This window comes from Xiphophorus maculatus, chromosome 9 (assembly GCF_002775205.1).
Source record: "Xiphophorus maculatus strain JP 163 A chromosome 9, X_maculatus-5.0-male, whole genome shotgun sequence".
Taxonomy (NCBI): domain Eukaryota; kingdom Metazoa; phylum Chordata; class Actinopteri; order Cyprinodontiformes; family Poeciliidae; genus Xiphophorus; species Xiphophorus maculatus.
In genome coordinates, this window is record NC_036451.1 from 1,110,034 (window position 1) to 1,171,656 (window position 61,623).

At 38.3% G+C, this 61,623-nt stretch overlaps 4 protein-coding genes and 1 non-coding gene across 6 annotated transcripts; 3 read left to right on the plus strand and 2 right to left on the minus strand.

The window, feature by feature from the left end:
- Positions 1-1,606: 1,606 nt before the first annotated feature.
- On the minus strand, positions 1,607-24,545 carry LOC102232300 (abnormal spindle-like microcephaly-associated protein homolog). The gene is made up of 26 exons (XM_023339887.1): positions 24,173-24,545; positions 23,876-24,019; positions 21,311-22,592; positions 20,013-20,093; positions 19,813-19,914; positions 19,055-19,201; positions 18,733-18,972; positions 18,161-18,228; positions 17,453-17,594; positions 16,858-16,988; positions 15,460-15,635; positions 15,097-15,242; positions 14,280-14,365; positions 13,981-14,193; positions 12,738-12,942; positions 11,713-11,861; positions 11,141-11,269; positions 10,624-10,818; positions 4,729-9,822; positions 4,482-4,631; positions 4,203-4,394; positions 3,267-3,459; positions 3,041-3,195; positions 2,264-2,440; positions 2,018-2,190; positions 1,607-1,758 (listed from the first exon to the last, which is right to left on the minus strand). The coding sequence occupies exons 1-26, from the start codon at positions 24,446-24,448 to the stop codon at positions 1,656-1,658; spliced, it is 10,149 nt and encodes a 3,382-aa protein (XP_023195655.1). The 5' UTR covers positions 24,449-24,545; the 3' UTR covers positions 1,607-1,655.
- A 500-nt stretch (positions 24,546-25,045) lies between these two features.
- Positions 25,046-38,186, plus strand: LOC102232042 (DEP domain-containing protein 1A-like). Its single transcript, XM_023339280.1, has 14 exons — positions 25,046-25,131; positions 26,223-26,492; positions 27,480-27,745; positions 27,838-27,982; positions 28,496-28,626; positions 28,726-28,856; positions 29,270-29,317; positions 30,552-30,689; positions 31,696-32,328; positions 33,096-33,284; positions 34,182-34,354; positions 35,394-35,570; positions 36,917-37,120; positions 37,721-38,186. The coding sequence occupies exons 2-14, from the start codon at positions 26,445-26,447 to the stop codon at positions 37,850-37,852; spliced, it is 2,415 nt and encodes an 804-aa protein (XP_023195048.1). The 5' UTR covers positions 25,046-25,131; positions 26,223-26,444; the 3' UTR covers positions 37,853-38,186.
- On the plus strand, positions 25,115-25,186 carry trnah-gug. Its single transcript has one exon. It is a non-coding gene; the product is annotated as a tRNA-His (tRNA).
- A 1,913-nt stretch (positions 38,187-40,099) lies between the features above and the next one.
- On the plus strand, positions 40,100-49,880 carry LOC102231785 (retinal Mueller cells isomerohydrolase-like). Of its 2 annotated transcripts, none has more exons than XM_023339169.1 (14): positions 40,100-40,260; positions 41,796-41,878; positions 42,722-42,872; positions 43,781-43,888; positions 44,010-44,151; positions 44,894-45,041; positions 45,233-45,314; positions 45,402-45,534; positions 46,612-46,754; positions 46,822-46,951; positions 47,572-47,686; positions 48,542-48,636; positions 48,770-48,881; positions 49,131-49,880. In XM_023339169.1, exons 1-14 carry the CDS (start codon positions 40,172-40,174, stop codon positions 49,286-49,288), a joined length of 1,689 nt encoding a protein of 562 aa, XP_023194937.1. In that variant the 5' UTR covers positions 40,100-40,171; the 3' UTR covers positions 49,289-49,880. The 2 variants fall into 2 exon arrangements, with proteins under 2 accessions (XP_023194937.1, XP_023194938.1); XM_023339170.1 differs by having other exon boundaries at positions 45,242-45,314.
- Positions 49,881-51,146: 1,266 nt separating this feature from the next.
- Positions 51,147-59,915, minus strand: LOC102231519 (methylcrotonoyl-CoA carboxylase beta chain, mitochondrial-like). Its single transcript, XM_005805237.3, has 12 exons — positions 59,787-59,915; positions 58,409-58,564; positions 57,138-57,334; positions 56,163-56,341; positions 56,002-56,082; positions 54,830-55,008; positions 53,924-54,134; positions 53,531-53,622; positions 52,698-52,854; positions 52,443-52,565; positions 51,431-51,646; positions 51,147-51,366 (listed from the first exon to the last, which is right to left on the minus strand). The coding sequence occupies exons 1-12, from the start codon at positions 59,804-59,806 to the stop codon at positions 51,280-51,282; spliced, it is 1,698 nt and encodes a 565-aa protein (XP_005805294.1). The 5' UTR covers positions 59,807-59,915; the 3' UTR covers positions 51,147-51,279.
- Between the last annotated feature and the right edge of the window lie 1,708 nt (positions 59,916-61,623).

Sequence of the window (61,623 nt, forward strand, 5' to 3'; positions counted from 1 at the left end):
TAACTTTTTATTTTGGTCCAGGTAATGTAATTTTAAAATGATTGATAATTTGATCAGTTACTCAGTATTTGAGTAACTTTTTTACCAAATACTTTTTACTTTTACTTTAGTAATTTCTTGGACGGATACTTTTTACTTTTACTTGAATAAAAATATGTTGAAGTAGTTCTACTTTTACTTAGTAGCTGCCTAGAAAGGTATGTAGGCAGCTGACCGGCTAACCAGCTAGTGCAAGTTGCAAACTGTTGACACAAAATATGATTTGGTCAAATTTAATCAGAAACAGGAATGAACTTAAAAAAAGAAGAAAAAAAACTGATTTCAGAAAAATAAATAAATCAAATGTGGCAAAGAAAACAAAGAAACTGATTTGATCAAAAATCTATTTCAGCAAAAAATAAAAATACAGAGAAAAACAAAATCAGATTTAACAAGAACTAAACAGCTGGCCAGTGTGGGGAAGTTTTACCAAATACTTTTTTACTCTTACTTGAGTCATTTCTTGGATGACTAGTTTTTAATTTTACCTGAGTAAAAATATCAAGTAGTACTACACTTGAGTACAATATTTGGGTACTCTGCACTTCTGGCTAGTTCTAGTACTTAAAGCAAACTAGACTGTTAAGTAGATCAGCAGTGGTATGGAGCAAAATTGGGGTCAAAAAGTTTTGCCAAAAAAAATTTGATATTGTGAAAAAAAAAGAACTGTAAAGCAGCTATTTAAGAAAAAAGACTGAAAGAGACGTAAAACAAATACTTGAAATGGAAAAAAGAAAGTTTGAGACTGAAAAGAGTTGAAAGAGTTTGAGACTGAAAAGAGTTGAAAGAGTTTAAAAAAAAAATCTTGAAACTGTTGACATGTTTTCTCATTTGTTTGTTTTCCTGTTGGTTTATTGCGTGTTGCATCACGTGAAATGTCTAACTTAACCCACCTTTGTCAATTAAAATGTGTGTCCTTCTAACACAGATGTGGCATTTATCGCTGTGCCAAAAGTGAATCTGCTAACAAACTAAAAAAATGATTTAAAACTGAAAAAAGTTTCTACAATGAAAAAAAATCTTCAAACTAAAATAATTTGAAACTGAAAGTTTTGGGGGAAAAGTTTCTAAATCTGCAAACTAAAAAATAATTTGAAAAAAAGTTCAGAACTACTTTTCAGATTCATATTTACTTTTCAGCAGAGCCTCAGAACTGACAGGGTGTTTAATCATGACAACACTTAGAAACAAACCCAAAACTAAGTTTTTTGTTTTCTTCTGTAAAAACACTCATCTGCCTAAAGATATGCTAAATAATAACTAAAATGTGAAGATGATGGTTTTAGCTGTACAACCTTATGTAGATGACTCAGTATTAATACATTTTATTTAAACGCATTTATTAACAAAGAACCCGTACAAACAAGATAAACCATCAGAAAGTTAGACAGTGCAGAGTAAGAAGATTTGAAAAGATGAGTTTTTAGGCATTTTTTAGTTTCCCGAAACAGGAAGAAAATATTGAAAAGGGAAAAACATAAACAAGATCAATTTTATTATCAAAAAAGATCAAATTCAGTATTTACAAACAAATCATTTGATTGAAAAACAAAACAAAAAATATTAAAAATCTGAGGTTTTCTGTGAAAACAAAAAGACTCTTGAAGGTTTTCTGTTTATAAAACGATGGCGAGCGTTTCCGCCACCATCTGGATCGCCCTGAGGGGATCGACGACGTCTTTCAGTTTGTCCTTCCTCAGAACCCAATCCGGTACAAACCTGAACGACACAAAAATATGGAGCTAAATTAGTCCCAACATTCACAGTAAGATTTGCATCGTGTTGTACAGAACAGCGAATAATGTCGTACGTTTACAAATCTTCTTTTACACTTATTACGTCTTATTGCACACATGCAGATTTTACTGTATGCTTTGTGAATCTTTCTGACACTAATTTAGCTCCACAGAAAACAGCATTTTAGTTTCCACAGAACCAAAAGTCCTGTTTGGGTTTGTACAGATCAGATGCTGCCTACTTTGGTGGCGGTTTGGATTTGCGCGGCGTTGGCGGAACAAAGAAGCTCCCGTTGATCGAGGCGTTGATTCTCTGCCTGGTGATGCTGCGCTCTTCGTCCATTTTGTGTTTCCGCGCGGTGAGCCGGTAGATGCTGCGTATCCGGTCCAAAACTTTAGGCAGCTTCACCACCTCCTGAGGGGAAATGGATTAAATTTAAATGTTTTCGTAAGGATTAGTGGGAAAGATTTTTTTGTCTGCTTCAGACCTGAGCGCGGCGCTCGTCCTGCAGCAGCAGAGCGAGAAGGAAGCAGGCTTTGGTGAAGATGCTGCCGCCCTTTTCGGCCACCTTGTCCCCGGCTTTCTCCCGGTATTTCTGCAGTAAATCCAGCAGCGTTTCCAGGGAGTTTTCCACCGAATACACCGCCTCTATGGTCAGGTGGTACTGAGGGAAAATACACATTTGAGTGTTAATAGTTAGATTTGAACCATCTTCTCTGATTGATCTCTGATTAAATAAATTAATTAATCACATGACAAATTAAAACAAGCTCAATAATTTATATTTTTTTCTTCTTTCTACCAAAAACAGGATGACAAAAGTCAGACAATATTATCGTTTATTGCAAAAACTTCTGGGACAATTTATCGTCCTTTTAAGGCCTGAAACAGTTAGATAGATACACTAATAACAGCTTATAGTACTTTAATTATTACTTAATGTATGACTATTAGAGATTTTTTAAGCACCAAAAATACTTTATTTTAGCCTTGTTGGTCTTTAATTTGCATTTGCCGCATGTACTACCAACATCTTCCACCAGAGGGCGCAGTTCAAAAAAAGGATTCAATACAGGAGGGCTTTATGAAAAGTACAACTAGAGCCTGTTTTTGTAAAACCAATAAAATTAAGGGAAAAAAACCTGAAAGATTAAGTTGGTAAATTTCAATCAGCTTTTGTAAACAAGTTGAGATTTGTATAAAAATGAAAGATATTCATAGTCAGAAAAGCATCGATGTTATGAACCGGAGACGTCAGTTGTACCTTGGAGAGGTTGAGGAGGATCTGGACGGAGAAGGTGATGACCTCCATGCAGGGTCCGCTCCGGTTGCAGCTGCGTATCAGCGTGAAGATGACACCGGTGGCGTCGCTTCCCACCAGCCGCTCGCAGCACTCTGGCGACAGCCTGGTGGCGGCCTCTGCATAAAAAACGTTTCCATCACCACTCAGCCGACAGCAGCGAGCGAAAACAATCCAGTCCTGGTCTTACCGAGGTTCTTCAGGGCCTCCAGGATGAAGGAGAAGTGTTTGTATCGGAGGAGATACTCCAGCGCAGAAGAGGTTTTGTTGCACAGTTTGTCTTCCTCTCGTACTTCAGCAGAGATTTTGCGCAAGCGGAGCCTCAGCTTCACGAGTTTGGGTTTGTCGCTCAGCATGCGGGAGCGGTGTCCTCTCCACAGAGCCTGCAGGGACACAGGATGGAGCCGTTTGAGCCTCTGATACGTCAACCGGACCGTGGAGTTCTGGCCAGAGATTTAGACTAATTCATCACCTAATTTGGGGCTTTTAATGATTTATCTCAACAGTTTTTATAAAATATTTAACCTAAAGTTGCACTTTATGTTAAACACAATGACTACAAAAATCTTAAACATAAAAAAACAAAAGTATTTTAAGATTACCGAGGTGGGAACCGCTACCTGAATAAGTTAGTTATGTTAAACCTTAAAGCAAAATCAAAACATTAGCTTGGCTAATGCTAAAGTGCTACACCAAAACGGTATTTAGCGGAAGCTAATGCTATAATGCTAGTTAAAAACCCATTCTGAAACCAAGAGTCAATGCACTGAACGATATTCTTTCAATAAGGAAATTATGCAAAACCCTGTTTAAGTTTGGTTTTACAGTAATTTAGTTATTTTTTTAGTATTTGCTTGCTCTATAAAGTTTTTATAAAACACTAAACAAAAGGAAATGGAAATGCTGAGTTAAACTTTAAAGTAAGATCATGAATATAAACAAACCAGCTGCAGGGTTTGTATCAGTCGATAAACAAAATTTCACAAATGTCAAACTTTATTCAACTAAAAACTTCCAAAATGACCAAGTAAATTTGCTCTTCAAAGTTTAGTCAGTCAGCTTAAGTACAGACTTAGCTAATGGTAGCGTTAGCTAATGGCACAGGCAGCGTTAGCTTTAGCCTCACCTGAGCTTTGACGATTCCTCGTTGAGCCCTCTTCTGTCGCCTGTCCAGGAGGAATTTTCGGGTCACTTCCTGGATGACGGCGGCGGCTTTGTGGCGGCGCGCTAACCAACGCCTGACCACTCTCTGGACCATCACCACCTTCCTCCTGTCCTCCAGATATCGTCTCCTCTGCAGCCTCGCTCTAACCCAACGCTGAGAAAAGCCCAGAGAACAGTTTATAGTCGGGTGCTACGCTCCTAAACCCAACAGTACATCACTGGTTCTGGTTTCCGGGTGTACCTGTATGGTAACGACCGACTGGATCTGTCTTTTTGCTGATTCCAAAGCCCAGTGGGCTCTCAGGGCTCGTTGGATCTTTATGGCGCTGAGGTGATGGAAAACCGCAGCCGTAAAATGGAGTCTCTGCTCTGCCCGGGCTGCCTCCAGGACCTGAAACCAGCCAGCATGAATTCAAAGTAAAAATCACAGAATTTGGTTAGATTCCTCCCAGATATTAAAATCTAGACACGACTTGGTTTATGGCTACCTGTCGTTTTTCCTTCCAGGCTCGGCAGCATCTCTGAAGAGTGACGACAGCCTTCCTCATCAGCGAGTATCTGTTCTTCATCACTTTGGCTTCTGAAGTGGCTCGATATTTCCTCTGAATCGTGAGAGCGGATGATTTCAGTTTCAGGTACCGTTGCCGTTCACGGTGGACTCTGAAGGCGCTCTGGATGACGCTGGCAGCCTCTCGCCTTTTTCCGATCATTCGTCTGGACTTCATTCCTCGATATGCAGCCTGAAGAACGATGACGGCTCTTCTAACATCTTGGTAACGCTTTTCCTGAAGTTCTTTACATTTCTGCGCTCTAAACCTCTGCTGTATGACAGTCACTGCCCAGCATCGTCTCTTATAGTCTGTTTGCTGTTTGTGTCTCCTGAAATTAGCTTGAATGATGGCAGCGGCTTTGTGCATTTTTGCAATTTGAGTCCGTGCATGATGGCCTCTGAAGGCCGCCTGGAGGACGACAGCAGAACGTCTAACATCCAGGAAATGTTCTCTATCTCGCCGTTGGAGAAGTAGAGCTCTATAGCATCTCTGGATGATGATGGCCGCCAGACGCAGAGCCTGGAACTTGACTCGCTCTCTGTGCTTTCTGAATGCAGACTGGATCACAGTTGCAGACTTTTGCCAATGAGCAACTTTGTATCTGACTTGAAGTCCTCTAAATGATGCCTGCAGACCAATGGCCGCTCTTCTCATTTGTTCATATTGTCGTCTTTGTTGCCTTGCTGCCACTGCGGCTCGGTATCGGCGCTGAACCAAGACGACAGAGGTCTTGAAGGCCAGGTACTCCTTGCGTTCACTCTTGGTACGGTAAGCTCTCTGGATTACACTTGCAGCCTGATGCATCTGCCTTAAATTCTGTCTGGACTTCATTCCTCGATATGCAGCCTGAAGAACGATGACGGCTCTTCTAACATCTTGGTAACGCTTTTCCTGAAGTTCTTTACATTTCTGCGCTCTAAACCTCTGCTGTATGACAGTCACTGCCCAGCATCGTCTCTTAAAGGCTGTTTGCTGTTTGAGTCTCCTGAAATTAGCTTGAATGATGGCAGCGGCTTTGTGCATTTTTGCAATTTGAGTCCGTGCATGATGGCCTCTGAAGGCCGCCTGGAGGACGACAGCAGAACGTCTAACATCCAGGAAATGTTCTCTATCTCGCCGTTGGAGAAGTAGAGCTCTATAGCGTCTCTGGATGATGATGGCCGCCAGACGCAGAGCCTGGAACTTGACTCTCTCTCTGTGTTTTCTGAATGTAGCTTGAATCACAGTTGCAGACTTTTGCCAATTAGCAACTTTGTATCTGACTTGAAATCCTCTGAATGCTGCTTGTAGACCAATCGTCGCCCTTCTGATTTGTTCATATTGCTGTTTTTGTCTTTTGGCTGCAACAGCAGCTCGATATCTGCGCTGAACCAAGATGACAGCGGCCTTGAAGGCCAGATATTCTCTGCGTTCACAGTGGGCTCGGTAAACTCTCTGGATCAAACCGGCAGCCTGATGCCAACGAGTGACTTCCTTTCTGACACAAAGTCCTCTGTATGCAGCTTGAAGGCTTATTGTTGCTCTTCTTAGTTGTTCATATTGTTTTCTCTGCTCTTTGGCTGCAACAGCAGCTCGATATCTGCGCTGAACATTCACAACCGACGTCTTTAGGGTCACAAACTGCTTGCGTTCACAGTGGCCTCGGTAAACTCTCTGAATCACCCTTGCAGCCTCCTGCCTTTGCCTCAATATTTGTCTAGATTTCATTCCTCGATACGCAGCCTGTAGAAAGATGGCGGCTCTTCTGAGCCGTTGGAAATGTTTTGCATCCAGTTGTTTCTGCCGATAGGCCCTAAATCTCCGCTGCACAAAGCAGGCTGCCCTGCGTCGCCACTCCAAGGCCAGCTGCTGTTGGTGTCGTCTGTAGTTTGATTGGATGATAGTAGCTGCCTTGTGCATCTTTGCCATCCGAGTCCGGACAAGGAGTCCTCTGAAAGCAGTTTGAAGAGTGATAACGGCTCGTTTTGTTTTAAGGAAGCTTTCTCTGAATTTCCTTTGGAGAAGAAGAGCTCGGTAGCGCCTCTGGATGATGACGGCAGACAGCCGCATCGCCTGAAACTTGACTTGTTCTCTGTGCTTCCTGAATGCAGACTGGATCAGAGTCGCAGCCCGATTCAAACAAGCAACTTCCTTCCTCACTTTATGTCCTCTGAATGCAGCCTGGACACAAATTGCAGAACGCCTCATTGTCAGGTAACTTTCTCTGTCTTTCCTTTGGACAAGAAGAGCTCGGTAGCGCCTCTGGATGATGACGGCAGACAGCCGCATCGCCTGAAATTTGACTTGTTCTTTGTGCTTTCTGAATGCAGACTGGATCACAGTTGCAGCCTGATTTAAATGAGCAACTTTCTTCCTTGCCCTGCGTCCTCTGTACGCTGCCTGGAGATGGACTGCAGCAGCACGCATGCGTTGGTATATCTGCATTTGCGTCTTAGCTGCTACTGTGGCTCGGTATCTTCTCTGGACAATCAGGACTGACGATTTTAGTGTAAGGTAGGCGCTCCGTTCCTGGTACACCCTGTAAGCCTGTTGAATAACCAAGGCGGACTGATGCCACTGACTGATGAGTCGTCTACATTTCCTGCCGCGGTACGCCGCCTGCAGAGCAAATGCTGCTCTTTTAAGCTCCTGGTAACATTTCACCTGAAGCACAGTCTCCCTGTAGGCCCTAAACCTCTGCTGCAGGATGCACGCTGCCCAACGTTGTCGCCTGAAGGTGATCATCTGTTTATGTCCTCTGAAGTTAGCCTGAATGACAGTTGCAGCTCTGTGCATCTCTGCAATCTTACTTCTCACACGAGCTCCTCTGAATGCCGCCTGGAGGACCATGGCAGACCGTTTCATTTGTAGGAAGTTCTTCTGGAGATGAAGAGCCCGGTAGCGCCTCTGGATGACAATGGCAGACAGCCGCATTGCCTGAAACCTGACTCTTGCTCTGTGCTTCCTAAATGCAGCCTGGATCATCACCGCAGCCTGGTGCCGGCGAGCAACCTCTTCTCTGACTCGTTTCCCTTTTGAAGCCGCTTGAAGGAGGATTGCCGCCCTCTGGATGCGCTCGTATTGCCTTCTTTGCTCCTTAGCTGCAACATTAGCCCGATATCTGCGCTGGACTTTAATGACGTGAACTTTTAAGGAAAGGTACTGCTGACGTTCTCGGTAGGTCCTGAAAGCTCTCTGGATGACTCCAGCAGATTCATGTCTTCGTTTTAGGATTTGCCGTGTTTTCATCCCACGGAGAGCAGCTTGCAAAACAACAGCGGCGCGTTTCTTAGCCCTCATTAGCTTAACAGCTCTGTAGCGTTCCTGCAACACTCTACAAGCCCAGAGGAGCTTTTTGTAGCAGCTTCTCTGCTGGTACTTCCTGATCTGAGACTGAATGATTACAGCTGCTTTATGCTTCACCTGCAGCTGCTTCCTGACAGCATACCCTCTGTATGCGGCCTGTATGCAAACCGCTGCCTTGCGCTTCGATCGGTACTCCAGGTGGAGTCTTCTCGCCAGAGTGGCTGCTCTGTATCTCTGCTGACACGCCAAAACGGCTGCCTTGATTGCCAAGAACCGCTTCCTGGCTCTGCTTGTCAGAAATCTCCTCTGGATAATTTCTGCTGCTTGATGCAACTCCACTATCGTCTTCCTGGCTCTGTATCCGCGGAACGCCGCTTGGATGACCACAGCTGCTCGCCTCGTCTCCCGGTACCTCCTCACCTGCTCATCCCGGAGTATTTTGGCTCTGAAGTGATCCTGAATGATAACGGCTGCACACTTTGTTGCCAGGTAAGCCGTTCGAACTCTGTGCATCCTGAACTGAGCTTGGACTGCTGCTGCAGCTTTGTGTCTCTTCTTCAAGTCTTTCCTCACTGCGAACCCCCTGAAGGTGGCTTGTATCTTCACGCTGGCCTGCTTCATGTTTCTGAACTCGCTTTGCTGCACTCTGCAGAGAAGAACAGCTCGGTATCTGCTCTGGATGAGGATTGCTGCACTTTGAAGGAGAATATAGTGTTTCTTACATAAGAACATCCTAACCGCAGACTGAATGACTGTTGCAGCCTGGTGCTTCTCCCTCAGCTCTGTCCTGACTCTCAAACCTCTGAATGCAGCTTGGAGCATGATGCAAGCCATTTTCTTCTCAATATATTCTTTCCTCATCTTGTTCCCCAGCAAAAACGCCTTACAGTGAAGTTGTATAACTACAGCTGCTGATCTCAGGGATCTGTAGTCCGTTTGGCCTTTATGCCGACGATAGTGAGCTTGTATCAGAGTTGCACAGTGATGCAGCGTTTTTATCCGGCTCCTCTCTGTTCTGCCTCTCCATGTAGCTTGGATAATGAGCGTAGCGCTCCGTAGAGCTTCATATTCCTTCTTCATCTTTTGAGCTAAAACCGTCGCTCTGTATTTCTGTTGAATCACAACTGCAGCTTTTCTCATCAGACAATACTTCGTTTGGGCAGCGTGTTTCCTAAATGCAGCTTGGATCACCGCTGCTGCCCTGTGCTGCTTCTTCATCGACTCTCTCGCCACCTTTCCGCGGTAGGCTGCCTGAATCAAAACAGCTGCACATCGAATCCTTACAAACCTCGCTCTGTCAAAGTCTCTTTTTAAAGAGGCCTGGAATCTTTGCTGGATCGTCACTGCGGCGCATCTTCTCTCCACAAACCTCTTTCTGACAGCGTATCCTCTGAAGGCCGCCTGGATGACTGTGGCGGAGCGGTTCTGCAGCTTTAACATCGTAAATTTCCTAAAAGCAGCTTGGATAACTCTAGCCGCGCGGTTTTCCTTCAGTGTTTTCCGATGTTTCCATTTCCTGAACGCTCTCTGGAGGCTCAGCGCCGCTTTCCGAACGAGGAAATATCGCTCTCGGTCTCTTTTGGAGGCGGCCCGAGCTCGGACGCGTCTCTGAAGGACTGTGGCCACCCGGCAGATTTTTGCATAAGCGTTGGCTGCCCTCTTCATTCTCCACTGAGCTTGAACTATAATGGTGTAATACTGGAGGCGCTGATAAGCCCTCAAGGCGGAAAACTTCCTCCAGTGAGCCTGAAGAGACGAAACAAGAAACAGTTCTGGAATCAATCATGTTACATGAAACTCCAGCTTAAATGAATAATTGTAAACTAAAGTACTTAAAACTGCAGTATGTTTATGTATTTGTTAAAATCATGTTGATAAGAGATGATCTGTGAAAACTAGAAAAAAAAAAATACAAATAACACCTCTCTGCCTTCTCCCAGTATAAACTGCAGTAATTCACCACTCAGTCAGAAACAACCAATCAGAGCCAGGAGGAGGGTCTTAGCGCTGCCAATCAATCTTGTGCTCTCCAAGGTTAGTAGTTAATTAAAACAAAACAAAAACTGAAATTGAGAAAACATTAAATGTATCTTCTATTGAATATTCAACACCCAATTGATGTAAACAATCACAATTTTTTAATTCTGCACCTAAAAATTAAAGTATGAAAAAACAAACTGATAAAAACTAAACAATATTTAACCAACAATAAAAACTAGCAAACACTCTGAATTAGACAAAAATCACAAAGAAATACAACTAAATTATAATGAACTACAACTATAATAACACTGGCGTACATTAGGTTGATAGACAGCACTAAGCCCCGCCTCCTGGCTCTGATTGGTTGTTTCTGGTGCATTTCTTCAGACAGCGATAGCAGCTTAGGGAGGAGGTCCATCTTTTTACAGATTATCAGTCACAACATGGTGGCAGTTTTAACAAATATGGAAAAGCTTTATTTTTTTTTTAAATTCACATACTGCAGCTTTAACTGCCCAAATATAAACTAAAGCAGGTAAAAAACTGTGGAGAATCATCGCCTACCTGGATGACAGTCGCTGCTTTATGCTGTAAAGCCCGAAGCCGAGCCTCTTTCTGGATTCTCAGCCGGTTCCGAGATAAATAACGTCTCCAGACCGACTGGATCACAGCGGCGGCGCGATTCTGCCTCTCAGCTCGACTCCTCAGGAGGAAACGCCGCACCGCCGCCTGGATTTTAATGGCCGCCTGGTTTCGCTCCTGAATAAAAACAAAAAATAGCCTTTAGGATGAAATATTTTTATGTTGGCTTAGTGACATTTGGAAACAAGTTAGTGAGTGATTTGATTTGCAGCGTAAACTTTTCTTAGGAGTTACATTCCTGTCCAAATTCATCACATTATACTAAACTGAAACTCAAAATGGCCAAAAGCATTAAAAAGGAAAATAGGATATTTTAAGTTGATGAGTTAATTACCAACATCCATAGATGTGTAGAGACGTGTAGAAACATACTGTACATCCCATAATTCAAAAGCACTGAGAAAGTGAAAATAAATAATAATGAGAAGAAGGAAGGAACCTGGAAGAGCAGAAGGTCTTTCCTCAGTTTGTGTTTCCTCCATGCGGCCTGGATGAGCCGAGCCGCTCTGGTTTCGATCCGCAGGTCCAGGAGGCGGGCGCAAAGAAACGACACGTATGACATCACAACCTGCAGGGACACCATGGCAACGGAGAAGTGGCTTAATTGATGCCATCGCCTGAACAAATGAATCCTTAGTTTATAAAAAGTAGGAAATGTGTTTTTGTAATGAAAACAGTTTATTGGAGCAAATATTGGGAACAGAAAACAAAGTGCTGCTCTTCCCTCCTTTCCAAAATCTGATTGGTTGGTTTTGGTGCATTTCTTGAGACGACAACATGAACTCGTGGAGGAGACGGATCTTTTCACAGATTATCTGTCTGAATCCGTCATGATGTGGTTTTACAAATAGTTCATACAGCAGCTTTAAATATAAATCACTGTTGAGAAGTTCCTTTGGATAATTGAATAAAATAAAAAAGAGAAATCATTTGGTCATTTCTCCACACGTTTCCAGCCCATTGAAGCCTGTAGGAACCAAACCAAGTTTGTGGTTCTGGTTCTGGCCTCACCTTCTCGTTGGGGATGGTGTTGGACATGTCGGCCGGGTTGATCATGGCCGGCACTCCGCCCAGCGACGCCACCGCAGCGTTCACCAGTCTGAAGTTGTTCTTCTCGTTTTCCAGTAGATCTTTAAAGTCCGGAGACGGAGAATCCTCTCCTGCTTACAGAAAGCTAAGCTTTAGACATGCAGTGCAGACGGCCAACTTCACTGCAAAAACAGAAAATCTTCAAGAATTTCTTACTGCAAATATCTTAGTAAGATTGAAATAAGAGTCAGTGGAACTAGAACTTATTTTTTAAATCAATATTAAGAAATTATTTACCTAGACCAAGCTCCTATATCTTGCTGAAAAGTTACTTGCAAGTTAGTTTAATTGAAATAAGACAAAACTAACATATTTGCACTAGAACCCAGACCAGTGGTTTCCAGACTTTTTTCCAAAATCAAAAACACTTGAGGGACCAAAAAACTATTTTTCTTTACATTAAATTTGAATTAAATTTTTTCTGCTGTAAAACTTAAACGCTAAATATTTTAATGAAATTAACAAAAACATTTTTGTTGTGCATCGTGCTTTTGTTTTTATGTCTATTTAGGCAGTTTGTCAAATAAATGAATAAAAACTTATTTTATTGTAGATAAGTGGTTTATAAAATCATAACTATTTCACATTTGTTTTATTACAACTGTTAGACAATATTTTGGTGTTGATTCATTTCCTTTTGGGATAATGTCCAATATTCTAAAAAGTTTATTTTATTAATTCAATTAAAGTTTGTTCAATTAAAGCATTAACTGCATAACTAAGATTAATGCAGAAACCCGGTTAAGAAATTAGCAGTATGTTTCTTGTTTTAACCAACATTTTTTATAAGTCAGATTTTATTTTCAAATGTTTTGCACCCTTCCATAATTAGCAGTTAAAAATCATCTGGTGACCAAAATGGCCCCCAGAAAACCCCTGATTTAGACCAAAATACTTGATAATTATTTCAGATTTTTGCTGCATTTCTGTGCAGATCAGATCTTTACCGTCAATTTCCGCCGCTGGCGAGTCGAAGGAGCCGTCAGAGTCGCTAGCAGAGCAGTTTAGCTCCAGGCGCCCCCTAGTGGCACACTCCAGGGTCTGCGTGGTTCTCTGGCTGACGGAGGCTTCCGGAAGGAGAGCGGGGTGGTAGTGGTGCAGCAGGAAGCAGAGGACGCGGCCGTCAGAGAACGACACGGTGAAGTTCTCCACCTGCACACAGAAACACAGGTTAGTGCGCCGCTTGGTTTTATTAGGCAAGAATCACAAATAAATGAGACTCACACATAATCCTCACTTAAGATGTTTAATCTCGACTGTTTATAGGCAAGCCACAGTTACTTTGCATCTCTCCAATTGTTAATATTTCTTTTCTCTAAAAATGTTTCATGTTATTGTTTACATCCGGTAATTTGGTGCATGCAGACAACGTTGGCGGGCGGAAAGACGATGCTTTCACATGCCATCCGTAGCTGCGCTGCCGCGGTGGAACGACTGATAACAAAACCTGGAGACGTAGGTATTGTTAATGCAGTGCACCAGAGCAAAGGGAAAAATAATGCAGAAAAACTGCAGAAGAAGAACTCAAAACCTTCGTTTTTCTCACTCTGCATGTCAGCTACTTGCAGACCCGTTGCCATAGCAACTGACTGACAACAGCTCCACTAGTGCATTCAACACTAACAAAACACTCAAATATTCCCCACACATAGAACAGAACATTCAGTCCTTTACAGTTTAATGTTTTCAGGTTGTTAGATTATTAATAAGTGATCGCTGTGGTTCATTAGCTACCGCTGCTACAAGCTAAGCTAACACAGCAGTGGTAGATTATCTACCGCTGCTATTAGCTAAGCTAATTTTGATCTGTCAGAGTTTGTGTGGGGGCCACTTTTAATTTTTTTATTTCGTTACTGAACCAAAACCCACAGAATTCTGCAGGACATCTACATGTTAAGGTTCTCATAGTCAAGCTAGCATAGCTGACCTGCTTCTCCCTCCTTTGCCATTTTTTTTTTATTAAAACTTTTTCTTGACAGAGTTATTTAGTTGTCAGTGTTGACAATCAGTGGCGAAGCACTGTGTCCCTTTTTCTTTTATACATCAGGCGTACATTTAAGATTTAGCTCATTATATGTTGACAGGTCATCAGCCAAATCCAATGGTAGTCTTGGTTGCTAACAGTTCTTTGCCCTCCCTCGCATACTTGACGTCACGCTGCAACGCGTCTATAAAGAAGAGCATTTTCACCTTTATGTGGTAGAAGTCGCACACGGCGCAGACCCAGTCCATCAGCAGTGTAATCTTGGCGCTCGTGTGTTTGTACGGCGGCCTGGTCTTCGCCGGGCTCGGCTGACCGGCCCGGTCGGCCCGGACCAGGGCCAGTCTGCGTTTGGTCCTCAGAGTTCGCTTCAAGAAGTCGACCTCCTCCCTGAGCTGAGCCTCATCCAGGATCACCTCCACCTTCAACCAGCAGACGTCACCATAAAACACTCATAAAAACGACGATTATGCAACCTGGTTACTGGCGTCTAAAAGGAGATTCACACCTGAAAGGCAAAGATGATTTTCCACAGGAGGCTCAGCGTTTTCTCTCTGTGGCCGTCAACAATATCTCTGGAGTCGATGACGGAGCCTAACAACAAAAACATTAAGAAAACAACAGGGTTCAGGGATGTTTTTAAAAACTTTTCCAGCATCAAACTTTGGAGATAAGAACAATAGAAATTAACTAAAAAAAATAGCTTCTATTCACCATTATACAATATCATTTATTACTGTTACTAGTAATGTCTTTTGGTAGTATTTTACATTCTACAGCTAAATAGACAAACATTTAACAATATTTCATGTTTTGAAATGTCTCCAACACAAACCTGACGGTCTGAGAGCAAAACACTAATTTAACAAGAAAATCTCTTGATTTAATATAAAATATAAGCTAACCATTATTTCAATTAAATAGATTTGTAGGTTATTGAACCATTAGGAATAATAAATACTCATTACTTTGAAAAAAAAAACCCAACTAATCTTGTGAAGGTAAATGACCCTAGTTCTTAAATTTACTGATTTAACTTCAGACAGTGGAAAAAAAATGTCTCTTTTAATTAGTTGTATAAAAATATCTGGTTTTGACTGTAGATTTAGACTTTAAATCAAATGTTATTCTGGACTTTACTAGAAAACTGTGCAGTTTGAATACAAACACTTTCAAGGACTTCACACAGAAATCAAGGACTTTCCAAACCCTGGAAACACCTCATTGACATTCAAGCATTTTCAAAGATTTCAACCCTGAAATAAAACTGAAATCCTGGATATAAACGGAAGAGTTTGGTTTTTAGTGCTGCAGCAGCTCGTTACCGCTTTCGTCCTTGAGGTCGACGCCTCTGCCTCTCAGCAGCTGCAGCGCCACGTCAACGTTGTGAACTTTCTGCAGTCGACTGACGGCCGGCAGACGCAGCTTCGCCGAGAGAGTCCAGTCCTGAACGAGAAGCTCCATCACACGACTGGACAAGAAACAAAACATTAAAAAATATTGAATTTTATAACATTACAAGATGCTCAATATTTCTTACTTATTTTTTTTTATTTTTACTTTTAACATAGGATCAAATTTCAGACAGAAAAATGATAAATCATGCAAATTAAAATTATTGAGCTCATTTTCAAAAACGCTGTGACCAAAAAAACAGAAAACATATAAATTTAAGACGTCCCACTCACACCAAGCGAATGCCGCATTTCAAATCGACGGCCAGATTTTTCACAGCGAAGTTGAACTCATCGAGCGGCGTCTGGACGTGGGAGACGGGCAGGCCCAGGTAGGCCAGGTGGCGGGGCAGGATGCCCTCTCCGCTCAGGAAGTCTCTGGAAAAGGCCAGCAGCAGGTCCTTACTCGCCTACCAGACAAAACACAAACGGAGTGAAGATTTAAATCAGAGAATCCTGTGAACTAGCGAGAGAAACCCCATTAAAGAGAGAAACATGGACAGCAAAGTTAGGAAATTCAGTGTAAAAGGGGATGGAAATGTGTGGGGCTGAGCAATACACAGATTTTATCAATTAAAAACTGAATTTTATGGTCTTGGAGATTTAATTTTTGGGAAAATGAGGCGGCCATCTTGTTTTACAGCTATGTAGTGATTTCCATGTTGACTCAAAATGAATGAAATAAAAGCGAGTTTTTCAATTGGAGATATTCTGTGATTTCTATTGTTTTAAGGAAACAATTATGGGAAAAAAAAAAAAAAACTTAAAACTGGAAATTAAAATTTTAATTTGGCATTTACAATAAATAAGCCATAATCGCTCAATCCTACCACATCTGTAGTTTTTGCAATATGTATTGACTAAATTAACTCAATATGGGCATCTGCATAAATACTGCAACTTCATTATTTTAGTAAAGGATTGAAAGGACAGATTTTGATTTTAAACCACTTAAGATTTTTGCAATAGTAGAAATACAAAAGATGCAAATAACTGAATTCCTTTTTTAAACAATAATTTATACATATAATGTATAAATTATATATGTTATATAATGTATAAATTACATTTATGCACTTAAAAGACCTGCAGTCTTTTAGTTTCCAGGTGACAAGCTTGGGCTAAAACATTTTCAGACAATTTGTTTCATTTTCTTTTACCTTAAATGCAAAAGATAGATATATCAATAGATGGTAAAGAGAAAAAGTGTGTACTCCAGATAACTTTAATTTATCTGACACAGACAATTCACATTAACTGACATTTCTGTAAATGTGCCATAATTAGCCAACATTTTATTTTTCATCTGTTGTCCTTGGACTATGCCAATTTTCTCCTGCTGAAAAACAAATAATTTTAAAATGACACAAATTGTGTCAAATACTAAAAAACTTAAAAACAATAAATCAATTACTAAATTAGTTGATTATTTCCATAAATCATTCATCACAATTAATCATAGTTACAATTGTTTCTTTTTTTATTTTTTGCAGTAAATACTGATATTTCTGAAATAAACTTCTCCTGATAGAATAGTTTCCTTGTTTTTTCACAGTGTTTCCAGAATATTTCCATATTTTCACAATGTGACCTTCAGGTTTCATGCAGCAGGGAGACGCGACCTTGGCTCACCTTGAACTCTGCGTCGATGCAGAACAGACACGGGTCGTGTTCGATCAGACGGGATTCTTTGGCTTTGTCCAGGAAGTAGACGAGCAGCAGAAGCTTCTTCAGCGTGAAGCGGGACAGCGCCTCCTCATGGCCTGGAGCGGAAATGAGGTCGTCAAGGCAACCATAAAGGGTCAATAAGGCAGCAAGAAATAATCAGAGAAAACATCTGAACATGTATGGAATAAAGTCTCTGCCATGAAATAAAAATAAAAGCCCAACAGGAAGCCATAATTATGAGCTTTAAAGTTATAATAAATCATTTTTTAAAATCAAAAACACTGAGGTCAAATAACCAGATGCTTCTAGATGTTCAACATCATGACTTATTACATTTTTACCTTACTTTCTGATAATTGACTTTAAAATAAAAAATTATGACTTCCTGTTGGGCTTTTATTTTTTTTCTTTCATGCTACTTTCATACAATATTCAAACAAAAAAAAACTTTATAAAATCTTAATGCGTCAGCTCTCCAACAGACCGTCAACCAATTTGATTCGGGTGAATGGATCGCCTCTAAGACCTAAAGTTCATCAGAGCGCCTCTCCAATTTTACCGTCTTTGTAGAGGTTAGGCACCCGGGCGTGTCTGAAGGCTGCAGCGATGTCCGGGTTCCAGAGGAGGCGCTGCAGGACGAACATGGCCAGACCCAAAACGTCGCTGTTGCTCTCCAGGGAGATCAGCTCCCCGAAAATAGTCTGAGGACGAACAACGTTAGCTTAAAAAAACGCCTCAAAAACGTTAGCATGATAAAATATATATGTAAAATAACACTGGGTGATACAAACAAAAAGCTACAACAAATGGAAAATTAGTTCAGAATTCTGTGGACATAAAGTCAAAATTTGTGGGGAAAAAAAAAACAGAAGTCCATTTTTTTTCTAAACATTGGCCCCAATCTTCTTCCATAGATATCTGAGGTATTGGGGGCTCCACATTAAAAATTTGCTCGGGGCCCCACAAAACTTGGTGCCAGCCCTGTTTTAGTTAATGTTTAGGTGCAAAATAAAAAAAACTGTCAAAGTATGAAAAAACTAAAACTACAACTATAAATCATAAAACCTCAACTGAAACTAAGGAATATTTAGCCAATAGTAACTAATAAAACTAGAACCCACTAAAAACTAATTAAGGCTGAATTTGACAAAAAGTCACAATGAAATAAACTGTAAAGAAAAATTTTGAATACTGTACAGCACTTTGGTGCATTTAATATCTACTTTTAAATGCTTTAAAAATCCCAAAAACTACTGAAGCGAGTTACCTCCAGGCCGATGCGTAACCAGAGCGGATTGTATGACAGCAGCCAGTTCAGGACTTTCTTACGTTCGCCTGATCAAAAACAACAAAAAACATCTCAGACTTAAAGCTGGACAACAACAATAATATGTTTACTGCTATAAACACGTAATCAATATAGATAGATTATATATAGAATATTAACTGAACTTCAATCTAGACCCGCAAGGCCTTCTGGGGGATGTAGGCAGAGGAAAGGCGTTAGCCGCTCAACCTCTCACAGCGAGCTAAGCTAGGTTGGTGGCATTAACTCACTAACTCATTCTTTGGTTTCCTAGCAACAACCTGCTGGTAAGAAGCAGTTTCAAGTTCCCCCCAAACTTGGGTTGCCTAGCAACAACATGTTCAGTAGCAGTTTAAAGTTTCTCCTCCGTGTCTCATAGCAGTGTGGAGTGAAAAGTGGATAAAACTGGCGTCGTTCCACCAGTTTGGCTGCATTTCAGATATTTAAAAACTAATCAATAATTATTGTAATACGTTTTTAAGTCGTACTTCAGACCGAATGAACATTTTAAAATGGCCGTCATGGCGTCGTACCAACGTCCTTCCAGAGGTGGCGGTCTTTGCGGACCAGCAGCCGCCGGGCCTCCACCTCCAGCTCCAGCCTCTGGATGGCCTTGACCACGGCCTCCGAGGTGAACAGCTGGCAGGCGGCGCGGCGCAGGCGGTTCAGCTTCCGTTTGGCCGTGTAGGTGCTGAAGGACATCTCCTCCTTGGTGGGCGCTTTGGGAACGCTGAGGTCATCCCCGACGCCCAGCGCGAGCGAGACGGCGCTCACTGACAATAAAAACTATTTTATTATTCATCTGTAACCTAAAACGTAGCTCGTCTATAGCCAAGTGTTACAGCGCCGTGCTACCTTTAGCCACTTCGGTGTTGACCTTGAAGTCGTCAGGGGTCAAGACGTGGTTGAGCCACCAGGAGAATCCTCTCTCCTGCTTCTCGATCCAGCGCTCGTCGTAGAACATGTTCTTGGCTGCGAACGGCATCGGGTGTCTCGGCAAAGCTAAGAACGACACAGAAAACTAAATAAAATCTCCAAGATGAGGAGAAAAAAAACTAAATTATATGTCTGACGCAAATTAGAGCCACTAAAAAGAAAATGACATTTTTCTTCAATATTTTGACTAATCCGCCATGAAAAGCAGAAAAAAAAACAATAGAGTCCAGTACATTTTTCAAAAAGTAACTTCTCCTGCATAACACGCATCTCTGTCTCTGAAACTTCAGAAGACAATCTGAGATCAAAATCTGATTTATGAAAATAAAGTCAGAATTCTTAGAGAGGAAAGATTCTCAGAAAAAAGATACAATTAAAATATTACAGTCAAAATTCAGAGGGAAATCCAACTTTTAAAGTTCAGAGCAATGACAATTGAGTTCTATGTGAAAAAAGGCTAAATTTTGAGAAATAAAATCATCAAAATACTATGAAAAAAATTCTAAAAAGAAAAGAAAGTCAAAATTCTGGGGTGGGGGTAAATCTAAATTTTGTGAAAAAGTGTGGAAAGAGGTCAACATTCTTCGACATAGTTCTGGGAATTAATCTTGTGATAAAAAATAATTATTAATTGCTTTTTTTTAAAAACTGTGGCCCTAATCCTCTTCCGTACATACCCGTCTGTTTTGGCTTGATGAACATTAGCTTCGACTGAGCTACAGCAACCACTTTTGAGATCTTCACAGCCTGAGAAGCGGACGCCTTCGGAGCCAAAGCACCTAAAGAAGAAGACGACCAGGGAAATACCTCGGTAAACTGCAAAACAGAAAACGGATCCAAATGCCCCCAGATGACATGAAGATGCGCAGATTTATACTTTTGGTTGGGACTTTGGCGCTCGAACGTTTAGCCTTGGAAGCAGCTGCAGACTTTGCCGTCCTCACAGACTGGGTCAGGGCTAGGCAGGAAACAAAGATGGATTAATTACTCATCTTTATTAAAACTGTCACACAATTACTGTTGGGTAACTCAGAATGAAGTCATAATATTAGGATATTGAAGTACTAATTTTCAGAACTCCAGCACAAAAAAACAAAACAAAATATCCAAGCTTATTTCTTATTAAAATGGCTTTTGATATTCTTCTAGTAAAATTGTGCCTGTATTCTGCTAATATTGTGACTAAATTCTTGCAGCCTGGCTGTGATACAACAAGCAGAAGGGATGACTGAAATAAAAGACACTTTAAAACTGATTTGACATTTGTAATTTCTCTTTTAGAAAAGTGGGAAAAAAAGATTAAAGAGGCAGCATTGTGTGTTTTCCAGGCACATTGTGCCATTTTATTGCACAATCCACTATGATACCTTTAATTATAAAAATGCTACATACAGTATATCAAATGGCTTGAAAGAAATTTTACTTCCTGATTTAACGTCTTGGGCCTCCGTCTCTTTAAGAAACTCCGCCTCCAGGAAGTCTTTCCAACATGGCTCCTCTATTAACCCTTTAACGTTTTTACTAGCATTGCTCTGAGCAGTAGCAATGCTACTTTAACGAGCTCAGCTGATTCAGTTCCACCAGATGTTTGCTAATCGCTGCTGGCTAGTCTGAAGGAGCTGAGTGGAGGAGGAGCAGCGCCTCGAAGGCGGAGCTAGGTCCACCCAGGCGTTTTGCACAGCTTGCCGTGGATATTAAGATTTCTCAAACATGCATGAAAGAGTCGATGCAAAACTGAGAATAACATAACTAGGCCTGTTGCAATAAGAACTAAATCAATTAATGACATGATACATTGAAATGAGCTCAATAATTTTCATATGCATAATTTAGCTTTTTTCTCTTTTCTAAAAACTAAATGCTTTGGTTTCAACCAGCCCTTTTTTGAAGGACAATTTTGTTGACAGAAAATGTATAATTCATTTTATTTGTGGTTTTATTTACTATGGATATTTAAAGTGTCTTCCAGATGTTAAATGTTCATTAGAATTTTAAGTCTATTGATCTTTGTGAAAGTGTTCTTACATTATTATTCCATTATTTTTACTTCAAATGGTCTCAAAACAACAACATTACCGTTGTTCTGGGACAATTTATCATCCAGCTAAATCTGTTATTGTAACAGGCCTAATTCTAACATATAAAGCTCAAAAATTGACGTTGCATAATACTCACTTGTGACTTTCTCCCGCTGACTTGTGTTCCTGCTCTGGACCAACGCTGGCGGCTCAATTTTCCCGACCACAACCCGACTCCTCTTCACCCGCTCCAGCATTCCCGAGTCCCCGCTCTTGGTGGAATCGGCTCTCAAGAACTCCTCACTCTTCCTCTTCTTGCTATTCGCTGCCAACTGGACAGGGAACAAGTCTTCCTGAGAAGAACCAGCTGGGGACAAGTTGGACGAGCTGGCAGCGGGAGGAGCATGAAGCGGCGAAGAGATGGCAGAGAACCGAGACAGCGCCGTGTCTGGAGGGGAAGAACTTTGAATGGGGCTGGAGGAGGTGAAATCCAGGAATTCATGTCCAGCATCACACTGTTCAGCTCCCGTCTCAGCATCTATGATGGGAAGGCTCGGAGTTCCCGGACCGGAGTCACTCTGGCTGCCACCGTCGGAGAGTTCAAGCGTTTTCTCCAGTAGCCGTCGGCGTGACTTCCTGATTTTCCTCCCTCCAGGACTGCCGGCCTCCACAGACGCTTTGCCTTTGGTCACAGTGGCAGATGTGAAAGAAAACTTTACCTTTTCCTTTTCTACAACCTTCTCCACCTTTGAAACAATCTTTTTACTGACGAAAAACGTGAGTCTTGGCTCGTGAGGCTGCGCGTTTTCGCTCTTCGACTCCAGAGAATCTGAAAACTCGCAGCTAGAACTTGTATTTCTTGGACTGGTGTCAAGATGTCCAAGGTCCGAGTCTATCAGAACCAGAGCGTCCTTCAAAGAAGGAAGAGAGGATCCGGTTGAGGCGTCATCAGGGGCAGGAAGCGGGCTGCCGGACTCAATACGAGGCATCAGTTTCTTGAACATCTCCGGCGTACCGATTGGAGACAGAGTCCTGTCAAACAATTTAGTCAGTTCATTGTTTTTAGGATTTTCTGTGACGCCATCAGGGCCAGCGTGGACGACCTTTGTAGTCGGGACAAGCAGAACAACCGGCGAGTTCTTCCTTTCTGGAGAAACGTTCCCCTGATCCGACAAGACAACGGACAGTCGACCCAGATTCGACGTGTTCTTGTCCACTAGTTCCAAGCAGCGATCTTGAAGCAGGTTTTCCTTCATGACACCGTTGCCCTTGTTGAGCGAAGCAAGCGGGCTGCGCACCTTTTCCCGCTTATACTGCGACTGCCGCGACACCTGGAAGGTTTTGTTTCCTGCCATCTTCCGTGGACACACCGTTCTTGTTGATGGCGTTTGTGTTTTTTCCATCCCTCTCTTGTGTTTGATCGAATCCCATAAGCTCTTCTGCAAGAACAAAAACAATTAGTTAAGTTACACTCTCATCTAACTTTGAAGAAAAGCTCCAGACAGTTCTACGTTTATTCTTCTGCATCTTAGCTTACCTCATTTTTGCTAATTCAACAATAAGGAAAATGAATATGCTGCAAGTTCGCCTATACAGTACATGTGCTTGTCTTCTAATAACGAGGCTTCGTTTGCTAGGTAAAGGGCTGTATCTGCAAATTGTGACGTCATAATCATGACATTTTAGACAAGGCTGCTTTACCACACACAAAAATATTAAAGTATTAGCCATCTGCCCGACTTTTTAAACCAAGAGTCCATTAATTTGTGTCCAGCAACATGTTCTGCCTATCAAATGCAAAAATTAATTTTTGGTGGATTTGGTACCAAAACTGGATCGAGCCCAGGTGCCACACGTACCTCTGAATCCGGCCCTGTTCACACACAATCTTTGTTTTTCACAGACTTTGTATTTTCCTTCAGATTAAACTGTTTGTTGTGACATACAACTCTTTACACATCACAAAAAAATTATGTTTAAAACAATATTTTAAAAAGTAAAATACCTCCTCACTTGAATATACTTACACAAAACAATTGCTTACGACTTAGAGGCCTGGACTCTGTTTAAGTTTTAAATTTTACACAATCGTTAATGTTTGTCTGTGACTTATGTAATGTGAGTTCAATGCTATGAATCTTACCCTAAGTGCCAAGTGGAGCAAAATAGTTGTTAATCTTAATATTTGGAAGTGTGGCCAACACAAACAGAAGGTTTCTCACTTCCTCCGCTGCCATTCCTTAAGCTACAAACATAGTACAGAAAATCGACGTCATCGTTGCTAATTGGCCAAGTAGAAATTCTACCTGAGGGAATCCAAGTAAATGGGAGAAGGCCCCGAATGTGTCAGAAGCGAGATTTTACACAGGAAGGCAATAGCCAGGCTACTTACAGACAAAATTCAGTGTAAAAATTTTTGAGAGTCGGAGCTATACAAAGAAAAAAAATCTGAACTGGATAGAAAATATCAGATTACAAGTTTAGATTTGTTTAAAAGCAGCTTCAGAAACAATGGCAACAATTTTTTAGTTTTGCATTTAAGATGAGACGTAACCTTAAATCACCTTGGTGTTTATTTCTACAGCTGTGAAATTACAGGCTGATACCAGTGTTTTTCAGTCTCTGGCTTAAATAAATGGGTGACGAACAGGCTAATGCTATCATTTGAAGCAGGAGCAGAGATGCTTCTGACATCTGCAGGGCAGTTTCAGTGTGCAGCTACCTTTTTCTTTTTTGTCGGTTCTGCTCTCCCCAGCAGAACAGCTTGATGTTTAAGAACTCCATTCGCATTGAACGAGATCACCTCTCTGATGCCACCTTCTTCTGTTGGGGTCCAGCTTATTCTCAAGGTGAATGAGCTCAGAGGCTGCAAACCCAAACACGGAGAGAAAGTAGGAACAGTTGATCTATTGCAAATTGCAAATTACAATAAAAGTAATGGTGTTTCTGATAAAAATGTAGGTTCAAAAGTACATGTTCCAAGCTAATGGTTGTAATATTGATAAAGTAAAACAGTTACCTGGATCGTAAACGTGTTCTGGTCCACAGAAAAACCTTTATTTGACGGGATCTTTTCGATTGTAACCTCCGCTTCTACATCCTCAATCGGGTTCTCAATTTGCAAAACAGCGGATTTCGAGGTGCCCAACTTTACAGTACCGAAAGACACAAAAGGTGGCTTTGAAAACTGAATGAGACTCAAAACTGGAACGTCGTTCTCCTTATTAGCATCAACTTTCCTCCCCGGACTGATATACAGCAGTCCCCGTTGTGCTGAAGTTACCGCTTCAGCCATTTTTTTAAGACAATAAAAACGCGATTCGAAACAAACTACATGTTACGGAATTGTAATCAACGTTTTGTGCAAAGCAAATCCAGTTAGTACGTGTTCGGGTCTGAGACATGCCAGCTAACAAACGTTAAAACACAGCATTATTTCAAATTCTGCCAAAAGGAAAATCAGCCAATGGCAAGCGAGCTGCTTTTGAGCCATGCCCAATGAGGAGAGATAATACAAGGACGCACTGTTGAGAACCAATCAGTGTCCGAATACATGTTTAAACAATCATAGTCCACGCCTACATTCAGAGATTAACAGTAAAAGAAGAGGGGCCACTTGTATTATTTTTTCAACTCAACGCAAACGAGTTATTTAATGTTTGTTTTAAATACATATTTTCCAAGACAAACGCAGTTGTAAGAATTAGTACATGTATTTAAATGCATGCATTTTTTCTGACGAGGACAGTCATTTTATAACAAAAAAATATCTATTTTACTTTCTAACCCCAAATTTTAAAATACGTGACACATGCTATTTTTCACAATCTTTGTCCTAATTCGAAACCTGTCATTGCACAAGCCAATGTAATCGTTTAAAATCAAATTAAATCTCACTTTCGTTGAATATAGGGAAGTATTTCTCGTTGGACCACCACACACCCATCTGGCTACATAGCTCGCCGTGATCGTATAGTGGTTAGTACTCTGCGTTGTGGCCGCAGCAACCCCGGTTCGAATCCGGGTCACGGCAGGAGATGCTGGTTGTTTTTTGTGTTGTTTAAACAGGTTTTTATATACAAGATACACATGGAGGTAACTAAAATACTAGAAAATAAAATTCAACTCATTACATTTAATTACTGTCAAACTGCTTGACCATTTGCTACTGCGAATCTCCCTAAGTAAGTATAAGTTATACTTACTTAGTATACACACTGAATGAATATATTATTATGAAGGAGTGGAACTATTGCAACAGATATTGACTTAAACTTGTCAATATTTTGTGACACCACTATAATGAAAATATAAAAAGTGACATACGATTGTAATGAACCCTCTTATATTCTAAAAACCATAAATAAAATTAATTGCAACTAAATGCTTTCAAAGGTGAACCCATGAATAAATATCACTGTATATGATATTTACTCATCTCATTTTACTGGAGATTTGCTGGAGAACTCCAGCAAGCAAACAACACAATGAAGACCAAGAAAAGAAAAGCAGGTTGTCAGTAATTTAAAATCAGAATGTTTGATTGAATTGAATTTTTTTTTTTTGGAAAGATTTTTTTATGTTAATTGGTGATATATAAAACTACATAAAGTTTAGAACATGTGGTCCACATATGAAATAGTAACACTAACAAAACAAATATATATCAAGAAAAATAACACAGCAGTCAGAAGGGATGATTTATATTACCTAGTATTTGTTATTTGGTTGGTAATTGGAGCTGGTATGACTGCTGTTTGCTAGATAATATAATAATGAATATAATTTATAATTAACATGATATAACCTACCACCAAATGTTATAATTTTAAAGTGCAACATATTAAAAACAGTCTTTAAACAAGGTTTTTATATACAAGATAAATACGGAGGTAACTACTAGAAAATAAAATCCAACTCATTACATTTAATTGCTGTCAATTGTTATTGTTACAATGAAAAGCAGGCATAATTGTCTATTAATCACCTGTTTTGTGAAACTTATGCTGATTGGAAGAAGTTTTTGTGGCTTTTTTTAATGGATTTTCTCCTTTTTTTCAATTTTCCAGCTTCCGGAAGCGAATGCGTGTCACGTGATTTGAGCGCTGTCCAATCAGCTGCCAGAAGCGGACGGCTCGTAATTTTGAACAGACGGGGAACAGCCAGCGATGAGTGCTGCAGCTAGTTAGCTGGTAGCAAAACATCGACAGATATTTCTCCAAATAATGGACTTTACGCTGTTTCTCTACTCTGGATAAAGTGGAAACAAATCCGTGTTGTTATTATTAAACATGGACTCTCATATTATCACTCCTGGACCCTATCGAGCCACAAAATTGGTGAGTTTTTGTTGTTTATAGAGCAGAATGAGACCTCGCTAACTATTTTACTAACGGAAGGGTTTGGGGTGTTTTTGTTTCAAATATTCAGTAACAGTTGCGTACACCTCTTTGATAAACTAATTTTAATAAGAATTGAAACTAAAAAGACGTTTGTTTCTTTTACTTTTTCTCAAAAACATTCCTTTGTGTGACTCCCACACCTGACTTTAAAAGCAGCTCTTCTCAGCAGCTGATCAGGAGTAAAATCAAATACTTTAGCAGTTAGCTTACTAAATGCTTATCATGGTTGGTAACTTTGTACATTTTAATTTACTTAAGTTTGAAACTTTCTTGATTAAAACATGTAAGAATATTTTATAACACAATGTTTAAATGCATTTAAAGAAAAAAACCGGTTTTCTTTATTGTTTCAAAGTGGGAACATTCAGGTATGTTGGCAGCAAAGTAACAGGCAAGTTGAAGTATGAAAATACACACAAAGTAAAAACAATCTGTACATTAAGCGCAAATTTAGTGTAGGAAAAATAATACTGTGAATTTTAATTGATTTGATTAGGACAGTGCACATTAACCAACATTACCACAATTCATGGCGATGTAAATATGCAGAAATTACACAATAGCTAAATTTTATTCTGTGTCCTAAGACAAGAAAGCAGGAAAAAACATCTTAGTTTACGGTTCACAGGACAGTACTCATAGTTCTATTAAAGAAATAAAAATTAAAAAAATAAGAAATAACCAACAGACAGAAACGGTTAAATTTTTTTTCGCACTTCTCAGGTGCACATTGTTTATTCAACATTTTTGCTTGTGCCTGTAGATCAAAATAACTGTAATACTTATTGTGTTTGACTATTTTTACTTAAGTTGGAATAATTGTTGCTATTCTGGTTTCTGTCTTTCTAAAGATCGGTAATTGGCGATCGGCCAGAAAACTGCAATCGGTGCATCAATACTTACCTGTCTGTGTTTTTCTTTCAGTGGAATGAGGTGACACGTTTGTTTCGGGCCGGCATGCCCGTCAGGAAGCATCGGCAGAACTTCAGGCACCACGCTTCCTGCTTCACGGCCGCCGCCGCCGTGGACTGGCTGCACCAGCTGCTCCAGAGCAACAGCAACTTCGGCCCCGAAGTCACCAGGCAGCAAACCCTTCAGCTGCTCAAGAAGTTCCTGAAGAACCATGTGATCGAAGACGTGAAGGGCCGCTGGGGAACGGAGGACCTGGAGGACAATCACATGCTCTTCAGGTGACTTTATTGTCATATTTTAAAAACATACATGATCTAAACTGGGATTTAATCAAAGTTAAGTTGTTCATGTGCGTTATTATTTTTTTCAGATTCCCGTCTGCTTCTCCTCTGAAACCGATCCCGTGTCCAGCTCCGGCGCCAGACTCCAGGTCCATAAAGAAGCGGCCGTCACTCCGGGACCGGGAAGGTTTCTTCAGACTGAGGAACCTCAAGAAGCAGGAGAAAGACTCTATGGTTAGGACTAACCAGATATTTATATAACCTGAATAAAAACACACAAACACGTTTTTATTCTCACCGTCTGAAGTCAGATCATTTGGTCAGTTTCAGGGATAACATTGTTCTAAAATGCATGACTTTTTGTATTTTCAATTGGCACAATTACATGGTCAGTGGAATAAATTGCCCCAGAAGTTATTGCGATAAACAATAATATTGTTGTTTTGAAATGATTTTAAAGTAACATAACGACGTAATAATGCAAGAACACATCCTCAAAGATCAATAAACTTTAAATTCTCTTGAACATTTAACACTGGAACTGGAAGACATTTTAAATATGTAAAATGAATAAACAAAACAACAAATACAATGAATTACAAAGTTTCTGTAAACAAAATTGTTCTTCAGAATAAGAAAAGCACCAGAATGGAGATTTTTGTCCTCTAGTTTTTGGTAGAAAACAGTCCGACAGCCCTAGCAGCATAACTACCCAGGTATAAATACTTTATTCCAACTTGTTTTTAGGAGAACGTGGATCCTGCACTCCAAACACTGCAAGACGAATCAAATCCGCCGACAGAAGAGCAGCAGCACCAGAGACGAGAGCTGACGCTGGAGGATGAACAGGAAATCTGGAGAGACGTCACCCTGACGCAGTAAAAACACTGAACAACCAGACTCACAGGCGTAATGTTGCATCAGAGCGCAGAAATCCAAATTATTATGAGATGGAAAAGTTTGTTGTGTTTCTCCAGCCTGCAGAGGATTCTGGGCGTCTCTTCTCTGGATGAGGTTTTGGACCAGCGGCACATAAACCCCCAGAACATCATCCACAACATGACTAACGTCAACAAACACGGAGTCGTCACGCTGGAGGACAAGAGCAGTGAGTGATGGACCGCACCCAGTTAATTATTCACAGCCCTGGTAGATCTAGATTCAAAGAAACAGAAACAATTAACTAATTATTAAAATAATCGACGAATTTAGTAATCGATTAACCGTTAACTGGAGTATACAGATTCAAATAAGACCATGTGCTGAGAGAACAATACACTCAGAGCAGTAATTAAACCAAAGCTATATCATAAATATAATACAGTTTATTTATATCATAAAAGTTGCATTTCTGATTTAAAAAATGTTTTGTCTGTAAATATGTTCTACTCAGAGCTGCTCAAGAGGTAGTTTCAGTTTTACCTGGTTCAAATTCTGCTGAAAAAATAATAAAAATTCTCCTATTAAGGAAACAGAGCAGTAATGAATTCCTTGGTCAGTCTAACCTGTCGGTTTTTCCAGATGATCTTCCTCATTGGGTTTTGTCCGCCATGAAGAGCCTGGCGAACTGTAAGTACAACAGATTACTCAGAAAACGCTTCACACTGCATCATAATGATCCCAGTTTTCATGTGGGTTTAATCAACTGTTTACTGTAGAAGTACAGCAATGAATTGTGGGTACAGAGGTGATTTTTTGGGGGGGCGGGGATTGCTGTAATCCAAGATTATTTCCAGAAGTGCATGACAAACGTTTTTCATCAAGAAAATGTGAAAATTACTTCAACAAATAAGATTGTATTATTTGAAATGGGAGGAAAATGTGGCCTTAATGATGCAGGAGTTTTCCATGGACCCTGGGCAACATGGCGTCCTGCTCCCAGCTGGAGGGCCAAAAGCTGCTCGCTAATGATGACTAGCATTGGTTTTAGCTGACAAGTTTCAACATAACACGCTAAATATTAAATGTATGCATTATAGAAAAAAGGAGGCAGTGCTTTGCTACTAATTGTCAACACTACAACAACTAGATGGTCAGGAACAAGTTTTAATAATAAAGAGAAAAACATGGTTAAGCTAGTTATGCTAGCCTAACTTTGACAACAGTAACATGTAGATGTGATGTGGAACTGTTTGTGTTTCGGTTCAGTTAATAAAAAAAAGGGGGACTCACACCAACTCTGACAATCATCAGGAAAGCAGGCGTTTACATTAATCAACCAACTGCTGTTAGCTTAGCTAATAGCAGCGGTTGCTAATCTGATCACTTATTGATAATCACAAAATAAACATCAACATTAAAAACATTAAACTGTAACGGACTGAATGTTCTGTTGTTTGTGTGGGGAATGTTTGAGTGATTTTTGTTGTTGTTTTTTGATGTTGGAACCTGAAACATATTGTGGCGAGGTTGACAGTTGCTATGGCAACGAGTCTGCGTGTCTCATAGCCGACACAGGAGGCGAGAAAATAGAAGAATATGAGTGGCTTTCAGTTGCTCTTCAATGGTTTTTATGCTTTATTTTCCTTTTGCAGTGGCGCATAGCCTTAAATTAATAACTACAAATCAGGTTTTATTTAGTTGAAGGAAATGTTTTCCCGCGGCAGCGCGGCTATGGCGAGCGCAAGCCTTCCCGCGTTTTGCGCATGCGCAAAATTTCCGGACATGAACAATTACACGCAAGGGGTTCACGTTGTTGCTTTTTTCCGGGACACATCTCCAAACAAATGAGTAGTTTCTAATCGTTACAGTGCAGGTGTAACGAACCTAAACCAGCCGGTGACCATGTTCTGTTGACCCGCAGGGCCGAAGTACGACAGCGACCAGCCGTCCTACCCCGGCTTCGAAAGAGACGTCTTCAAAACGGTGTCCGATTACTTCTACAGCCTCCCTCAGCCGCTGCTCACATACGAACTGTACGAACTGTTCATCAACGTCCTGGGTAGGCAACGTTTTTCATCCTGACCCGCTCAGCTGCTGGGGAATCCGACCGACCAGTCCTGTTGATGTGACTCTAACAGTGTCTGACTGCTAACAGAGGTCCTGGTTGTTGTTGTTTCTGTCTGTAGCTGCGTTTCCATTTACCAGAGAGTTGCGCCAATTGAAATCACGAAAATTAAATCACTTAATGTAAACACGGCCATTGATGTTTTTAGATGTAAAAAGTTGTATCGCTAGGATGCGGTATGGAAACACTGTTTTCGCATCAGACCGGTCACGGATGTCACTTCTGCCGGAAACGCCAAATAAGATGACAGGAAGAAGTATGAACATGATGATTCTTTTTTTGTGTGTGTGGACAATCTGCAGCTCACCGCATCCACAGCTCATAAAACTTTGCTGTTATTCCAACGTGTTGAATTCATACACTGCAAAAAATATCATCTTTCCAAGTATGTTTGGTCTAGTTTCTACTGCAAATATCTTAGTTTTATCTTATTTTAAGTGTACTAACTTACAAGTGACTTTTCAGAGTTTTAGGTCAATAATTCCTTAATATTGATTAGAAAGTACCATAGATAACTTCACTTATAACAAGATATTTTTCCCATTTACTAAGTGAAATAATCTGCCAGTAGCAGATTTTTATCAGTATGAAATAATTATTTACTTAAAATAATAAATGATTCAGTCCGCTATAATTTATTGTGCGATTAATTGATTTATTGCTTATAGCGACAGACTTGCGTGTGATTTTAAGTAAGTTTCTTATTTAACAGAAACACCGTAATCACAAAATAGATTTTTTATTTTTATTTTTTTTTACAGTAATGGAATATCAACAAAGATAAATTTATAATGGAAACACAGCTACTGATGTAAAAGTGTGACTTAACTGCACCCTCTCTCTTCCCCTTCACCTTCTGCTTGCGCTGTCCTCTGACCTTTGACCCCGTTCCTGTGCTGCTTGCCTCTCTGCCTGCGTCCCTGTTTGCGTCTGCTTTCAGTGATGTGTGGATATGTCGCAGCGCCCCCTACGCTCCAGCGTGGGAAGCGGAAGAGTTCGGAGCTGCCGTCGGTTGCGGCGCCGCCGGCCAAGTCGTCGTTTCTCTCCACGGAGTGCCTCCTCCTGTCGCTGCTCAGGCAGGGCTCATGCGACGAGGCCGAGTCGCCCATGAGGGACGTCCTCAGCGGGACGCTCCAGTCACGCAAGGAATCGGGCGGCACGAATCTGAAAACGGTTAGACTTCGCACAAGAAGCTGCTCCCTGGAAACCATCCTGGACCGCTCTCCTCCTCCTCCATGCGGCCTGCAGCCGTTTCCGTCCAGCAACGAAAATCTTGTTTTCCCACCTCAGGAAGGGCACTTGAACACAACGTTTACGACCAAAGCGGACAGTTTTGTTCACGAAAACGCAGCAGGAGTTGTAACCAGGAGGAAACGCTCCGCGGGTTCCAGGGTTAGACCGTTAGACGGTCAGGTGTCGGCGCGGCCTCGCAGCGCCAGCAGCTGCCTGGACATCGTCATGGAAACCAAAGAAGAAGAATATGGAGGGATGAAATGGTCCAGTTGCCTCAACATGAACCAGTATCCTCCGTCTTCCTCCCAACATCTTCTCTCTATCCCAGCAAAAGCTCAAGGTAGGGGTGGGCATTCATCGCGTCGTTCGTCAACTATTGTGATAAAACTAATCAAAATCCAAATTTTTAAAAATTTATTATTGTCATGATTAGGCCTGTCACAATAAATAATTTTCCTGGATGATAAATTTTCCTAAAAGTTATTGCAATAAACAATAATGTTGTTGTTTTGAGAACATGTTTAAGTAATATAACAGCATAGTAATGCAAGAACACATTCTCAGAAATCAATAAATGTTCAATTCTAATATTTAACGCTGAAATAGAAGGACGCTTTCAATATTCAAAATAAATAATCAAAACAACAAATAAAATAAGTTATGAAGTCTCTCTAAACAAAATTGTTCTTTTAAAAAAAGGACTAGTGAGACCAAAACACCAAACTGAAAACATTTATTATGCTATTTTTGTAGAATGAAAGAGAGAAATGATAAATCATGCTAACTGAAATTATTGCTCTAGTTTAAATTTATTGTGCCATTAATTGGCTTATTGTTTATTTCAACAGGTCTAGTCATGATAATTCCCAGTTAATGATGTTTAAAACTTTCTGTATTAGTATTCTCATTTTTCCTCCACTGATTCTTCATTGAGAGAATTAATAAAAATCAATACATTTGAAAATATGATTAAATGAAGTTACTGTGTGCAGATTAGTGAAACAAAATCACACAAATCAGTTACCTAAAGCAGATTTAATAAATCATTCTAACCGTTATCTCAGTAGCATCGTGATAAAAGTTAAAGTCCGTATCGCCCGCCCCTAGCTCACGGCTCCACCCCCGCCTGCAGTACCTCTAACTTTTGGGCGCTGCCGGCGCCGGCCGTCCGCCGCTGCCTCAGCTCGCTGGACGTATCCAAGCCGCCACAGCCGCATCGGTCTGCGTCGCAGCTCAATCTGCCCGTCTGCGTGGCTGCCAGAAACTTCCAGCTCCCCCAACCCAAACCTGAGCACAGTAAGACCTTCTCCCGCCTGCCTGCGTGTGTGTGTGTCGACGCCAGATCTAACACCCTCACCTCTGCTAATGTCTTCCAAGCAACTTTTTTCTTAAATGAATTCAAAAGCAGCCTGCTAACGTCTGTCTAAATGCAGTGTGGATAGTTTTGTGCTGCTTCTGTTTTATCTGCATGTTTTGAACGGCTAATGCCTCTTAACTTCTACCCAACAGTCTGGTCAACTTTATTTGTGCAGAAAATTTCAGCAGTAAGGCAGTTTGACTTGCTTTACATCCTGAAAACATGATTCAGTTACCAATTATGTCAAATTTACATCAAATATGTTGGTCAGCGTTCCAGTTATTATGGTTCAAAAGCAACACTACACTATAAAACACAAAATCTTAGCAGGTGTTTGTTTAGTTTCTTGTTAAAATGTCTTAGTTTTGTCTCATTTCAAGTTTACTAACTTACCAGGTAAGTTCATTTTATTTTTATAGCACATTTTCAGCAAAAAGGCCATTCAAGGTGTTTTACATAAAAGGAAACAAACTAAAGAGCAAAACATAAATAAATCTAGTAATGTTGATTCATACCAAGGACTTTTCATCAATATATGAGCTTCTTTAAGGTCAACATTTTTAGAATATTCATTTAAAAAGGTTCTATTCTATTGGGAGATTATTTCCATTATAAAACTGGAAAAACTCCTTAAATGTTTTTCTTATTTTGTTCCATACCTTGCCAGTTTTGCTTCTTGAATCTTACCCAGCTCACTCTGCATCATAGTTGTAGTTTATTAATATCACCCATCTATTCACTTATCTAATGTAATTACTATGAATAGATGTGATTCATAATTTAGCCCAGTTTTGCCTCCATGTCGTCTCTGATGGTGATTATTTATTTTCTTGCAGGCGTTCTCCAGCCGCAGTGCGAGCGCGTCGCCATCGAGGCGCTGCAGCTCTGCACGCTGCTCCTCCCGCCGGCGTCCCGCAGGAAGCTGCAGCTCCTCATGAGGATGGCGTCCCGCATCAGCCAGAACGTGGACATGCCGCGCCTCCATCCGGCCATCGGCACCCGGACGCTGGTGAGGAGCGAACGGACGACATGTTTCCAAACACAAGAGTTCAATTCTTCTGTTGAGATTTTATGTCACGGAGCAACAAAAAGCAGCGCATGTTTGATAACTGAATAAAGATTATGATTGTTTTAAATTATTTATTACATAAATAAATAAACAATTTATTTATTTATCTAACTTTATTTTTTAAAGGTAGAAGTGGGAGAAAAAGCAACAGTGTTTCACTACAACCTCTCTGTTCCCAGAAAAATGGGAGGAAGATTAAATCGTCATAAATTTTGTTTCTAATTATTTTTTCAATGTAAAATTTGTTAAAATATTTAATTTAGATGTTACTTACATTCTGATTCGTCTTTGCTCCTCTAAAGTTAGAAATGGAAACGTGTCTGACAAAATAACATTAGGCGTGATTAATATAAAATATTACATATTTACCTGGAATCAAAAAGGGGATTGTGATGAAAAAATTTATTATTTGGTAATAATGTCATAATCGGATTAAGTATTATCAGGTAATATTTTCCACCACAGAGCTCATGGCTGTCTAAAATCAGACATTATTACATTATTTTATGATAAATGAATGTAATAATTATGGATTAGTGACTAAAAAAATTCTATAAGTTGATGTTTCTTTACAGGTTTTCACAATTTCGCAAAAAGAAAAAACGTTCAGTTGGCTTTTGTGAAAAAGAATTAATGTGCAGAACGTGGAAAAGTTTCCTGTGTTATAAGTGAAATAATCTGCCAGCTTATCTAGAACTGGGTTGCTAGGTAACGGGCTGGGGTTGCTAGGTAACGGCCTGGGCTTGGCTGGGGTTGCTAGGTAACGGTCTGGGGTTGCTAAGTAACGACACAGAAATAAGTGCAATAATCTGTCAGTGACTCAAACTTCTTCATCAGGAATTATTGCCTTTAGACAAGCTTCTTTATCTTGTTGAAAAACTACTTATGAATTAATTTGGACTTATTTGAAGTGAACTGAGAAATTTGGTCTAGAAATTAGACCAAACTACTGGGTGAAGTTTTACTTTGTACTTTCCAGATGGTCCACACGTTTTCAGGCTGCGTCCTGAGCAGCGCGGAGGACTGCGACCTGGACGAGCTGCTGGCGACCCGCCTCGTCTCGTTTCTGATGGACCACCAGCAGAGCGTCCTCTCCGTCCCAGAATACCTGCGGAGCGCCATCAGGGACCACATCCACTACCTGCGCGCCGTACAGGTACGCCGTTACCATGGAGATGGAGAAACTGGAGAAATCCCCAACAATGCTCCAGTTTAGATTCAGTGTTTTCAAGATTTGAAAAGTGCTTAATATTTTAACTTCACAGTTTTGTAATAAAATGCCATTTAACATTTGATTAAAAACGTAAATTTGGAAAAAGGTTTTTTACAGTTGAAGCCAAATATTTTCATCCACACAATAACACATTTTTAACGATAAATTGTCCCAGAAGTTACTGCGATAAACAATAATATTGTTGGTTAGAGACCATTTTCAAGTAATATGATGTTAATGGTAATGCAAGAGAACATTCTCAACAGCCAATAAACTTTAAATTCTAGTGAACTTTTATCACTGGAACTGGAAGACATTTTAAATATCCAAAATAAATAAAACAATAGAAACGACAAATAAAATAAATTCTAAAGTCTCTGTAAACAAAATTGTCCTTCAAAAAAAGCTCTAGTTGGGACCAAAAACCAGATTAAAACTTTGGTCGTCCAGTTTTTGGTAGAAAGAAAAGCTATAAATCATGCAAATGGAAATGATTGAGTTTGTTTTCATTTATTATGCGATTAATTGATTTGTTGCTTATTGTGACAGGACTACATTCTCCTAATAAAAAGACAGACACATTTTTTTCTCACTGTCTGGAGTTAAATCAGACTCATCTTGTTTTATGTCAGGTAGAATTACCAAAATAATTTCTATTTTCTAAATTCTAGAAAACTTAACACAAACATTTTTTTTTTAGAGATTTTCTTTTAAATTTCTAGATATTTTGTATTTCAGTATTTAATTTGAGTAGTAAGGTAATTTACTTTCACAATATCTATTATTGTTTCAAAATAATATTTATTATTCCTAATGACTCAATGTCTTATAACTATCTCATATTTTATATGTTAAACAAATTTATTGAAATTGGGGGAATTTTGTGTTCATTAGTATCAGTTGTGTAAAATATTATAACATGTTTTAGTTTAAATTGTTCCTCCTGTAGAATGAAGAATACTATCACAAAAAGTTATTAATAACAGTAATAAATTATGTAACATAATAATTTATAGTTCATTTGTATTGTTTTGTTTTTTGCGTTATTTTTTGGTGCAAAGTTTGGAGCTGGAAAAGTGAGAAAACGTCCCTTTAAAAATGATTTAGTTTTACTGTTGAAATGTATAAACTGGAATCCTCAACATCAATCTGAGACCAAAATAATTTTTTAACACTTAAAAAAAAGAGTTTTTAAAAGAGTTTTGTTTTACAGTGCCCCCTAGAGGCAGTAGATGAAAACGTTTTAATATATAATTTGTTTTATGACTGTTTGACTGCCCTGACACCAGGTTCCTGTCGACACGGGCCCAAACGACGGCGCCGACCCGGTTTGCGTTCCCATGCCGATGTACGCGTTCTGCAAACAGATAAGCGGCGCTGAGTTTGAGCAGCAGAAAGCGGAGTCGTCCCAGAAGGCCATGGAGGAGCTGCTGGAGATCCTGCTGACGGACAGGAACCTCACCGAGAAGGACCGGCGCAAGAAGCTAAAGCAGGTCAGCTAACGGAACCAGAACCAAAAACAGGTCTGGATAGAACCCAAAATGATTCCATTTTCTAGAGTTTTACCTCAAGGTTCCACTTCAATTTCCAAAGCAGCTTATGGACTGAATGTTGTGAGAAAATTTAATATTAGAAACTCATAATCAGCCAATTAACTCAGGCTGGGTGTGGCTGTGGTTGCTAGGTAACAGAGCAGCGCTCGTTGCTTGTGAAATAAAATGCCAGCTAGAACTTTTTTCATTAATATTGAGGAATTATTGATGTACAAGCTCCTTTATCTTGTTGAAAAGTTACTTGTAAGTTAGTTTGTTTTGTACTAAGATATTTTTATTAGAAACTGGACAAAATACGGGTCAGATTTTGTTTCTGCCGTGTTTCTGGGGCTTCCTGCCGATGGCTGAGTTATGAATATCTCATGTAGATGTTTTTTAGCGACTTATTCAAGTTTATCCATACGTATTTTTTTATTTAATTTCTTATTTAATTGAAACGCCACAATTACCAAATTGTTTTCCCCCCAACATTAGTGAAACATCGACTAACATTTGCTGACCTTTGTGGTGGAAACGCAGCTGTTATCGTGTGTGGTTCAGTTTCAGAGGCAGTACCCTGACATCTACAGCCGCCGCTTCCCTTCCTGCGGCGAACAGAGCAAAACCGACAGCAAGCCAAAGATCAAACCGCCGCTGCTCAACATCAAGAAGACCTTCAGCCTCAGGAACTGACGCCATGACGCTCACATCACGGTCAAAACTGTTACATTATTGGTGGAAAACGCCACTGATATCCGTTTGTGTTGGTTCATTCTGTAGATGAAGAGCGTCTCATAGAGGCAGCTGAACAGATTTAGAGTTCACACTTTGTTTTCTTTTCAAATACTCTGCAAACAGCATTTGCAGCAAGTTTGGGAGAAATATTAAACATTTGAGCTTAAATTTTAACTTATATAAATAATTACATTGAGAGGAGCTCCATTTGTCTAAAGTTTTAAATCTTTTAGGATATTGTTTGCTTTTATTTTAAATGTTTTTAAGGACGTTTTGTTTTAATGGAGGTTTTTGTTTTGTTTTATGTCTTTAGGTTTCCAGATTTAACTGAAATAATTCAAGTGCAGCTGGGATTTTTATTTCTATAGCGCCGTGTTAGGGGGATTGCAGGAAGAAGACAAAAAAAAAAAAAGAGTATTTTTCTGACAAAAAAAAAATTATTTAAGAAGTTTTATAGAAAAAACTTGGAAATTTCTGAGTTTGAAAAATCTAAAATTTTACAGAAAAACAGAAATGTTGAGATTAATCTGAGATTTTCTAGAAAAAAACTTGGAAGTTTTGAGTTTCAAAATGTGAAAATGGTTAATTTTTCAAATTCCAAGTTTTCCACTTTTTTTCTAGAAAATTTCTCAAATTATTCTGAAAATAATATATTTTTTTAGAAATGTACTCATTGTTTTTGTTCCTTCTACATTAGCTCAAATACGGTGTCCGATATTTTTGCTTTATATGCAGGTTAGAAAATGTTTTTCAGTGTTTAAGAAGAAAACCTTCATTTGCCACAACGTTAATCTTTTATGAGTCATAAAGACTCTTAGTTGAGGCTTAATTCAGCTTATTTTTTTTTTTTAAATTAGGCCTTTCATTTACTAAATCAAATCAAAACTCCTAAATTGTTACTTTTCATGCTACATGCTCACAGGTACTTCATACATAGAAACTAACTTCTACTTTTAGTTTCCCCTCTTTTGTTCTAAATGTGTATTTGACTTTATGAAGTTTGTTTATACCTCAAATGAAGTTAAGTGACCACAGAAATACTTTGTGTTTTTGTCAAAAACTGAACATAGGAGTGAAAATGCACCTATAAATGTTTACTATGCAAATGTTGGGAAATAAACCTGGTTTGTGTGACGCCTTCTCAGTTTATACTATCGGTACCTTTACAAGGTGGTGAAAGGAAAAACTCATTTTAGTTTCTTAAAATGAACTGCTTGCTTTTGAAAGTTTAACAGCACATGGGCGGTTCTAGGCGGGGGACAGCGGGAGGCCAGTGCCCCTTTACCGAAGAGATATTAGATAAAATAAAATTAAAACTAACCGGTCTTTTGGACCGGCTTCATTTTTTACCTTCAGTTTTATTTTAACAATGAATTAAAATGTAATTTGTTGCACTTTTAGCTTCAGCCCTATTGCGCTAGAATCATACTCTAACTTTTATTTAAAAAAATTTTTTTTTACATATTTGTTAAAACTGTCAACTTGCCCTGATAGTTTATGAGGCAGATAATCTGTGAAAAGATCAATTTCCTTCACCTGCTTTTTAGCTGCTATTGCTGTCTGGTTATTTTTGGTGCTTTTCTCCAATCAGAGCCAGGAGGCGGAGCTTAGCGCTGTCAATCAAACTCATGTAGTCGCAGCTAAATGTAGTAATGGCAGAGAAACAACTACAGGGAAACTGTCTATCCTCTGTCGTCGGTGGCCATGCTAACTAGACTTAGCATTCACAACTGGATGATTGACAGCACTTAGACCCGCCTTCTGCCTCTCATTGGTTGATTCTAGTTAAATCCTTTTTTATTTTTCACAGATTATTTGTCTCATAACATAGTTACAGTTTCAACAAATGTCTAAAAATATATATTTTCTATACATAAAAGTTAAAGACTTAAGATGTTTTCCAGATTCACTCTCCTTCTTTCAAAAGTAAAAAAACAGAAAGTTTCCCCAAACGTTTGCTGAAAACCATCAGGAACTAATCAGCTCTAATTGCTTCTGCATGTTTATCCAACTACAAAGGACGGCGGGTTTTAAAATTCAATTTTACTGGTGGGACCCACATCATTAGGAGGAGAGGTTGGTCGTGTTTCCAGGTCGAGAGAAAATCCAACATTGAGGCGAGGTTCTGGCGTCTGAAAGGAGCCGAGACAAAGCTGGTCTGTTCAGCCTGGGGGAGGCGTGGGGGGAAGTTTGAGGAGGAGGAGGAGGGGAAAGGAGGCTTGAAAGGAGAAAAGAGAAGAAGAGGAGGAGTGAGGAAGGATTGGGGAGCAGCAGGAAATGTTTGTGTGGTTTAAATCTGAACCAGAGTCTCTTCTGAAAGCAGTCGGCGAGTCCAGGAGGAGATTCAGCAACAACATGGTCAGCCGGTGAGGAAATATTTCCATTATTTACTCTGAAAGTAGAGAGAAAACGGTAGAGTCAGTTCTGATGTTGAAATGTTTTAGCTTTTTGAGACGTTTTACTGAAAGAAAACACCAAATCTTACCAAGTGTCTTATTACGCTTGATATAAAACTAAACTAACTTAATTTTTCAGCCAGAAGTAGCTTGTTTTAAGTATACAAGTACTTGATATAGATAAAAAGTACTAGTTCTACTGGCAGATTATTTTAAAAATCTCGTTAAAAGTGAAATAATCTGCCAGTGGAACAAAAAGTTACTTCTGAGTTAGTTTTGTCCTAATTCCACGATACTTGCACTAGAAACTAAATCAATAAAACTTTGTAAGATTTTGTGTTTTTCTGGTGCAGATTAAATTCTGGTATGGAAATGTTTTGGTTTTCTGAAATGAAACCAGAGACATTTTACTGAAAAAACACAAAATCTTAACTATCCTCTTCAAGTTTCTAGTACAAATGTCTAGAAATAAGACTAAACAAACTTACTGATAACTTTTCAGCAACATTTAGCAACTTAGCCAGTAATTACTTGGTATTAATAAAAAGTACTAGGCAAATTATTTCACTTATAAAATGAGTAAAATGTCTTGGATTAAGTGAAATAATCTGCTAGTGGAACTAGAACTGGGTTGCTAGGTAACCGGCTGGGCCTGGCTGTGGTTGCTAGGTAACAGCACAAGGCCTGTCATCTGTGAAATAAGTGAAATAATCTGCCAGTGGAACTCGAACTTTTTCATCAATATTAAAAGATTATTGACTTAAAACAAGCTTTTATTTCTAGCTGAAAAGTTACTTTCAAGTTAGTTTTGTCTCATTTCAAGTGTACTAAAATATTTGCTTTAGATTAGAAACTAGACCAAAAATACTTTTTGTTTTTACAGTGTTGAGATGAGATGGAAAGTTTCCCAGATTTGGAAAAACAACCTAACCATTCCAGCTTTTACAGTTCCAAAGATAATAAAGAAAACTTTTAAAAAGCTGTTTTTAATGTTGAAAAGAAGAGAGCAACCTGCAGACGAGATGAGAAGTTTCTCCAAAACATTTAATAGAGAAAAGAAGATTGTAAAACTTTAAAAGGAAGATTAAGGAGAAAAATCAGATGGAAAGTCTGGACTAACAAAGGAATGTAAAATGGGCGTAGAAGGACAAATTGAAAGCTGGTGTTGTGAAGCTGCCAGGACTGATGGGAACTGTAAACAATTATGATTTGTGAATCAATATAATGCACCAAAACTTACTCAATACCATTTACACATAAAAATACATTCTCAGTTGTCAGCTTGTTTAAAAGTATTCACTTTTTACACATTTTGTTATAAAATCTTTATCTCTTTCTACAAAACTTTATACATTTTGACCATATAGAAATAAAGTTTGAATGTTTTCTAATTTTATTAAGAATTGAAAATCAAAATGATCTCACTTACATAAATTCACATGATTTAATCCTTTAGTTATGTTTGAGGTTTGATGTTTTCAATGTGGTTTCAACTTTGTTGTCAGAGTGGAACATCCTGCTGCAGGTTACCGGAAGATCTTTGAGACGGTGGAGGAACTAAATGAGCCGATTTCTGCAGAAATAACTGGTAAAAACACAAAAACAGATTTATTTATTAACAACTATAAACATAAAAACAAACTTTACTAACTTCAACTATTCAACAAGCTGTTAAAATGGACTTTATGCATCACTGGCAATTGTTGTATTTTTGAAATGGCCGTTGCTAAAAATATGTAGAAATATGTTTTATCATAAAATCTGTTTTGTTTGATGATCTGTAATTATACTCTACATATGTAAAAATGCATTTTGAATATCCATAATGGTAACTTAAGATCTCTACATTTAGATTCTGACTGGTAAGAATAATAATTCATGATATCTTCAATTACATTCATCTCAAATGACTATTTAATTTTTTTTATCCTTTATGGAAATTTGATAATGGAACATAAATCTGTGATGTTTTGACTAAACAGAAAGCTAATACAAAGTATTGTCACTGACTTATAAAATATATCGAAGTACTAAAAAATAGATTAAAGATATCTTGAATTAGAATTTTTACCAATCAGAACAAAAAGTCGGATATCTTTAATTTACTTTAATTGTTGATATTTGAAATCTTCATTCAGTAATTCATTAGGTGTCTTGAATTAAATCTCACATACAAATTAAAAGTGAATCTGACATCATTTATGGCAGTCAAAACGTAATTAGCAATATCTTAATTTACTAATGTCTAGTCATAAACCACTTTCAGATATCTGGATTGTAACCAATTTTATGTTAAATCGACTTGCCATATAAACAGTCAATCCAACAGGAGGAAGTACGGAAGATCAGAAGAGTCGATATAAGCACAATAAATGATGGAGGAACGTGTGTTATGTCATAATCAGGTGATTTTGATGAACTGTCCCCTCAGGTGTTTTCCCGTTGTGGCTCAGAGGAAGCCTCCTACGGATGGGTCCGGGTCTTTTCGAGATCGGGGACGAACCGTTCCACCATTTGTTTGACGGACAAGCTCTGATCCACAAGTTTGACCTGAAGGGTGATCAGGTGACGTACTTCAGAAAGTAAGAATGCATCGCAGATTTAAAAATGTTCAGCTGCTGCCTGTACATAAGCATACATACATTATGGCTGCATGTTAGGGTCACTGTGGGACAAAATTCCTGCCAAAAACCTCAATGATTTTCTAGAAAAACCTGCAGATTTATGAGTTTCAAAAGTTTATAATTTTCTTGAAACAAAACTCAGAAATTTTGAAATAAATCAAAATACTTTGAAGTTTCTGAGCTTGACAAGTCAAAAATGTGCAAGAAAAAAACTCTGAAATTTTTTAATTAATCTCAGAAATCGTCCAGGACAATAAGCAGATTTCTGAGTTTCAGAAATTATTTTTCACATTTTAACCTCAGAAATGTCCAAGTTTTGCTAGAAGATTCTAGCTTCTTTTTTTTTTTTTTACTTCCCCAACTAAGAAACTTTCTTGTTTTTTCTCCAGAAAATTTCTGAGATTATTTTAAAATTTATTTCTTTCTAACTTCTGACTTTTCAAGTTCAAATATTTCCATGTTCATTTCTAGAAAATTTCTCAGATTAATCTAAAGATTTTGAGTTTTTTCTTGGACGTTTTTGTAAAATTGTAAAATTTCCATGTTTTGTCTAGAACATTTTTGACATCATTCTCAAAGTTTCAGATTTTTTCATGAACATGTACCATTTTTTATCTTTAATAGCCGTTTTACTCGTTATATTTTATTTCCTCTAAAGTTTCTTTACACTGGTTTGTTTCCAGAATCTAGACAAATAAATATGATTCTGACTAAAACAATAAACCACAACAATAACTCATAGAATCTCTGCAAATAAAAAGTTTCTTTTTATGTTCATGTGAAGCTTTTGAGTTGTTTTTGTGCAGAAATTATGTTTGCAGCATTGCTGGTTATTTTTGCAGGTAAGTTTGTAATCATTGTTTCAGGTTCATCAGGACGGATGCATATGTTCGGGCCATGACAGAAAACCGGGTCGTCATCACAGAGTTCGGCACCACTGCCTATCCAGACCCCTGCAAAAACATTTTCTCCAGGTAAAACTGACAGTTAATGTTTGCCTGGCTGTTAACACAAATAATTCATTTAATTAATAGCATCTTAGGCACAACGTAGGTCTAAAGCTGGACTTAAATCCGTTTTATTGTGTCTGTTCAGGTTCTTTACGTACTTCAGAGGCATCGAAGTGACAGATAACTGCTTAGTAAACGTTTATCCGGTCGGCGAGGATTTTTATGCCGTCACAGAAACAAACTTCATCACCAAAGTGGATCCAGATTCACTGGAGACACTGAAGAAGGTAAGAAGGTTGGAATTTACCTGAGATCATTCAATTCAGTTCACAAATACTTTATTTATTCCAAAGGAAAATTAAATGTCAGAAATAATTTCATCCAAGTATCTTCAAAGAGTCGTTCTGGGTGGAGATGCTGGAGGCAGAAAGATCTCCAAAAGCAGTCAGTCTTCCAACGAATCTGAAGATGTCTCTGACTGAAGACTGACTGTATGATGAATATTTAGCTTGCTAACAAAATATTTAGGTTCCTAGCTAAATACTTAGCTGGGAAATTATTTAACTAGGAACCTGGTAATATTAAATTTGCTATCTGCTTGATAGCAAGATAAATACTTAGCTCTGACTGAAATATTTATCTTGCTTGCTAGCTAAATATTTAGCTTCTTAATTAAATATTTAATTTTAAGCTGAATATTTATTTTGCTTACCAAATATTTAGCTACATAGCTAAACATTTAGCTAGCTTGATTGCAAGATATATATTTAGCTTCCTAACTAAATATTTAATATTTAATTTGCAAATTAAAGTATTTAGTTTGGAACTTCAACATTTAAAAATGTGTGAATAACATGGTAAAATATAATTTAGAAAATTAAACCTCTACGTTTCCCCCTATGACAGACTAAATAAACCAAAATATTGCTGTTAATTTTTGTATTGTGTAACTTTCCAAGCGCCACCTGATAAATTTGGGGAAACTGATACCAGGTGTTTTCTTTGTGATTTTCTTAATTTGTTTCTCAGGTGGATCTGTGTAAATATCTGTCCATTAACGGAGTCACAGCGCATCCCCACGTTGACGCAGACGGTTCGCTCTACAACATCGGAAACTGCTTCGGCAAAAACATGAGTCTGGCGTACAACATCGTCAAGATCCCGCCGGCACAGAAAGGTGGGAAACGCAGAGACACATGTGAAATACGTGTTGTGGGCCTCTTTGTCACATCAAAAAACTATGGTCTGTAGGTCAATCTGTGTTGTCAGAATACATTTTTTTCCAACAGGAAAAATTTACTCTGAAAATAAAGTAGAAAATAAAACGAAGCAAAATAATTATCAGTAAAATCTGATTTTTGTCCTTAGATAAATCAGATCCCATTGAGAAATCCCAAGTTGTGGTCCAACTACCCAGCAGTGAAAGATTAAAGCCTTCATACATCCACAGGTTCACATTTATACTCCAGAAAACTTTTTTCCTATTACTTTTCATCAGTTTAAATCAGTCTGTTTTGGTCTGTTTTTCTCTCCGTAGTTTTGGTATGACTGAGAACTACTTTGTGTTTGTGGAGCAGCCGGTGAAGATCAACCTGCTCAAGTTTCTGTCGTCTTGGAGCATCAGAGGAGCAACGTACATGGACTGCTTTGAATCCAACGAAAACATGGGGGTAACGACGGACAATCAGCGTCCGAACTTCACTCACGCAGGGGCGGCCCTAGAGTTTTACCTTTAGGGGGCCAAGCAGGGGCACAAACAGAACAATGGTGGTGTACTAAAATTAAAATATTTTAGCAAAACAATTTCTTTACCCAAACTAAACATAGGGATCTGTTTGGCATCTGAAAACTATGCATCAGATTTGTTTGTTACAGTACGACAGAGTAATGGGCCAAAACAGAAAAATGAGGGGGAAATTTCCGCCAAGACATTTTTAGATTAATCCCAAAATTTTTCTGAAAACAACACAGAAATTTCTGAGTTTTTATTGCAGATTTGCAATTAAAAGTTCAGAAAATTTGAGATTCTTCTCAAAATTTTTCTAGAAAATACTTGGAAATTTTTGAGTTTGAAAAAGTCAGAAGTTGGCAATAAAAACTAAGACATTTTGAGATTATTCACAGAAATTTTAAAGAAGAAACTTGGACATTTCTGAGCTTGAAAGTTGAAAATTTGTAATAAAAACTCAGAAATTTTAAGATTCACTTCAGATTTATTTAGGAAAAATTTGGAAATAGAAAATCTTCAACTTTTTAAATTCCAAAAGTGAAAATTTTTTCACATGTTTTAAATCAGAAATGTCCAAGTTTTTTATAAAAAATTTCTAAATTTCTGGGGGCTGAAATTTACTCCTTCTCTCTTCTTTCTATCTACAATCACCATAATACTGATAACAGAAATATGGAAAAGGATTAGGCCCACCGGGAAAAAAAGAATTTTGCCTTTAATCTTCTGAGATCAAAAGTCAGAGCTATGAGAAAATGTCAAAAAAATTTTTTTTATTCTGTGGCCCTAATCGTCTTCCGTACATAAATTACGACATGTGGACAAAATGCTAACTTATGTCTGGTCTGACATGAACAAACTGATCAGGTGCTCTGATTGGGCCGTCCAATCAGATTTTAAGCGGAGATGGTGCCCCCCCCCCAGCCAACCCCGTGGCTACGCCCCTGCTCTACAATATAAAACATCAAAATGTTGATTTTTTTTCCATTCCTTTGAATCATTTAGTGTTTATTTGCTGCAGACGTGGTTCCACTTGGCCACTAAGGATCCTGCAGATTACATGACAAACCACAAATTCAGAACGTCGGCTTTCAACCTGTTTCACCACATCAACGCCTACGAAGACCAGGGATTCATCGTGGTCGACCTCTGCACATGGAAAGGGTAATTGAGAAGCTCAGGGTATCTCTATTTGTTGATAGAAACACTGATATTTTATTCGTATTTCCAGACATGATTTTGTGTACAACTACCTGTACCTGGCCAACCTAAGGCAGGAGTGGGAGCAGGTGAAGAAAGCGGCGATGCGTGCGCCTCAGCCGGAGGTCAGACGATACGTTCTGCCGTTGGATATTCACAGGGTGAGAGCAGAAACGATCACTTTCCGCTGCTAATCCTAATCTCATTTTATCCTGTTAAAAACACCTCTACCATTTAATCATAAAGCACAAATCATGACACATAGTTACGCTAATGCTATAGCACTATTTAGCAGAGGCTAATGCTAAAGCGCTAACTTCAATTGAAATTATTTTTTACATTAACCATATATTCTATAATGTCCTTAAATATTGTATTTATGTGTTAATGTGTTGTTCACTATTATCCTTGTTTTATTTTGTTCACATATTGTTTAAAATAATTATTTTTCGCTTAGTACATTAGCTAACTATGAAAATGTTTAGCGCACTTAGCTTCCCCTAAATACATTTTCAAAAAAAACATCTAAACTGCTCATTTCCTTGGCTGTTTTGTAAACTTTCATTTGGTTGAAGTTTGAAGATTGAAGTTTTGGTAAATAACTGAGAACACTTCAGTTACACATTTATAGTCATGCTCTTATTTTGAAGTCTGTTGCACAGCTGTTCCATTTCCTGTCCTCAAGTTCTCACTTTTTTTTTGTTAAAGATTTTTCTAGAAAATTTCTGAGTTTGAAAAGTTGAAAACTTTTTATTATTTTTTATTTTTTGTGTTTGTTCAGGAAGAACAAGGCCGAAACCTCGTGTCTCTGTCCTACACGACAGCAACCGCCGTCCTCCACAGCGACGGATCCATCTGGCTGGAGCCTGAAGTTCTGTTCTCTGGACCAAGACAGGGTGAACAGAAACACACATTCATCAACTTGTATTATCAACTTTTCATCTAATGAAAAGTTGATGAATACAATAAAATTATGAAAAAAGAGATATAAAAACTACTGAATCAAAACTATTATAATATTTATATATATTATATATATATATATATATATAATATATATATAAATATTATATATAATATATATATATATATATATATATATATATATATATATTATAATTAAAAGGTGAAGAAATATGATTTAATAATTGTATTTTTTAGGAAAGCTGACAGTTTTTGCTCTTGGGAAGAAATGTGTTAGTATTTTAAAGGGAACCTGTTATGCAAATGTCACATTTTTGCACATATTCTTTCTTCCTTTTTGGTTTTAACAGCTTCTAAAAACAGTCTGAATAGCAATAAGTTAATCCTTTTTGGTGTTTGAAAATCAGCTGTTTCAAAAACCTTCCAAACGTAAAATCACATTCCACTGGCACTTAGCCGTTACCTAGCAACCCCAGCAGAGTTCCAGCACATTTGGTCAGCTAGTTTCACTGCTGTATGCTCTGTACAATGGCTGCTGGAAAAGAAAGTGTTTTGTTGTTGACTTCCCATCCAGAAACCACTTGATGCATTCTTGTTAGTTGTGCAGGAGGATCCACTTCTGCTTTTCAAAAATGTACAGTTGAATAGTAGCGCATCTGTTTGCAGCCATTTTCACATGCGAGTGTAAACGTTGAGTTGGGGGTGTGGCTAGCATCAGTTTATTGAGATTTAACGTGATAAAAAACACCCTAAAACAAAGTAAAATCTTATAAGAATGATTTTGTGTTTTGTTGTTTGTTTTTTTATGTCCCTTTTGTCTTTTTCAGCCTTCGAGTTTCCACAGATTAACTACTCCAAGTGTTGTGGAAAGAAATACTCATTCGCATACGGCCTCGGACTCAACCACTTCATCCCTGACAGGGTAGGGAAGAGAGAGAGAGTGGATCCCACCGCACGCACACACACACACACACACACACACACACACACACACACACACACACACACACACACACACTCACAGATTTGTTACCTTCTCTTGGTTTCTGCCTCAGATCGTCAAGCTGAACGTCCAGACCAAAGAGACGTGGGTGTGGCAGGAGGAGGACTGTTACCCATCAGAGCCGCTGTTTGTTCCCACACCTGGAGCCACGAAGGAAGACGAAGGTAAGTTTAAGTTAATGACATTTCTAATGCAGATTTGCTTTAAAGGTGTAATTATTAACCAAATAATGAAAAGCTGACATTTTTAATACTCTTGTAATGACATTTTTTAGTCCAACTTTGCTTTAAAAGTGTCATTATTTATTACTATTATTTCAGGGTGTATCAGCTGGTTGCGCTGACCATTGGCGCCATCTACTGGATGGCAGCCAAACTACGACAGTATGTTAATCGTCTGTCTGACCTCTGCAGGCGTGTTGCTGAGTGTTGTGGTGAAGCCGGGCGCAGAGAGACCAGGTTTCCTGCTGGTTCTGGACGCCATGATGCTAACGGAGCTAGCAAGGGCCGAAGTCAACACCGTGATCCCTGTCACTTTACACGGGATGTACAAACCTCCTCCTTCACCCTAAACTCACCAGTTAATCCCCATTTTCTACTTATTGATGATAGTGATACATTCAGAACAGTTTTTAAATCAAATACCACTCTGGTTACTGCTAAGGTTTCAGTAATGACACGGATTTAAAGCTACAGAGCAGCAGGACTTAAGACGTTATTAATTTTTTGTTTCATGTAATCAAAATCAAAGAAAAACTATTGGCTTTGGAAATTAAAAGGCACAATTTGAAGCCTGTTATGTTTGTTTTTTAGTTCACTTTTAGCTTTGTTGTCAGCGGTAGGCACATTTCCGCTAAACTGCTAAGAGTAAAGCTAATTTTTCTTTTTTATTTAAAGATTTACAAGCAAGGCAGTAATACAAATACAAATAAGTATTAGGAAACAGACGAGAAATTAAAAGCATAAGTGCAGAATGGAAAATAAATAAATGAATAAAAACATTGAAAATTGGATAATTTCAGACTCCAAAAATGCTAAATTATGTTCTACAATGATCTCAATGTGTTTCTTAGCATTAGGGTTCACCATGAATTTTACATAACATAGAAACTCATTGAGAAAAACACAAAACCTGGGAAACATTTTCTTACATTTGGATTTGTGTATATGATTTTAAAAAAATTCTGTTAGTTTTTCAGTTAGCACTTTAGCATTTTTGCTAACTTTGAAAACATTTAGCACTTTTATCTTCCCCTAAATGATTTTTTTCCAGATAAATTCTGGAGCACTAATGTACTTGGCTGATTTATAACCCTTCAGTTGAATAAAATTTTACATCTGTGTTCAAGATTTGGTTATCAAACACTGGAGGAAAAATTAGCTCCATTATTAGCAGATTAGCTCATCATAATCATGCTACCAATACAGCTGATGCTGCCTCCGTCAATTACTCAACACTTTCTCTTGGTCCTTTTGTTCCTGTGCTTTTATTTCCTGTCTTTTCAATCAAACATTGAAGTTATTTTAGTTTGTTACTGAATCCACATCTGCTTTATTCTCCACGCCTCCTCCGTGTGTTGGAGTTTACTCTTCCTTCATTGTTTGAGGACAAAAAAAAGCATGTTGGTATCATATTTCAGAGCAATTTCTGCTATAAACACTTAACATTCCAGTTTAATACATTTTATATAATGGATACAAATTGTTGATCTGTCTTGACTGTATGATATGTCAAATAAACAGTTTGTTTAAAACTGAAAAGTGTGGTGTCTGTGTCGTTTCTTTCTTCAGTGATTAACACACACACACACACACACACACATATACATATATATGTATATGTATGTATATACACATATACATATATATGTATATGTGTTTTTTTTTTGGAACTGAGAAATTTTTCAGATTAATCTTAAAGTTCCAGAACATTTTCTCACAAATTTTGGACTTTTGAAACTCAGAACGTTGCAACTTTTCTTCTAGAAGATTTCTGAGATTATTCTCAAATCTTGGACTTTTGGTTCCAAAATATTTTCCAAAATGGTTTTTGGCTGAAATTTACTCCTTTTTTTCTGTTTTTCCTAATATGCCATTGTAGTGATGTGATAAATGTTGCAGAGCAGTGTAATAACTATAAACAAACACCAGTTTAGCCGCCAGTCATTTTATGTTATACAAACAAGCATAAGTAAATTTTTTAGACATTTCTAATTACAGAAAGATTAAACAGATACAGGTTAATAGTTTGTAGGGTTTTTAGACACACAGTACTTCAAAATACAGTTTAGAGGAATAAAACAGTTAAGGCCTTTTGGTTTTGTAAAGATCAAGATGAATCTATAGGCTCCAAACTGCAGATTCACATTAGAGCATATTTATGTTATGCTGCACACAGAAGAAAAAAGGGATTTTAAAAATGTAAAAATGACATTCTGTATCCCTGAAGTTTTTTCTGCAGAATCTCCTGAAGTGAAATAATGTCTGCTGCATTAAAGTGAGTCATGATGACCCTTAAAAACAGGATCCAGATCTCAGAAAACCAGGAGTGTTAGGAAGGCGTCTACATCCGCAGCAGCACAGGCTGTTTTTTCTCTGTGGACAGCTGGTGGCGCTGTTGTTTGATAATATCCAGAGCGTCTCTGAGAACCTGCGAAGGAAAAGAAAATCAGACTTCTGGATTAATTTATATGAAAATAATTCAGTATTTTTACCTTCCTGGTTTCCTGAGGCAGAATGACTCCGTCGTCCCACATCCTGCCAGAGGAAAAAAAGGCCGAACTTTCCTCCTCCAGCTTCTCGTTCAGCTTCTTCTCCTCTTCCTGTTTGGTGTCGGCAGGTAGCAGCGAGTCGGCGTGACCCGGCGCCGCCAGCGACACTCTGGCGTTGGGCCACAGGAACAGGAAGTTCGGATCAAACGCCCGTCCACACTGAGGACCGACAGGAAAGAAGACGTTGAGCTTCTTTGTTTTGGTTGTCAGTTGCTATTTTCTCATCAGAGCAGACAGACATCACATGTGAGGTACCACAAGGTTCAGCCTGGGACCCCTTCTATTTACTATCATTTTTTAAACTGAAAAAACACTTTTATGCTGAAAAAAAATATTTGAAAGTGAAAAATAATTTTTAAAATGGAAAATTAAAAATGTTGAAACTGCAAAATATTTTTTTTTACTGACAATTGAAAATGAAAAATTACTTTTAATCTGGAAACTTAAAAAATTGAAATTGTGAAACAATTTTTATACTGGAAAAAAAATTAAGTAATAGAAATTACATTTTGAATCTTTTCCAATTTTAAAATAATTTTTTGAACACTTTAACTAATTTCAGACTCTTGGTTTTAGTTTTCAGTTTTCACACTGGAAACTAAAAATTTTAAACAAATAATTTTATACTGAAAAAAGACAATTTTGAAATTAAAACTATTTTAAAACTGAAAAGTAAAAAAACTTTAAACTGAACAATTTTTATACAGAAAAATATTTGAAAGTGGAAAAAGAGCCTTGAATCTGAATAGTGGTTTAGAATCTTTTTCAAATTACTTTAATTTTGCTTTAGTTTTCAAATTGTATTTTCAGTTGAATTTATATTTATTTGTTGTTTAAAACAAACTTTATGGCAGCTATTAGCTCAATATAATTAAATAATTTTATGTTATTTAAAACATAAAATCACTGAAGATACAGAACAGAAAAACAAAGGGAAAAGAACAGAGTTGCTCACCATGGCATAACTGTCGCCGCCATGGCAACCACCAATCACCACGGTGATTTTTGGGACAGAGGCACAGGCCACTGCTGACATCATCGAACCCTGAGCCTTCAGACGGTTGCTGTTCGTTTCTGCCTGTCAGAAAATTATAGAAGAATCACTAATATATATCGCTTTACAAGTTCCTCATGTCTATAATTTTTAATGACTTGTTTGTGTAAGTTTTGTTGTCATGGAGATAACAAATCGTTATTCGGCTGTTTTTACCTGTGCGGCCGAAAGCGTTAGCGCCGCTGCAGGCGCCGTGTTCTGGAGGAAAAGCAGCGGTGCGTCTCTCTGGTCACACAGCTGGACGAAATGACTTCCTTTCAGCGCCGCTTCGTATGTTAGCGCTCCATTATTGGCTACTATTCCTACCAGGTGGCTAAAAACATAAAAAAGAACATACAAAATCAGACTTTAAATCAGACTTTAAAGCCTTAATACAGAAATAAAATATGACAGGAGAATATTGTTTGTTATGGATGAAAATAGCAGATGTGATTAAAACAGTTATTTAAATGGTCAAAATGAGAAGTTCTTTGCCTCTCTAGTACCATTTAGATAAATAATAAACACATTTTTATAACACTGTATCTGTGGTGGCAATAAATTAAAAGTACACAATAAAGTAGGTGTTTAAATTTATGATGGCATATTAAAGTAAATGTAAATATTAAAAGATGGAGGAGGATATTTCTGTCAAAAAATCTCCTTTTGAGATTTTGAGAATAATCTAAAATATTGTTTTTTTTCACCCCCGCCCCAAAGGAAATATGTTAATTTGAAATGTAAAAAATTTGCTAGAAAAAAACTGACATTTGGAGATTTCAGAAATTTTTTCTGAGTTTTCTGACTTCAAAAGTCGAATATTTTTGACTTGAGACTCAGAAATGTCAAACTCAATAATTTTTTTTTTTTAAATTGCTTTAACTGTTAGTTTTGTCTTATTTAAAGTGTACTAAGATATATCAATTAGAAACTAGACCAAAAATACTCGGTAAGAATTTTTGTTATAGCAATGTATTACATATGAATATAGTAGTGGTTGTTTTTTTTACCCATGAATCTTTGCAAAACCAGTTACGAGTGTGGTTCCGTATCGACCTTTGAACTCCTGGAAGCGGCTCCCGTCTGTCAGTCGACTCACAATCTGAGCGGGAAACAAAAACGCAACTTGGTCAGATCAGGACCGCTCTGAAGAAGCTCAGGCTGCATTAAAAAACTATTTAATGTTTTAGTGTATTAATGGTTTATTAGATTGAAATTAGCTCCAATCGATTATCGATTCACTACTAACGGCCCTTTGCGCTTGCTTTAAGTAATTTGCCCGCCATCCAACAGAGGGCGCCACTGGTCATACTTGGACGAAGCCGTTGACACAAGGTTTTTAGAAAATGGCAGCTTATCAGTTAATCAATAAGATCAATCAGTAATCTAGAAGTAGTCGTTACCATCTTCACATCCAGAGTGTGGCTGTAGCTCCGAGGAGCGAACCCCAGAAGCTCCTCTGAACTGTGCAGCGGCTCCTCTGCTGCTTTCCTCTTCGCCGTGTCCTCCTCCTCTTCCTCAGGCAGGTGGAAGTTCAGGGTGGAGATGATGTTTCTCGTGTGATCAAATGCCTCCTTCTCTTCCCACGCAAAGTGGTCCACACACCCACTCACCCTAAAACGAAGCAGCAATCAGAGATAGCCTCAATCAGTTCTGTAGCTGCGTTTCCATTACAAATGTCTTTTTCAATATTTTACAAAAAAAACCCAACAACAACACAGTTTTGCAATTGTGGTGTTTCCATTACATAAGAAATTAAATTTAAATTTAATTTAAATTAAGCTTCTTCACGTAATAAGTCATTGAAAATCATGGCTGTGAGGAATGTAAATAGATGAAATATATTCATAATTCAGCCGTCAGATGAGACGTCTGCGGTTTATTCAGCCGTTGGCGCGGATACATTTGCAACATTTTGGTGATTTTACAGAAGAACTGCCACAACTTTTTATGAACTGTGTGATGCTGAAAGCTACACATTATCCAAATAAATAAACAATCATCCTCCTACCACTTCCTGTCATCTTCTTCTGCGTTTCCGGCAGTAGTAACATATGGCTGTTGATCATACGTGATGCAAAAAAAGTAGCTGTGTTTCCATTAATTTGCTTAATAGAAATTTGCCAATTTAGAGAAAAATTCATGTTTTTTGATCAAACGTTTTTGTGCTAAGATGAGTCGTATGGAAATGGATGTATTTCACAAAACTGCGATGGAAACTCTTTGTTTGCCTTGAGATCTACAATCGGATGTTACTACTGGCAGAAATGCTGAAGAAGACGACAGGAAGTCGTCTTCTTTGTTCTTACTCGGCGTGTAGTCGGGCCCCTCCCAGGTCCTCCGGGGTCACCTCCTCTCCTGTAGCGGCTTTGACGAGCGGCGGGCCTCCCAGGAAGATGGTTCCTATCCGGTGCACCATCACCGCCTCCTCTGCCATGGTGGGGATGTAAGCTCCACCCGCAGTGCACGACCCACACACCAGCGCCACCTTCCAGACCCATAACGGCGTTTAATTCGACCAAAAAGATGCACAAAAAGCCCTAAAATACTTTATAATAAATAAATAAATAAATGTCCTGCAGCTCAAAGTGCTTCACATTATAAAGACACAAAAATATCATATACTCACCAGTTATAAAACCAGTAACATTACATTTTGCCAATATATTGAACCTGGTCAGTCTCTTCATTTATTTTACATTGGCTGTTATACTGACTGAACAAATTGTTTTTACATGTTTGACCAAGCTAATGAAGCTATTGTGTATTTAAGTTCAGAGTTATCAAATTAATTTGTAATTCAGTACATTTATGTCTGTGTTTTAAAAATAGAAAAATTGTAACCCCTTTAGTTCTGAATTTTACCAACACAAAAATGTTTTATCCAACTAATTTGAATTCCCCTTCAGCATTGAAATAAAGGAATTTTTTTTTACCAAAAAATTCAAAAACTCTGTTTACACTTATAAACATTGAAATAAATAATTAGATATTTTTTCTTTTTACCTTGCACAGTAACACTAAGTAATTAAACGGTGGCTTATATATTCCACCTCCTGATGTCCTTTTGGATGGACGTTCAACTCTGAAAGAAATACTACAATCTAAAATCAAAATAACTTCAAATATTGTCACTTAAAATACTTAAAACTATACTCAAGGCAGCTTTAAGGCCACCATGAATTTAAATTTATATTTTTGATGGAAAATAAACATTAACTCTTCTTGTTTAGTTTTAAAAATGCTTGTCTGATGCCTGAAACTCACTGATGTTGAGATTAAGAACCTAAATGTCACTGGTCAATAAGAAACTATTTCGTAAAAATAATCCCTCAAATGATAAAATCCCTACTTTCTCATCTGTTTAAACCCAGAAATGCATCCAGCTGAATTCAGCTATTTTTCTGTATCGGCTGATACGAAACCTCAGATATCGGTGTCGGAGTTAAAGGTGGATCGGTTCATTCATATTTTTTTTTACCTGTGGGATCTTCATGGCAGACATGATGGCTTCGTTATAGAAAGTCCTTCCTCCCTGGTTCTTATCAGGAAAAATCTCTGACTGGATATTTATTAGATACAGAAAGGTGTTAGGAGAAACATGGCGGTTGGTGTGATCCACCTGAATGTGATCAAATGAACCTGTAAAGGTAGGAAAGCTCCTCCAGAGTCCACCAGGTAGACACAAGGCAGCCGGTTCTGAATGGCCACCTCCTGAGCTCTCAGCTGCTTCTTCACCGTGATCGGATACGCTGTGCCGCCTTTCACTGTGGCGTCGTTGGCAATGAACACACACCACAGACCGTTGATCCTGCCAACGCCTGCGCGCGCACACACACACACACACACACCCACACACACACACACACACACACACACACACACACACACACACACACACACACACACACACACACACGGTCATTCAGCTGGAAGTGGTTGAGAGAAACAATAGCTGCGTTTCCATTACAAATGTACACAAAACTTGGTCAATATTCCTGCATTAAATAAGAAACAATGAAAATCACATGATAAATCTTTTTTAAAAATCCCCAAAAAAACATGTCGCCTATTATCCTCTAACTACTTCCTGTTGTCGTCTTCTTCATGGTTTGTACCAGTAGAGCTCCTTTCACTTTAGTATAATTTTGGGGTGTTTGTTTCAAAGAATGCAAGACTGTATTGTTTTCAAGACTATGTTGCTGTAAAGTCTATTGAACACACAAATTTTATAAAACAAAAAAATACCACCAAAAAAAATCACCTCATCCTAGGGTCAAAACTTTTTATCAGGAAAGAGAAGTTTTATTCGAAATCGCAGTTTCCATTAAGCAGATTTACCTTCATATTGTAAAACGCAATAAATGTCGTCAGGTTTTATTTAACCGCAGCCACTGCTTTGCAGTTCCCCAACACGCTGACTCTTCTTCATTGTCTCGTCTTTCGTCTAGCACCACCTCTGGTCAGGATTGATAATGTCTCTACATTCCTAACTGGATTGTGTGTCATAAGCGACGTCAAAATGTAAAATTTTATTGTGAATGGAAACGCAGCTCCAGTCAGACTGGGCTGGATATTCAGGTTAAAGTACCAAAGACACAGCTAGGGGTTTCTGACCAGTCAGGCAGCCGGCTGAAGGGATGTCGCCGTACGGCAGGCCCATCCCAGCAAACGGGGAAAGCTCCAGGAAGTCGTCATCGTCCAACAGGAAGCGGAGGCGGTCCCTGACCAGCAGCTTCCTGTTTCTCTGTGTGTGTCTGATTACAGCGTTTTCCCCTCCGCCTCGCCTCACCTTCTCCTGTAACTCCGTGTACCTAACAGAGGAAAACAGAGATTTAAACAAACTTCAGTCCTGGAAATCAAGGTTATTATAGTTAACTAAATAACAAAATAATGAAAACTGACATTCAGAAAACATTTTCGTAAATAAAAATGATAATTAATGGGTAAAACTGTGACTATGTGAAATTGATATTTTTGCCCCACACAAACGGTTTCCATCAGCTGTCGGCAAATTACGGCGCTTACTCTAGAAAATGTTTTATCACCACAGTCAGTTGGCTGTTCAACAATAATTGAATAAATAATTGTCTTTTGTTGAATATTTATTACTCAATCAATTTAATTCTGTACCTAAAAATGAACCAAAGTATGAAAAACTAAAACTACTACTACAATAAAAACTGAACAATATTTGACAAACACTCTAATTAAAACTAACTGAATTAGACAAACCAAACGGTCACAACGAAATAAAACTGAACCATAATGAAAAACCCCAAACTATTATAACCTGTTAGAAAGTCTGGTTTGTTTGGGGAGGAGTGAATGGGAATTGACTGATTTAGATCAGAAAACAAAACTGGTCCATCTATAAACATAGATCTTGGTTCAGCTGATGGTGATCAGTGCAAGGTATTCTGGGTAAATACAAAAAACAACAAGCAAGCTAGTCTAGTGCAGGGGTTCTCATGTCCAGTCCATCCTGCAACTTTCAGATGCTTCCCTGCTCCAACACACCTGAATCAAATAAACGGCTCGTTACCAGGCTTGTTCAGAGCTGATCCCGGTCTGTTGGAGTTAGGATGCATCTAAAAGTTGCTCTGTGATTTTCATCCTCAATTGAACTGAATGTACCAGATTATCAGCTGGTAGTGAATGTTGCTTTGTTTCAGATCATCCTGTTTCCACCCTTCAGTCAAATGGTAACTGCAGACATTCATTGTTTTTGATTCCACAACTGTCCAGCCTAATCTCCATGAAGCGAACAGAAGGTGATGCAACTGTTTGACTTAAACGTTTGAACTGCTGCAGAAGTTCTGTAATTCCTGTAAATAAATGAGGAATTTAGCATTTTTCATGCACTGTGATGTGTAAGCTGAACCTACTTGTTTTGGCAGGCGCGGCTGTTTCTCAGGTTTGCCTCGTAGACGTGGCGCTGGATGGGCAGCAGGGGGAGCTCCAGCACCGGGAAGGAACTGCGCAGAGCTTTCCGCTTCGCCGCCGCAGAGCGAACCGAGAACTGCCGGCGCTGCTCAGCAAACCTGGGAAACACAAAACGAGAGCAAACACACTAATACGGACCAAATATCTCAAAATCAATGCAAGGTTTTAGAGCTGAAATGATTCATTGGATTAATGGATTATTGATATAATCGTCAACTAATTGATTAATCGTTAACTCAAAAAAAAGGCCATTTGCTGAAAGAACAACACATTCAGAGCAGTAATTAAGATAAAACTGTACAGAAATATCTACATTTTGCATTTAAGATGAAAAAAAACTTGTCTGTAAAAATGTTCTACCTGAACTCCTCAAGTGATAGTTTAATAAATAAAAAAACTCATCTTAGACACCTTTTGCAATCAATTATTATGTAAACCAAAACGTAAGTCAGTTACTGTATTGATAAGTCAGAAGGGCTGAGATTTTTACATGTTACAAGTATTTTTTTAGCTGTAAATGCATCAAATTCAACAAATGATGAAGCGTTCACTAAATGAATGCTGTTGTTGCATTTTAGACGATAACATTTTTATTAAATTTGTATTATTCTAATATCCTCTTCATGAGTCTGCTTTATGACAACAGGGTGTCTTCAGTCAGAGGCCTTTTCACAGTCGCTGTAATACAGACTGCTACAGGAGAAACTTCCTCCCCTACAGCCATCAGCATTTCTTTGAAATAAAATGGTATGAGTTGCAACAACATTTAATTTACCTTTGGGATCAATACAGTTTTTTCTTTTTAATATGTTAGCCTCTGCATGTAGTTGGTTGCACTGGGGTATCTGAAACACTTTAAATTTGTAAAAAGTAAATAATTTTACTTTAAAAAAAAAATGTTTCCTTTATTTAACCAGGTAAACCATTGAGATCTGGATCTCATTTTTAGAGAGGGACCTGGGCAGAAGTCATAGCAACCTGGTTACAAAATAATAAAACTATAATTTTCTTTCCATTTCACACTCATGTGCTACTTTGTGTTTGACAGTCGCAATAGATAATTTAAAACTATCGATAATTTGTGTTTGCATGAGGAGAAAACGCTGAAAAGGTTCCGTGGGTGTGAATACTTTTTGGAAGCAATACACACAAAACGTAAGAGACAAACGCTACATTAAATCACCCTGACATTAAAAATTAGAGATAAACACAGCCTTGACTCTAATCTCTGAAAATGTTAAAGTGTGCCAAAGGTCATCTGAACGCGCTGCGGATGTTAAATAAAAGATACTACAAACAAATAATGACTCCTCTCGTTACCTTAAGATGCAACGCTGCATGTTTCACAGGTTTCCGCTGCAACGCAGCTAATTACAGCTTTAATAAACTAATTCTGACGCCAAGATCCATTGATCTGAACTACAACCACTAGCAGCCAGGAAACGCTTCTTCTCTCTTTGTTGACAGCGGTGATTCCTGGACGCACTCCACTGCCCCCTATCGGAACAGCCGTAATTACAAGCGGCACAACGCAAATATTTTTCTTTTAGTCTTCGAAACTCCATTAGATTTAAACCTCAATTTCTTGTAATTTCACTAAATTACAAGAAACTAATTGGTTGGGTGATATTACAGTATAAATCTACTAAAAGCAAATAATTCACTAATTAAAATGATAATTTTAATTATCATTTTAATTTCATTTTAGCTCCAAATTAAGAAGCAAAACGTGAAGATGATTCAACAAATATAATTCCTTATAATTGATACATTTGTGGTGAAATTGAATTTTAGCAGTTTTAAACCCAAGAACTAACTGTAATAATCAATTTAAATCATCAAACCACTAACAAACTTTAAATAAATGAAATTTAGAAAGAGAAAAACTTCCCTGGTCTGCTCCAAAAATAATTAGAATGTTGGATATTCTTCTTTACATAAGTTAAACTTGGTCATGATTTACCTTTTTAAAACACATATCCAGTATAATTCAACAGAAAAATAAATACATCTGTTTTACAAGTAAAAAAACCCCAAAACTTTGGCAGTAATCTGTCTGTACATCAGTATTTTTTTCTTGCAACATTACTCCATAATCCAGAAAAATAGATAACACAACAGTATGTTATTATGTACAGAAATTGTTGGAATTTTTCATAGCTCTTTCAGTGTTACAATAGTTTGTCTTTCTTTATAATATAAAATCCTTTCCTTTGACAACAAACCTCAGTCGCAGCATTTCAGCTGTAATTATACAAAGTGGCCACTAGAGGGAACAAGAGCATTATTTTGAAATAATCTGACCATAGGGTTTCATATACTGATTTGATTATATGAATAATGTCTTGTAGCAAATTATATGCTCCAGTTTCACAAAAAATGCGAAATATAAAGGAAAAAACCGCATTTCAGGAAATCCAAAGTAAGTAACAACAACACAGTAACATAACAGGGCCGGATTTAATAAATTGTGGTGCTCTGGGCAAGAGATTTGGTGCCCAACTCACAGGTTTTATTAAAAAAGAGTTCGTTTTTTTTTTTAAATTCCTATAGATAGCATCATTTCTAAATAATGAACAACAACTAAAAGAGTGAAAAAGATTGCAATTGTTACAATAACTCTGTCAGTTCTGAGATTATAATGATAAAAGCTGAAATATTAAAAACAAACAAGTGAAATTAGAGCCTAAACTTGCTACAAGTTTATCAAAAAGGTTTTTGATAAACATTTTTTATCAAAAAAGTTGATAACTTTCAATTTTTTTGTTGAAAGTTGTCTACACAAAAACAACTCATTTAAACCCCTAAGTTCAAACTTTTTTGTTTTTTGACTCTGCTGAATAAATAAATCACATTTTTCAACTTGTAAATGTTTTTTTAAGAAAATATTGCAAGCTCCAACAACAGCAAAAACAACAACAAAACTACAATTTTTTATTCTTTATTTGTTTAATTTAGCTCATTTTTATTTCATTTTCAGTTTTTTTAATCCATGTACTTAAGAATGGAGAAATTTGCTGGGGTTTGTTTTGTTTTGCTTATTTTTGCGTTTAGTTTCGTCATTTACTGCTTTGTGTTTGTTATGCTAATTATTGTTTCCTCTCTGTCTGATTTGTAATTTTTGAGTGAAAATTTTGAAATACTTATATACTGAAAA

Coding starts and splice junctions, on each gene's coding strand:
- LOC102232300 (XM_023339887.1), bottom strand. CDS start 24,448: ATGGCTGAAGCGGTAACTTCAGCACAACGGGGACTGCTGTATATCAGT. Junction 15,636..16,857: donor GCATCGACGCAGAGTTCAAG/GTGAGCCAAGGT, acceptor TTTGTCTGGTAG/GCGAGTAAGGACCTGCTGCT. Junction 12,943..13,980: donor GCGACTTCTACCACATAAAG/GTGAAAATGCTC, acceptor TTCTGTGTGCAG/GTGGAGAACTTCACCGTGTC.
- LOC102232042 (XM_023339280.1), top strand. CDS start 26,445: ATGGACTCTCATATTATCACTCCTGGACCCTATCGAGCCACAAAATTG. Junction 26,493..27,479: donor CCTATCGAGCCACAAAATTG/GTGAGTTTTTGT, acceptor TTTTTCTTTCAG/TGGAATGAGGTGACACGTTT. Junction 35,571..36,916: donor ACTACCTGCGCGCCGTACAG/GTACGCCGTTAC, acceptor CCCTGACACCAG/GTTCCTGTCGACACGGGCCC.
- LOC102231785 (XM_023339169.1), top strand. CDS start 40,172: ATGTTTGTGTGGTTTAAATCTGAACCAGAGTCTCTTCTGAAAGCAGTC. Junction 40,261..41,795: donor AGCAACAACATGGTCAGCCG/GTGAGGAAATAT, acceptor CTTTGTTGTCAG/AGTGGAACATCCTGCTGCAG. Junction 47,687..48,541: donor GTTCTCTGGACCAAGACAGG/GTGAACAGAAAC, acceptor TGTCTTTTTCAG/CCTTCGAGTTTCCACAGATT.
- LOC102231519 (XM_005805237.3), bottom strand. CDS start 59,806: ATGCAGCGTTGCATCTTAAG. Junction 54,135..54,829: donor GGGGCCCGACTACACGCCGA/GTAAGAACAAAG, acceptor GCTTCGTTTTAG/GGTGAGTGGGTGTGTGGACC. Junction 52,566..52,697: donor TAACGCTTTCGGCCGCACAG/GTAAAAACAGCC, acceptor ATTTTCTGACAG/GCAGAAACGAACAGCAACCG.